Consider the following 71,113-nt stretch of genomic DNA (forward strand, 5'->3'; position numbering starts at 1 on the left):
CCGCAACCGCAAGAAGTTCCCGGCCAATAGGACTTCTGTCGCGTGGTACTCTCGGGTACTCTCGGTGATGGTGTCAACGACTCGTGCTAGATCCCCGCTCCTCCTTCTCCCTGTTCTTTCTTTGTTCGGTCTCTATTTTATTAGGGAAATGATAAAGAGTTTTCTCGAGTTATGACGAGACTCGAGAGGGTTCACACTCGGCTAATGAGCCATTCAAGACGGAGCAGGATGGAAAGTTTAATGGGTTCCCGGTCAACGAGCTGATTACATCGATCAGAGGGGCACGAGCCTCACGACGAGGGACGAGGCGAGGCGAGGCGAGATCGCGGTCTCCGTCGAAATTGTTGGCAATTGCGCAATAGAACAGCATATTCTCCCTGCGGTACTCTATGCTTTTGGTCGTACTTAAAATCACCGTATCTTATTCAGTCGTTACTGACCGCGCCTTAACTCCATGCGTTTTCCAAATTTCCAAACCCATGTTCCGTCGCTTATTTCACTTAAAATTAGAGATGTTAAAATGAGTCATTGACATGGACTCATTTATGTTTAAATGGTCATTAATGGGTCAAGCCTTATTTTCTAAAGCACCCATAATGGGTTTTAATTTTTTTTTTTTTTGGGTCAGTATAGTAGGTTTTAAAATTAAAGAAAGTGAAATATATGAATCTTAAATGGGTTAGCAAGTGAAATATATGAATCTTATATGGGTCAACTCTACATGCATTTAAAACCCATTTATTTTCACCCAAAGCCAAAACCTCACAATCTCTCTATTCTCTCTTTAACTTTATAATTTTTTTTAAATAGAAATTATAATTATTTTTTTTCCTTCCTTTTTTTTTTTTTTTTCTTCTTCCTCCGGTCGCTAGCACGTGATGGTCGGCGGCCGACCGGCCAAGCGAGCCTCGAGTTCGCCGGTGTCGAGCGAGCTCGAGCTCGCCGGATCCGGCGAGGCCACCGACGCCCGGCGAGCTCGAGGCTCTCCAGTTGGCGAGGCTCGAGCCTCGCCCAATCTAGCGAGGCGGAGGCCTCACCCGACGCCGGTGAGCCTCGAGTCGCGCCAGATCTGGTGATGCGAAGGCCTCGCCGACATTCAACGAGGCTTGAGCCTTGCCGATCTAGGGAGACTCAAGCTCGCTGGATTTGGTGAGGCCACCGACACCCGGCGAGCTCGAGGCTCGCCGGATTGGCGAGCTCGAGCCTCGCCCAATCTAGCGAGGCGGAGGCCTCACCCGATGCCGGTGAGCCTTGAGCTCGCCGGATCCGGTGATGCGGAGGCCTCGTCGATATTCAACAAGGCTCGAGCCTTGCCGATCTGGGAGACTCGAGCTCGCTGGATTTGGCGAGCCGAGCAAGCTCAAGGCTCGCTTGTGGCCGACCGCTAGCCGTCGTCGTGGCCGGCGGTCGGCCAAAGAAGAAGAAGAAGAAAAAGAAAATTTATATTTAAAAAATAAAAATAATTAAAATTTTATTTTTTAAAAAATAAAAATAATTAAAATTCGATTTTTTAAAATAGTTGTTTTAAAAATTATACAAATTGTCCCTTAAATTTGTGTTGTATAAAATTATTTTAGCAATACCATTTTTTTAAATATATATTTATATGCTAGGTAGCACGGACACGTTCGAAGGGCCTCCGTGTCGTGTCGGACACCCTGACACGTGTCCAACACGCTCGGACACGCGTCGGAGTTTCCAACACGTGGTCAACTCTTTCCGACATGCGCGTCGGAGCGTGTCCGGAGGTTTGTGGGCGGATCCGCAAGTGCGAAGGGAAGAAAGTGATGGAGGGTGAAGGCAAGGGTGAGGGAGCTGAGGCGACGCCGCAAGCGACGACGAGGGAGGGCTCCGACCGCCGACTGCAACACTGAGAAGCCTTCTCAATCGTCTTGGTTGGCTGCGACCGCCGACTGCAACGCCGAGATGGAAAACGGAAAGGCCACGATGGAGGGCTGGATGCGAGGCTACGACGGCAAAGGAGGGAACGGAGGCGAGGCAGCGGTGAGAGAGGTGGAGACCAAGCGAGGGAGATGAGAAAGAAGGCGATTGCCAATTGATAGGGTTTTCAATTTTTGGAAGAAGAGCAAGGAGAGAGAGGATGTGTCGACGGCTTCTTGGGGAGAAAAAGAAAGCCTCGTGCAGTGCAGTGTGACTTTGGGAAGAGACGTGTGCAGGCGGCTAGGTAGCACGGACACGGCGACACGACACAACACGACACGCGACACGTCATTTCTCAAAAAATAGAGAATTTCGACACGTTCCGACGTTAAATATTAAATAAATATTTTTATATATACATGATTAATTATTGTGTTTAAATTAATTTATTCAAATTCATAAATAAATAAATAATAAAAAAAGCCTATAATAAATCTATACTAATAACATGTATTAATAAAGTTATTCAACATACGCAAAGGCTCTCGATCCGTTTCTCTTATCGTCTTGAAAAAAAAAAAGAGAACTTTTATAGATTTTGCCAAAAAAAAGTTATTTAATATTTAATATTTTTTTAGGGTTAAATGGTCCCATCCATTTATTTCCCCCACCCCACCGCCTGCACACGTCTCTTCCCAAAGTCACACTGCACTGCACGAGGCTTTCTTTTTCTCCCCAAGAAGCCGTCGACACATCCTCTCTCTCCTTGCTCTTCTTCCAAAAATTGAAAACCCTAGCAATCGGTGATCACTTTCTTTCTCCTCTCCCTCGCTTGGTCTCCACCTCTCTCACCGCTGCCTCGCCTCCGTTCCCTCCTTTGCCGTTGTAGCCTCGCATCCAGCCCTCCATCGCGGCCTTTTCGTTTTCCATCTCGGCGTTGTAGTCGGCGGTCGCAGCCAACCAAGACGATCGAGAAGGCTTCTCAGTGTTGCAGTCGGCGGTCGAAGCCCTCCCTCGTCGTCGCTCGCGGCATCGCCTTAGCTCCCTCACCCTTGCCTTCACCCTCCATCACTTTCTTCCCTTCGCACTTGCGGATCCGCCCACAAACCTCCGGACACGCTCCGACGCGCGTGTCGGAAAGAGTTGACCACGTGTCGGAAACTCCGACCCGTGTTGACCGCGTGTTCGACTGTGTACGAGCGTGTCGGACACGTGTCAGGGTGTTCGACACGACACGGAGGCCCTTCAAACGTGTCCGTGCTACCTAGGCAGGCGATGGGTGGGTGGGGTGGGGGAAATAAATGGATGGGACCATTTAACCCTAAAAAGAAATATTAAATATTAAATAACTTCTTTTTTTTGGCAAAATTTGTAAAGGTTCTCTTTTTTTTTTCAAGACGATAAAAGAAACGGATCAAGAGCCTTTGCGTACGTTGAATAACTTTATTAATACATGTTATTAGTATAGATTTATTATAGGCTTTTTTTATTATTTATTTATTTAAACACAATAATTAATCATGTATATATAAAAATATTTATTTAATATTTAACGTGTCGGAACGTGTCGAAATTCTCTATTTTTTTAGAAATGACGTGTCGCCGTGTCCGTGCTACCTAATCTATATGTATAATAAATTAAGTTTAGTTAAATGGGTCGGGTATGGATTGAAGTATGGATCGGGTCGAGTATTGGTCAAAATTTTTGCATAGCAATAAATGGATTATAAATGGATTAAATAGGTCGATTTGGATAAAATGAACGGGTCTACTTAAAATACATGACAATCCCACATATTGTCTCGTCGCAAGGTTAAATCGTACCCAGCAGAAAAATAATTAAAAAAAGACTATAAATAGATTTCGGCCAGAATAGCTGGTGGCAATTTCGTACATATTGGTTTTAAAGAAAACGACCCCGAATAAATAGCGCATGCCGTTGTTTCTTTTCTTGCCTTTTCAGATGGTGCGAAGTGCAATCATGCCGAGTGAAAAGTACAGGAGCTCACTTTATGTCACTTTAAGATTCAATAAAGTCGACAATAAGCACACATTTTCTTATATAACATTCGATTTAGCTTATATCACTCTCCTTGTTAACGAGGGCATTGTAGGATTACTTTGTTCCGAACATATGCAGGTCTTGAGATCAGATTTTAATGAACACTAGAACATTAGCCGCATGGTGCTGCGGTTAGCAAAACTACATATTATTAATGAAAATATAATATTATCATTGTCATCCATAAAGAAAAAAACATATATTTTTAAATATATGTATTTATATTTAATTCGTGAAGTTGCTTAGTGATTAGGAGATAAACTTTATTTTGGTTTAGCGACACAAATTCAGTATCCTGTATCATCAAGTACAAATGATCCTATGTTTAGGTCAACAATAGATTGGTCAAACAGTTGAAAATGGTTTAACTAAATTTGACCTATTTTTATGCGGTATAAATTTAATGATTCATATTCGACTCAAAACATACTTAACTTGTACCTAGCTTTATCCATATTACTAGAAAACATCCGTATCTCATACAATATAAGAAAAGGTAAATGCACAGAGTGACATAGTACAATATTGAGTGAAGCGAGATAGTGAAAATAGGGTTATAGAGGTGAGTTGGGTTTAAGTAACTTGTGCATTTATTTAACACTTATATTATTTTGGACTTTACAATTTTAAATCCATATTTTACTCATTTACTAAATATACCTGATCCAGCTCATTAAATATGATTTGATAAATGAGTCCGTAACTTATTTTGACACAACTAATGTGTTTTACGCCCCCACGCACTTTTCTGCAGTTGTGATAGAATAATTTGTCTACAGGGGTTTTAAGTAATGTTACACTGTTTTGCCTTCGAATTGAGTTTTGCTTTCAAATGGGAGCATCTATGACAATAGGGGTGTTTTGTAGAATTTAAACCGATGACTCAATAAAATTTAATAATCAATCTTAGGCTAAAAACGTAATAGATAAATAACTATTAACTTCCGTCGGATTTTTTTTTTTAAATTACAAAAATTGCTCTTATTTCTAAAACAAACACACTTGATTTATTTGCGATCAAAGATCATGTTTGCACTTGCCAAGCGAAAAATTATAGATCCGTTGTTAGCCACCAATCTGAGCTCTGGCTTGTATCTTACTAAATTCATGAAATTAGTATGGTATTTCATGGATTGGGGTTTACCTTTTTTAGACGAACTTCTTATAATAAAACGAAAAATCTATATATTCATTTCAGTTATGGACTTAGGACTGTTTTATTAAGATATTTGATTTTTGAAATAGTAACATGTGGAGTCAATTGTTAAGTGAATGTATGTGTATTAAAACATTTTTTGACTATTAAAAATGGGTAGCTCCATAAGACAATATGGATTCCACCAGACCTCATGGTCCCCTTTGATTTTAATTTATATTATATGGTCACCTAACAGCTCTTCGTATACAATATAGACTATTGTAGCTAAATCAGTTGACACACTGCATAACTTATGTTAAGATATAATATGGCTCATTCAATAAAATTCATTATATGAGATGATGAGTTTAGATACGTACGGATTTGGTTAGGACAGTCTAAGTATATAAATTTTCTCCATTCAAAATTCTATATGTATCGTCAAACTACCTAATGGGAAAAAAGAAGAAGAGAATAATTTAGCCAATCCTTCCTTATATAGTACGCATGTCAAATTTAAATTCGAGGGGCAGACTAATGAAGATGGGTAGTTTTGGAGCCATTTGATTTATGACCCAATAATACAAATTTTAGAGAAATTATCTTGTATTATCTCTAGATATTTTGACAATTTATGTGACTCAATAATGTAAATTGTAAGTTCCTATGCATCATAGGGTTCTTTTTATGCATGTAATCATTACTAGAATGTTGAGAATTACAGGCATAATAACATGAACTTATTTTATCGAAGCTAAAAGAAGATTTTCTGTTGCTCATAAATTATAAAACATTAATAAACCACATGGATTATAAACACATCTTATTACATGTTTTGAATGATGCATTTTAATTTCTATTTCGTTTTTAGAGGAAAGGGAATTGAGAAAAAAATGATAAAGAGAGGAGAACAAAGGGAGAGGGAGAGCGGCACAAAGTCAAGCTGGCGGTCTCAATCCCTCTCTCGCCCGTTCAACATCCTCACTATTCTCTCCAACGATTCTTGGAAAAAAACCGTCCTTCCATCCTTTTTCCATGGATAGCAAAGAAAGGGGGGAAATTGTGGTCATCTGGACATGGAAGTCTCACCAGCAGGGTTATAAGATATAAAATAAGCGCTCCTATATTCATCCCACTGGTTACACGCACATATAATAAACTCGATTGTTAGGTCAAATCATATAAATAAAATATGTTTATTTCTGCTTTAATTACAACCAAAGCATGTCCTTTTTGGTTAATAAACCAAATTACACGCTAACCATCGATTGAGTCTGTGCATGAATTAGTATATATGGTGACTTTTGCTCGTGCAGATTAATAATGAGTAATTCTCACTTTCCTTTTGGCTCAAGAACAAATTGTCACTTTCCTATTTTGCTTGCGAAAAGATTTTCCTTTCATATTTTTTGAATCTAGAAAGAAGGAGATTTTATTTTATCCTATATGCAAAGGAGGAAAAACCCATTGGAAAAGGGATGCCTAGAGACAAACCAAATCCAGAATTAAGGGAAATGAGTTAGGGCTACGTTTAGTCATCTGAATTTCTAACTAATATAAAACTGAACTGGAAATGATATGAAATCTAGGAGAATTTACTATATTTTATCTATTGTTTGGTGATTACAATAATAAAGTTAGACATATTCACATCATATTATATATTGTTTGGTATAAACACCTATATATGAATAAAAAAATTTTACAAACGAAGATAATAAAAATTTCCCGTGACACTCTTCTCTATTATATTTTTTATTTATTTTATTTTCCTCTCTTTTTTAATTAATTTCTTCCCTTTCCATCATTCTCTAATAAAATTTAATTAAATAGAAAATTATACTAATATACCTAAAATACTAAAACACCTAAAATATGTAATAAATATATATTTATATATCGAATTTATGTTACAAGATAAAATTAAATTCAACTATAGAAATAAAAATAAGATTAAATTAAAAAAATGATATTTATTTTTTGCTATTTTGAATTTCTTATATTAAAATTAAAATTCAAATATTATTTATATTCAAATATAATTCTAATTAATTTTTTATTTGTATATTTTTTTTTTCATTATGGATATTAGAAATCCTATCTGCCTTGATCTAACCTCTCCCATAGAATTATTTAATTCATTCTATATCTCATTTATATTCGACTTTATCCTATATTAAGTAGACACTAAACATAGGATATGATAAATTTTATCATATGCTGAATTTTATCCTAATCGCCAAACGCAACCTAAAAAAAATGACCCATTCAAAGATGAATGATCACATCATTGAAAGTAAAGTGAAGATTTCTTTTCCTCCGTATCTCATTGTTCTAGGTTGAATTTTGGTTGAGTTCATGTGCAGAAAAGGTAAAGCAAAAAAGAGGAGTGCGAATTAGGGATGATAAGAAAAAGCAATAGAGGCATATAGCTGGGGTCAGGCCGGCCCATCACAAGACCAATTGGGTTGAGCTAGGCTTTTATAACCCAAAAATGTCCCTCAAGCCAATCGGGTTTGAGGCAGTTTAGGAGGGCTTAGGCTGCTAGGCTCATCAGATATGACGAAGTGAAAAGAGTCGATCCCAAGAGAGTCCAAATAAACGTGAAAATCATTATCAGGAGTCGATTTTCCGTGGTATGTTGTGTACACGTGAGAGAGATAACAAAATGCATAAGAGAGAACAGTGCTCGATTCATTTAGTACTTATAATTTGGCTTTAAAATGGTGTAACTTAGTCAACTGGGATGTCGAAAAATCCATACCCATGTAAATATTTATTTTTCTAATGGTGCTCATTAAGGAAAAAATTACATTTCTACTGTACATAGTCCTGTACACTCTCTAGTCCTAACAAGAATCAATTAGCATGATTTCATGTTCTAATTTATCTACGGTGAAAGGGCTTCGCTTATCATGTTTCGAGTTCAATATGGAATCCAAAGAGATTTTGTTGAATTTAGATGTTGGTTTAGTTTTATGGGACAAAAATGATGCGATCATTACACAAATTGACATTTTCTCAATTGATCTATGTATTTAATCAAGTGTTTTTATCATTACACAAACTCGTTTAAGGGTTTTTTTTTTAAATCTGATTTTACTGATTTAAATATCTTCGCTTTTACTTCTCCTTTTGAAATCAAATGCATTAATACACCTCAAACACTGTTTTATTTTCCCGGCACTTCCACATCATTATTGAAATATGCAATCAACCTTTTATGCGTCAAAAATGGGGTTTCTAGCTTCCGTTTTGGGATTCGATCATCTAAGTTTGATCTCATCATTTTAAACAAGAGAATTGACATTTTATTCTAATTGAATCGTACTGTAGCAGAAAAGTTCCACCAAAATTTATTACTTTTTTGTGGTTGAATTTTATGACTTGATTATGCACGTTTTTGACCAAGAATTATTGATTATAATCTTTTGGGGTTTTATTAAACTCGAGCTATGAAGAATATATGTGAACTGTAGAGGGAAAAAATTGTGTAATGTTTTTCATTTTTCTTCTAAGACGTTTAAAAAGGATGTGAATTTTATTTAATTTCTGTTGGTCGAATTTTATTTATTAATTATTATTGTTTTCGGTAAAAAAAAGGGTGAGTAAAATTAAACGCAAATACCTTGCTTTTGCCGTGGTGTATATATATATATATATATATATATATATCCTTCGGTAAAGGATCAGGTCATCGGTGGCTTCTTCGTTCGTTCGTTCGTTCGTTCGCTCGATTGACTTGTTGACTTTGGAAATTCCACTCCTCCCGTCCTCGTCCTCCTCTCCTCGCCGTCCTCCTCCCATGGCGACCGCCGCGATCGGCCGTGCCTCCTCCCTTTGCTGCTGGCGGCGATCGTCCTCCAGTGGGGTTTCCTCCCTCTCGCCGTCGACGCGAGGCCTTGCAAGACCCTCCTCATCGCCTACTCCTTCTCCTTCACCGGAAACCCCGCCCTCCTCCGCCAGCCCCACCACCCCCACCACCACCCCCTCCACCGCCCCCACTTCCTCCCTTCTTTCCCGGCCGTCGACCTCGCGTCCTCCGATTCCGCCTCCGCCTCCGCCTCGGCCTCGTCGGAGGAGGTCATCACGATCTTCGACGCCTCCGATCGCCAATTCGATGGCAGACCCGCCTTCGTCTTCTTCGATCGCCGCGTCTTCCCTTCCCGAGAGGAGGGGCCGCAGCGCCCGCGGTATCCGCAGCTCCTGCAGCGGCAGCAGCGGCCGGTGCCCCTGGGGTACTTCGATCTGAGCTCCCTGCGCGACCGCACCGTGGACATCCTCAGCGTCGTCGTCGCCTTGCTCTTCGGCGTCGGTTGCGGCGCCCTAACCGCAGCCACCATGTACCTGGTTTGGTCTCTCTTCGCTACCCACCGCGGCGATGATTTCCAGGAGGAGTCGGATGATGAGGACGCGAGCCCCAAGAAGATGGGCTATGTCAAAATTCCTGCCGCGGATGCCTTCCCAGCCCCAACCAAAGCCTGAAGCCTGTAGATGCTGTATGAACAGTTTCGTATAATCGTTTAAATAAATTGTGTGGTGTACTCTGTCTTTAGTCTCGTGTAAGTTCCGCGCGTTTATTCTGGATGATTGATGCTTTGTCAGAAAGGCTTTCGCTTTGTTTTTAATTGTCTGTCCCTAACTCAATCGCCCAATTTCGGGTCTTAATCTATTCTGCAATTAAGTTAAAGCATCAGCTGCGTTTTAGATCTCTTCTTGATGTGGCTTTTGTGTTTGATTAACTCTTGTTTGATGCTATTCATTTCTCATTATCTTATAGGGCTTTGCAAGAAATCAATTAGGTTTGGTCTCCTTTCATGTTAGGATTATACATTAGTTCCTCTGTGAAGTGGATTTGATGATTTGCCCTCTGCTGTGGATCCTGCTCTATACCTGCGACGAGGGTTTTGATTTTGAGAGTGGTCATCCTATTGACCTTAATGAGAGACCATGCTCTTGTTCATTGCTACCTCTTTTGTCCAAGTTTCAAGTCTGAGAAGGCATTCGACTTGCTTCCTTGCTTCCTTGCTTCCTTGCTTCCTTGCTTCTTATCCTTCACCTTCTCAGTGTGCTTGTCCCTCCTAATTTCATTTGATTTTCTCCTATTAAACAGTTTAAAAAGTAGAAGCTTACTCTCAATGATTAAGCTTCATTTCCATAGTGTAGTGTTGGGACTCTTGGCTGCATAGTGGCACACTTTGTTCGGTTTAAAATCTTACCTGGACGGTATTGGGTGTGTTAGCCAAATGGTATCATTGTAAGTCTGAGAATCTGTTGGCTCAAGATGGCTAACTCACTAATAGGGCTTCCTGTATTGATGGGGATTCTCTTTTGAATATATATATATGTTGAGTGTTGGAGGAAAACGAGGATGATCTGATAACTTATTGCTTCGTGGTGACACTACTGCCACCAGATCTTGAGCTTTTAGTACCGGGAGAGCTTCTAGGAACGGGAAAGAGAAAGAGGGTTTCTGAAAATTATTAGGATATTAGACTTGAACCAAGCTTAAGGAGTAAGTTTTGTAAGTTGGAACTTTCGGATTATGATTTAGTCCTATTGCTGTTCTTTTGCCTTGTACAACCACTCTGTGTGCTGGTTAGAACAGTTTCCAAGTTCCCACCAGAGTTGTAGGATAGTTGTAATCAAAGTTTTTGGCTCCTTAACAAGTAACGGTGTGTGGGTGGTATGTTATGTCGACATTTGTTAGGTAATGTACCATCCTCAGGAATCAACCCCGGGAGATTTAAAACTAGAGTTCCATAGTTTCAAAGTCCAAGGTAGCATAATAATTTGGTGTTTTACAGAAGTATGACTGTATGCCAACTAGATAACCTCAGTTTGTCAATTATTCTAATTCCCTGTTGTTATTCAAAGAAGGTGGAGAATATATGAAAAATATCTTGTTTTCTCTAGCAGTGAATTTAGTGATAGTTGTGACCCAGGGATCATAAAGAAGCCATTTTTAGTGGGATCTTCTGTGTTAAATTTTGATTAACAAATGGAAATTTGGGAAGTACTTGGTCTCATGTCTTTTGTGGAGCATGAGAAATGCTGGAGGGTACTTATTATTTCAGAATAGGTTATGCTACATCCTGGATGGATCTTCACCTACTTGTGGCTTGGTTTTCTTTACTGCTTTGCGAAAAAGTGCCATGCTATTGCTATCTATGCCCTTTTGTTAAATCTGAGTGTGATAACCAGATCTCATCATCGGTTGTCATTAATTTAAGAAGGTACTTCAGAACTTTTTGAGAATTTGTAGGGATTGGGGCCAGGAAAAAGTGTGGTCATTTTGAGTGACCCTATTTATGAAATTGCTTCTTGCGTGGAATGCAGTATCATTCAAGTGTATCATCCCGAGAATACATTCAGTTCTCTTAGGCTAATGCAATGAAGTATGAGTTTTGGTTTGCTTCCTAAGAACTTTTGGTGGGTATGTTTACGTTAGGATCTTGCTCTCCATAGTTTCCTCACTGCTTGTGGTTATATTCTCCCACTTGAAATAGAATTCAAGTTTGCTCTGTGTAATTTGTTTATGCATTTTTACCTGATAAGTTTTTTACCTCAGTGCCACAAAATTATCTATGTGAAACTATCGATAATGCTTTTGGCTCCGAAAAAGCTAGATGTTCATACTTAGTGTTAGCTGTGTCTTGAACAAGTAATGTGTAAAACTGGCAAAATTCTGCCATATAGTTGCCTAACTTGTTGAATTAGAAGATCTTCTGCCTCGTCATTGATGCCCGGTGCTTTGTGTTCTCCCAACTAGTACGATCTGATGAAAGGCTTGTTTCCTAACTCTGCAGCCGTAAGAATAGTAAGAATAGCGGCAAGCATGCTACATTGCTGGGATAATTCTATCCATTGTTAAGTAATTCCCTCGGTTTTACTTTCACCAAGCAGCAGCAGGGCAGAAACTAGTTTGGAGCTCGAATCCAAGGTAACTTGTTTCACGAAAGGCAATCCCAGCTCGAATCCGTGTTTTCTTGCGAGTGTTGGTTTTTGGGGGTAGGTCTGGTTACTTTGATACCAATAGTTGGCAATAACCCTTTCGAATTTTTTGCGTGCCATACGGAATTCATTCATGACACATAAAAAGATCTGTACCCTTTAGTTTAAATAGCCGAAATTTACTCGGGTCTCATTAGAAAAATAAATAAATTCAGATATGAGGCTAGTTTTGTTGCAAGAATGACATTAGGGACCCTCCAATTCCGGGTCTTAAAACTTCAAGGGCTAACGATGCATTTTACCCAAAGATATCTTCAAATGGAGAGAGATCGGTCTAATTGAATTTATGCAACGGTGATATACATGGAGAGCGATCGCTCTTGTTGAATTTATGCACCGGTGATATACATGTTAGAAGAAACAATTGTCCGCCAATCCCATGTCGCCCTCCTCCTCCAGGCGAAGGGACTTCAAATGCTTCTCGATCCCACGTAACAGTGTTGCGACCTCTTCGATGAGCGCAAAGGACCGGTCTCCCACAACGAACTCGCAGACCTCACCATTCACTTCAATCGAACTACATCCGGGAACCTTCTTAACCCTGTTCTCCTCCATCCCTTTCCTCACTTTCACAACATCGTCCCACTGGCTCGTCGAGGCATATAGATTCGAAAGCAACACGTGAACTCCGCCGTGGTCGAGCCTCCTTTGAATTATGCTCTCGACCATTTCTCTTCCCAACTCCACATCACCATGAACTCTGCATCCATTGAGCAATGCCCCGAGAGCATAAGAGTCGGGCTCCATCGGCATACCTCTCACTACCCGCTTCGCCTCCTCCAGCATCCCGGCTCTGCCTAATAGATCCACCAAACACCCGTAATGCTGAACTCCCGGCTCGATCCCGTATTTCTCGCTCATCCTTCCGAATATTTCCAAACCGCGGTCGACCATACCCATCCGACTGCAAGCGCTTAGCACGCATATGAAAGTAACTTCATTAGGCGCAACTCCTTCGGTCATCATCCTCCCGAACAGCTCAATCGCATCTCTACTGCGACCATGATTCGCCAGGCATGAAATCAAGGAAGTAAAGGCAAACACATCTCTCTCCTCCATCTCCTCGAAAACGCGATGAGCCATCTCCACGCAACCGCATTTCGAGTACATGTCGATAAGTGCAGTGCCCAATATCGTATCTAGCTTCATCTTTGTCCTGTCCACGTAGGCGTGTATCCACCTTCCTTGATCCAAAGCGCCAAGAAAGGCACAGGCGGTTAGTGCGCCGACGACCCCTGCATGATTCGGACGAAGCCCGGAAAGAGTCTGCATGGCGTTGAAAAGCTCTAAAGCCTCCCTGAACAGGCCAGCCTGCACGTACCCATTGATCATCGCGCTCCAAGAAACGGCATTCTTGTCCGGCATTTCGTCGAACAGATTGCGCGCGACATCCACCTGGTCAGACTTCACGTACCCATTAATGAGAGCAGTCCAGGTGATCACGTCTCGGTTCGCACTCGCGTCGAAAATGCTGCGAGCCGATTCGAGAGCATCGCAAGTGACGTACAGATGAATCAACCCATTCTGCACGAAGTCATAGGATTCCCATCCCAGCCGGATGGCCTGGCAGTGGTAGCTAGACCCCGAGCGAACGTCCCCGAGCTGGGCGCAAGCCGTGAGCAAGAAGGAGAACGTGTAGTTGTTGGGCAAGAAGCCGGAATCCGCCACCATTCTCTGGTACAGAGCCAGAGCGGACCCGGGCTCCCTGGCATCCACGAGAGCCTTGATCATGGTGTTGCAGACGTAAGCGGTCCGGCAATGACGAGGAAGATGTCGGAAGAAGCGGTGGGCGTGCGAGAAGTCGCGGGGGGCGCAGAAGGCGACGACCTTGCCGGCGGCGTAGGGGTCGAGGAGGGCGCCGGAAACGGCGAGGTGGGACTGGATCTGCTTCATCTGGGCCATGGTGAGGCATTGTTCCAGGAGGAGGAGAGATCTCGCTTTCATAAAAAATTCAGCCGGTCTACGGATCGCGGTTAGCGAGCGAAGGTCTCCCTCGCATCTTTAGCCGAATCGTCGAGGCTTCTGCAGGTTTTAAGGGATCGAGCGTTTCTGACGGTATTGCATCTAAAATGTGCGTACTTTCTTCGTTACTAATTCACAGGCAAAATTATCGAAGAAATCATAACCTTATTTTAATTATGTCAATTAACTCTTAATTTTTTTGTAATTATATTAATTTAGTATATCAAACTAATTTTGATTGATTGGCATCTGTAGGCCGCCATCGCTTATGCCTGGGATTGATTTGGAGGTTTTGGATAGAAAAAATTTAAGATTAAATTTGCATAATTATAATAAGTTTAAGATTTTTTTCTAATTCATAAGTAACTTGAGTAATCTTAAAATCAAGTGAATTTCAAGCTTTCCATTCCCTCTCCCGTTTTTTTTTTTTTTTTGTCGATCTTATTCTAATTTTCATTCTTAAACTTTTGTCCCGCTCCTACCTATTTGTAAGGCGTAGAATCGAAATCTACACTCAAACTAATTCTAGCCGCCCCAATTCCGAGAAAGTGGAGATTTGAACCACCCATCTTCCTTTTTCGTTTAGGAAGTATGGCTAATGAGATTTCATTTCCCCTCTTTTCTCAACTTCTATTTTTGTTATGGTTTAGCCAATACTTATTTGGTTAGGATACTATGATCAATATATTTGAGTTGTAATGTTGAATTACAAGTGATTAAGGGCAAAAACGAAATGTTTTTGGAATGTGACGAATCAATTCGATCTAAGTGACTTAGGTGAAAATAATACAGGTCAATAGTCAAGAGCACTCGCTCCGTCTCCTTCCTCTCCTCAACCCCCTGCAGACGCAAAAAGCTTCATTCCGAATCAACAAACCAGCAGGGAAGCGACGCGAGCTTCCTGGCGTACACCATACCCGCGAAGAAAAGAGGGGGGGAAAAGAAGTTCTTCTTCGTCTCCCGGAGATCTCTGCACATGGCGATCCTGGGGAGGAGGCGAGAGCGAGAGCTTGGCGGTGGATCGTATGGATTTCCGATGAGGCTGACGAGACATTCGTGGCGAAGGCAGTTCCGCATCCTCATCATTTGCCTCGCCCTCATCGCCCTCCTCCCCCCCATCTTCTTCCACTTCCGGCTCAGGTCCTTCCGTCAGGTCTCGTCTCTGTCCTCACCTCGCATTACGTGCCCGCAAAAGGGTCGACCTCGCGTTCTGCTTTCTTTGCTGTTCGTACGTGCGGATATTGCTTGCCGGACATTGATTTTAAGGACCGGAGCTAGGAAAATCTCGGCTTAATGCATCGACCCACATCGTATTTCTTCTGTACCGTGTACCGGTGCTACAGGAAAGTGACTTTTCCGTTTAGGACGAAGCGAATGATATGTAATTTAAGAAAATGTCTGCACTGGCGTTTCAGCTCCGGTAATTAGTTCTATGTTATATACCCTTTTGGTTCGTCAGTCGGCTGTGCCCTGCATGATGCCTCTTCTTTATGTCTCCAATGTTGGCAAAAGCTTGGTTGTGTACATTCATGTTTGGATTCCGTCATGCATATATTTCCGACTCCAATTAAGAGCTTTGAATATGATGTCCCGGTTTTGGATGATTCTGGCTGAGGGTGACTTTCAGTCACATGGGTTATTCTTGGAAATTAAGTGATAATGGCTGAGCTGGTACAACAGCTAAGGACTTGTATGCAAAAGTTATACTGAAATAGACTTGTCCTGTTATATCCACAGAGGGTGTTTTCAGTGTTCTATTACTGACTTAATACTGGTGTTGGTGTGATAAATGGTACTATTGCCTATCAAAGTGTGATGAGGGTTCACTCATGTTGCATCAGCCTGAATTCAGTTATTCCAAACCCAGGCTTCCTGATGTTGTATGGAAGCTGCCTTGATGTTGATGTGAGAGTTGCCACATTTCAAATAAAGGCCTTATTAACAAGTGCCCCCAAAGCACTTGTTAGATGTGCTTAATGAGGAAATAGTTGGATTTTAAAGCATTGACTGTGCATATTGTAAGGACAATCAATGTTCGGAAATTGTGAGATTTTCTCATTTGGTTACTCAAGTAGTGGCTGGGGCACTTTTAACAAAATCCATCCAATAATTGCTTCATCTGGTTCTGGATTGTGAAATTTGCTTGTCATCATCTTCTGACTTGCATCTATTTGAGTTAGATTGTACAGGCAATGCAGTATGGTTATTTTGTGGAGGTCAAACGGAAGTCTTGCTCATGATTGTATTGAGGTCAACATAATCTGGCCTGCTGCCTGCATTAACAATTTTCAAACATCATGCAGGCACAATTAAAGAAGTGCAGTTGGCTGAACAGTCCACCTCTTGTGTGTGCTCATGGTGGTGACTTGTATAAGGCCTTCGCCAACACAGTGAGCATCCATCTCTTTTTAGATTGTTTAATGAAATTGTTTGTTGAGCCAGGGTGGGAAAATCCAATGTGTCAAGAGGTTTTATTCTTAATGGCGCAAGGCTCTAGCTAAGGGAAGCAACTCGACCAACAAAAGTTTGGTAAAAAGGAAAGGCATTTGCTTGCTGCAGACTGCATAGGAACCAAGCCCTTTTCCTCTTCACTGGATATGGGAGCATGAAAAGAGAGAATAACAAAATTATTTAATGTGACGGATAAATCCAAATAAGTATCACTTTGTCAATGTTTGAAAGTTTGAATTGATGAGTTATTTTTCTTTCTATTGTTCCGCAGATGGCTGCATATCAAGATGCTCTTCGTTCCCAGGTAGACTGCATTGAGATTGATGTTTCTCGGTCATCAGATGGTGTGTTGCTTGCTCTGCATGACAGGTAAATTAGCTGTTTTTTTTTTTCTTATGTAACACTTCACTGCTTCAACCCTGCTTCCGCCACAAGTAATCGACACTTTCAAGGAAATAATTCAATACTTGACTACTTTTATAACTTCTCTTTCGGATTTGTTATGTGATTGAGATCTTCATTTGTGTATTTCTCACAATGCTATCATGGCATAGCCTTGAACTCCAACTTTACCCTTTCTTCTTCTTTAAATGAAAGGTTTGTCGGTTTTGCTCATGATGCCCCATTTTGCACTTATCTGGTTTAAACATAATTTAATTTGAATGGAAAATGGTTTTTGACATAGATGTAATGCAGGATTAGGGGTTTTATATAGACTTTGGTGACATGCTAGCTACTGTTGGTCATTTAGCAGAATTGGATGTAGTAGTTTCCTAGAAATAGATTTTTTCAAGTAATATGCATATATTGTCTTTGAAGGAGGATATGTGAGCTTTAAACCCAAAATCCACTCTTTAGCTACTAACACGTGTCTGAGTATTGTCTTCATTTCTTAAAAGCATATTACCAGGGACAGATCTAGAGGTTTGTTGTTTGAGGGGTGAGAGAAAAGGGAAGCTCAAATGAAAGACTAATAGTAGAAGTTAATATATTTTAATATATGTTTTTTATGTTTAATACCCCTAGAAATACTTACAGTAGTTTTTCATGGACAAATTTTCTGTATGTAATTTAGTAGTATGTTCAATGCCTTAAATTTATTAGAATTCTTGCTTTATGTGCACAGAAAACCTCATCTATTGCCACATCATTGAGCTGATGTCAACCATATGTGTTTTATAGATCTAGTCATTCCAGCTGTACCCGAATAAACGCACAAGCTTTTCTAACATTAGGACAATATGCTACCTGCTTTGCGAAATTGTGTTAAGTTCGCAGAAGGAAAGCGAGAATTTGTACTGGTTGAAATAAAGGAATAAGTTCAATTAGAAGATTGATCTTGTAATATCTTTGCAATCGGGGTGTCCTAGGTTGGCAATCTATGTTGAACGAAGCAAGAAGAATCCTGATTTTTAAGTTTCAATGGCAGGGATCTGCAGCGGATATCTGGTGATGGCACTTCCAGAGTTGGTCACTTGAGCCTTAAGGAGGTCAGTACGGTCGAGTCAGTAATGGTTGCTTTTGGCATGCAAAGATACTTAATTGAAACATTTAAAAATACAAAATATGGATTGCGTACACAATGTCCAAAGTATCCTGTGAGAAAATGCCTAAGTAAATTTGTCAAGGTAAACCGTATGTTAGGCCTCCTAATCTTTTCACATTGTAACGAGTCTGTTCTGTTCTAACAGGGAATATTGTTCACTTGTCCAACATAATATTCTGTTAGAGGAGTTCATTCTCAGTTCATCAATTTTTTGTCAAAGAAATTCTTTAAAAAATATCTACATAGTTCGAACAGCATATTGTCACCTCAACATCCATAAAACAACAATAGCAGCAGCAATAGCTTCAAGAAGAACAAGGTGGGCAGTGTGCCACTGCCCAGGCCTTATCATTTCCCTGAACCCAGCCTAGTATGCTAGGAGAAGGGCTTCACGGGGATCAAAGGTGGGTCCCTAACCCTTTCGGGCTTGGCCGGGATACCCAATGGGACCGTTATCCCATACTACTCTCCCCTCACTTGCCTGTAAATGGCTTGTGAGGAGGAGTCCCCCCGGGATGGTCTATTCAGGGGGGAGCAGTTTAGGGACCTGCTTAGGTCCTAGTTCATCAATTTTTTGTCAAAGAAATTCTTTAAAAAATATCTACATGGTTCAAACAGCATATTGTCACCTCAACATCCATAAAACAACAATAGCAGCAGCAATAGCTTCAAGAAGAACAAATTCCAAAGTATCAAAGACAGTTGGCGCCTTTTTTTTTTTTTTTTTTTTTTTTGGGGGATTATTTCATTTTCAGCTGAAAAGACTTACTTATTTACAAATGTGCATGGCCTAACATTGTTCCAATAGGATGATTGTACATTGGAAAATTTCAATGTGGCAATTAGAGGCGGCCATCTAATTTGTATTCCTTTAAGATGTCTGATTACAGACAAACATTCTCAACAAGGAGTTTATTTTGGGAGGATTTCACATTTTATACATCCGCTACGTCCAAAAAATTGGCCTTTGATCTCCTGAATGTGTGTTTTTCAGTTGAAGGCTTCTACTTAAATTCTGATTGAGATTCTCTTCTAGCTTGTTGTTGCAGATAAAAGAACTTGAGAGTACCCATCAGTCTTCATTGAAGTTTGCTGATAGCAAAGTACTAACTGTTACGGAAGCTTTGAAGGTATCTTACCTATACGTGGACCTCTGAATCTGATTTTTATGCATTATCATTTTCTTCAGTTTCCTTTTGCTATATTTCTCCCTTTTGATGGGTTTTCCCTGTACTCCTGATGATTGAATAGTCAGTTTCAAGATCAGTTCGGCAGGTGATTCTCGACGCCAAAGTTGGCCCTCCATCATATGAGAGTGGACTAGCGAAGGATATCCTTTCTGCTGTGAGTGACTACTGGTCTCTCTCTCTCTCTCTCTTTCTCTGTGTCTCTGCAACTAGATGGATTACATGTATTTGGGTTGACCATTTGGTTGTTTCTTTGGTGGAGATTGTTTCCAGAAAACATTCAAGAAAAACTTTTCTCTTGAACACTAAAAATAGAGCAGATCTGTGTGATCAAGCAACAACATTCCAAAACTGTAAATACCTTTCCGCTAACAAATACCCTAAATCTGTGTGACCACAAGTGTCATTTTTGTGAGATTCTGTATACTGGGCCTATGATAAGACCAAGGATATTAGCAGAATCTGGATACATAAAGAGTGCTTCTTATAACGCTCAAATTTGTTGCTATGAGCAGATCACATTCATCAGACGAGTAACCTCTTAGGTCTCTTGGCACATGACAGTACAGGCCTGTCCCAGATAATATAGGAGCTTACTCTTCCACTTTAGTCAGGCAGGCAGTTAACACTTCCAAAATTCTCCGTTTTTTTAGCTGAAGATGGGGAAAATTATCTTGCAACCTGTTGCATTCTGGTTATATTACTATACACCCTCCATTTAGAATTTATGCTCTTTTCATATCAAAAAGTTTTCGCACTGTATTTTTGTACTTATTGGGCTTGGACTTTGTCCACATGCATGCAGAGTGTTCATGTGTCCTTCATACAAGAAAGATTAAAAAATTTGATAGATTATCAAGTTTAATGGGAGGATATATCATTCTTGAAACGTGATGTTTGTGTAATTTCCATATAACAGGGGTCCATTGTAATTTCTTTAAAATATCTGATAAATTGGAAATTCCACGATATGTAACCTCATGAAAGAAGAAGAATCAGAGTTTATGAATTTCATCATGAAAGGAGGAAGATGATAAATTCGGAGAACGCTCTAAATCTGGTTGAGAAGCAATTGTGAAAGCCATTGAAGACTTAAATTAATCATGTCAATAATGAATCAGCATGAGCTATATTAGCTTCTGTCTTAGGTCATGCCCACTTAACTGCTGGTTATTATTGGTATTATTTGATTATTAAAGCTAGGTGAACTTCTGGGCAAAGCTGAACAAATGTGTTCTTTAGTGTGCCGTAGCCTTGGTGTAAAAACCACATCCCAACCATCAGTAATAGACATTGTAAGCTAGACTAGAGAGAGGAACAAGATTTGTGTTGCTTACCTAGTATGGAACTTTCTTGCTGTGCCACTTAGCTGCACTTTGCATGTTCCTCTCACAAGCATATGAATCTACATGGAAAGTTTGTGAATACCTTGAGGTAGTCAATTGCAAGCTCCTTTCTGAACCTGTCTGTCATTTCTTCCAAGTAATGACACATTTGGTGATCTGCTGTGAGTGAAACATCTGATTCTCCTGTTCCATGTGCAATTTTGGTACAACTTATATGGAATTTCTTGTTTCCCAATGAGTTTGAATCATCTTTCACCTCGTGGAATTGCTAACAAATGCATGTGGGATTTCCCATAAAGACTTAATATAAGTTTGTGGGTGACAATCAAGAGATTGACAGTGAAATCATTGTTAAAACGTATGACCTCTAGGAGTAATGTATCACACACCTTATGAGTTTCAGGTTGAGATGACGGAATGCAACAATTGCCTCATGTGGGCTAAAAATGATGATCTAGTCAGAGAAGTAATGAAACTGTCATCAAATTTGACGGTAAGGACTTCTCACTTCTTTCTCTTCTTCAGGTTTCAGGATAGTCTTGTGGCTTTGGAAAGTTTTGCAATAAGATTTCTAGAGATGTTTTTTCTTATTGCCGTTGGAGATAATCTTTTGAGATGATGTATATCCTAATTTTCTTAATTGTCTTTGTTTCATCATTTTGTAAATATGGTTAAATGTTGACCAAGTGGACCTGGTCAGAATTTTACTAATCCTATTGACTTTTCCATGGTGTCAACTTTTTGGGCTAAATCTCCTTGATGACTAGGCTGTGCTGAGTTTGGTTTTGTTTAATAAAAAGAACTATAAATCAAGCTAATTATACTGTTTACATCTGTGGGTAGTTTTGACCCCTGCCATCATTGCATGTGGGAATGGTACCTGATAACGTTTGCTCTATCTAAATGCGTAGGACTTATTGAGCTAGATTATATGGTTGGAACTGTAAAAAGTTTGTTGCACTGCCATAAGGGGCCGTTTCATCATTATGCTAGAGTGGTAAATATACTTTTCATTTGTGCTATGGCAGTCAATAAGCTATTTGATTACTTTGTAGGTAGGCTACATTGTCATGAAAGATCCATCCACTGGACGAAGAAGTAATCTCTTGAGGGTGAAAGGAGCTGGAGTAGTTGGCGTTTTCCATCCTTTGATTGATGATAGGCTTATGAGAGCTCTTCACAGGTAACTTACTTCAAAAACCTTCAACTGCTTTCTCTATGTTTCTTTGGGTCCTGTGGGAGGGGACTTTTCAAATTGCTCCTTAGCCTCCTGAAATATGGAGGATGGTTCGCTCACCACCCTTGACTGTAAAATGTAGTACTTACGCTACTTTCAAATGTTTTTATGTGATCATTACATCTGCGTGTTCTAGGAGATTCACAGGTCCTTGTTGTAATTTGCTCCCAAAAATTCTCTTTTCTGCAAAATTTTCCCTTCTAACTATTCATTTAATTGCATAATGGTCCTTTTTTTTTGACGTAATCTCTTGTGATTTGCTGGTGCAATGGTGTTGACAGCTTAATTGTATAAGCTACAAACTGTTGACAGCTTAATTGTATAAGCTACAAACTGTTAATCCTGGATTTTTTGTTTATCTTATAGGGGAAAGAAGAAGGTATACGCATGGACTGTTGATGATTTGGATTCCATGCAGAAGATGTTGTATGAACATGTCGATGGTATTGTTACTAGTAAACCCACTGTACTTCAACATTTGATGCAAGATATCAGAACACAATGTCTTGAAGAAGGTTATTCTTTCTAAATGTTTGTAGTAAGCTTGAAGCTGCATGACATTTACAAAGCATAGCTGGTACAATACGCAATATATATTACAAATTAAACCCTTTTGGACACTTTGAAGGGGGGAAGTTGGTACGATTGGATGTAAAAAGGGGCTTTGCACTTTCGATTTTGTATAGTCAACTTCCACAGGCAGAGAAATGTGTTCTTTTTGAAGATTGTTGATGATCTTTTTTCTTTATTCGTTTGCTTTATACAATGGTCGTCTCTTGCGAACAAGCGTGTACCCAACTTCTGGCATGAAACTGCTCAATTACTCCGATAGATTGGATCCTATTCAAGTGAGGTTGACTTGTACCCAACTTCCATATATACCCTAATTCTGTGTGCCTTTAGCATTTGTTCACGGTTGGAATTATTGGAAGATATTTGAAACTACTGAATTACTCGGATAAGTAGAATCAGGTACCTTCGTTTTCCGGGAAAGAGTTCATCTGAGTGAACCAAAAGTAGCGTCAGATGGATGGTATGCACGATGGGAAATTCTAGCGTTCAAAAGCTGGGTCACTTTTTTCTTCTGGCATTTCCCAGTCTAAATCAGGGCAAAAAACTTATGGCATGAAAGTTTATATAGGGCTATGCTCTTCCATTCTCGGAGTGAGGACAATTTGCAATGAACTGACTTGAAAGTGTGAATTAATGTCTAATTTCTCGAACCGTTTGGGAGGGGAGATCAAACCGACATTGAATCCCTCCATTACCTCTCATTCTATGTGGGGTTTCCTACTTCTTTGAATAGATATTTCAGAGCTGTAATTTACATTGCTGTTAGAATGGTTCTTGGAACATTGTATGTTTCATCCTCCCAACTAGTAATCAGATAATTTTCACTGGATCTGTGTTATTTGTCTAAAGTGATTCAGATTAAAACGTCAATGGGCTTGACTATAACCACTTGCGAGTGCAAATTTGCAGTACATCAACGACAAATATTGATCTCATTAATCTCAAGATGAGTCCATAGCATCCTCATCCTCAAATACTACCCATACATTGCTTATTTTTGTCTCCATCGTCCAGGAAACAAAGGAAGCAGATGAATAACTAAGACCCGTTTTTAGCCTGGCATCCTCTCTTTCTTTCCACTCCATCTTCACCCTTACCTCGTCTAATTTATCCATACCTGAATGCAGATGTTTGGAAATCGACGTGCTCTTAAGAGAATTGCAGACTCCGGTGGGGATATTGCTTAAGCATTCCTCCAATGCCTTAACGTGATCCAGGGTCATGACTTCGACTGAGGGGTACTCCAAGTTCCTGATTCTTATCGACCGTTTGCATTTCCCGTACAGTTCTTGAAGCTTTAAACTCTGCTGAGATGCCTTTTTGAGTATGTCACAAGCTATGACTCTTGCTGGTAGGGTCAAGTCGAAGAACATGTTCACAAGAGCTGCCACGCCTTCACAGAACGCCGTATAAACTAGAAAACTCTCTTTCAAAGTGTTGCACATAGCTGCTTGAGCCAGCCTATCTGAGGGCAAGTCATCATAAGGTGAACATTCCAGGACCTTGTCAATAAATAATTGACACTTTGGTAATCTGTGAAATACTAATTCCAGTGATCTTTCTCTGTAACACCCGAAATCACATCCTGGAGCCGTAACAGGTTCGAGCTTCCCACCGGGGTTTATGATCCACCCCATTCTTTCATTAAGATAAGCCGCATACTTGTGAAGAAAGCAAACCAGGGGATCGGAGCTTCTTGTGAACCACTGGCCAGGGCTCATCTGGAGATGGCCTGAAAAGTGCGCACTACGCAGCTGACACTCAAAGCCATGGTTGCCTCCGCGAAGGAGGCGGTGGGTCAACAAGAGTGCCTTGAGTGCTACATGGTGGTCTCTCGTCGTATTGAGGCGTCGAGAAATCCGTTCGGCAAGAAACAAGATTGAATCCGGCAAGTTCGAGACAAGAAAGAGGATCTCGTGCATGTACTTGTCATCTACTGGACTATTATCATGACCAGTTGCACGAATTATAGCGATTTCAATCTCGGACAACCCACTTCTCTTGTTTAGTATGGCTTTGCCAACTGAAGCATGGTCTTTGACAAAACCAATAGCTAGTCTCAGCTTGGCATGCGCAGCGGCTGCCATTCTTCCGTCTTCTCTCGTTGTTTTGCAGCTTGAAGGTGGAAGGAGGAAGTGTGTGCAAAACAACCAAGCAAGAAGTTCGCATATATAACAATGGGAGAGTGGAGAAGGCGACTTGAAATTTAAGAAGCCGCGGAATCAAATCCATATTTTAAAACGTGCAGCGTTCTCCTTGAAAAGTAGAAGACATATAAAGAGGCACCCGGATTTAGAAGAATTTAAATGAAAAGCCAGAAGCATATGTTAAAAGTCTTCTGAAGAAGGAATAGAAAAAGTGAATGCTTTAGAAGGACATCACAGGCTAAGGGTTTTGGATATGAATGCATAGTTTTCCACTGTAAAGAGTCAACGGAACCAAAGTGTTGTCATAGTGGTGGAGAGAACCTCATTCTCATGGAATAGGATTCTTTTGCACCACTCTCTCTTCCAATTCGCAGCATCACAGTTTATGTTGGCTTTGACTTCGAAAAAGCTCCATCCTCCAGGTATTCATCAGCGTCTTGTCATCACAATCTTTGTCAATGCTTGTATTCTAGCATGTATGAATAGAGCCTCAGATATGTGGCCAAACACTTGCACTTTGATTAGATTCTCCCTCACTCCAACTTGCATTATTCCTTGTGTCAATTTAATCCCTGCTTCATATGCTTCCTCTAAAAAGAGAGTCAATAATAATATGAAAGTCTACACTCACATAGCCAAGTACAAAGAGACAGAAGGAATTGACGGGGGCTTAAAAACCATTTTTTGGCCTAAAAACCCTAAAGAAGGATCCCAAGCTAATTGGACTAGGTCGATATAACTGCAAGGAAGATGAGTTCGTTCTATACACGTAACTGCATTGCAAGTACTGTATGCTTGTCCAAGTAAAATTCTGTTAGTAGTTTTGCAGAAGTTAATTCACTGTGCATCCAACGAGTAGGAGAATATATAACCTCTGATATCCAGGCACCTACAGGAATAAATGAAGCCACAAAGACCTGGCCCAGTAAAAACCTTGAGGAAAGGTGATTGGCTAATCAGCTAAACCATCATAATCATGCTTTTTGTAAAGCAAGTCATTCAGCAGAAATCATTCCATAGATGCGCAGTGAACAGTAGTACATTGATGTAGCAATTACCAAGGCCAAGACCTTATTAAATAGCTTCTTCTGGTGCTTCAAACAGCTCCAACCCCTCGGATTAAAAGTAAAAGAATATGCATAGATCCTATGACTTCGCTTTCTCACAAAACAGATAATTTATGCTTCAACTTGCAGGCAACCCTCACTCCCTAGTAATAGGCTAATAGCTGACTCAAAGTCATTACTAGCTGAAGCAGATGTAGCTCTCATGCAAAGTCTATTATCTAGAAGAGTTCATTTCTGCAATAGTAACCCATTTAGAAAATTTCCCAGTGGTTTTCCGCATTTGCTGTCAAGGGACGTATTGAGTAAAAGTTTTCATCAAATGAATGATTTAATGACAGAACATGCCAAGTTGGACTACTGCCATGGATTTTGATTTGCATTCATGCTATGGTATTTAGGTTGCATTTCCACCAATCAAATCTAGAAGCATTTATAGTATAAAGGTGCAAGTCCAGGGATGAAATCTCTTTTGAAGTTAGACAGAAAAGGCCAATTCCAAGAAGGCAAGGTAAAATTCTCAAGTAAATCTCAATGAGAGTGTGCTGTCCAGAGTAACTGCAATAGCTCCTATAATAACATATTGCAAACTGACTATTAATCTCTCTGATGTTACTCTAATAAATATTCACAAATACACGAGTCATTTTTATGCTCAATATCAGCAGGTCAGGACATCCGGCGAAAAATTGTCCCCATGTCATCTAGCAGAAATTTGTAAACATGAGCACAAACTGATCTGGTAAGTTAAAAAGATACAAAAATCAACACTTGGTCAGACTCAGAGTCAACCTGGCCAGTAAACTTTACATGAACTTCAGCAGGTAAAAACCAAGACTATCCCTGAAAAATGTTTGCCTGGATCCTGCATCAGTAGTATAAGAACTACGTCAGGCTGTTTCAGAGGAGCAAAGAGCAGCAAGCAATAAAAACAATAACAGATGAAAAGGATCCTTCAAGGTATTTACAATGTATAAAGGTGTATGATGCATGCGGGATAGGCAGCTTAGCTTGCTAATTGCACAAGTCATGCTATCGATGCTGAAGGCTTCTGCATGAGACGAGAAAGGCACTTCTCATCACAACCATTCGGAATATCTGGTATGGATAGCTTTGATAGTCTCACTTGAGAGGCTTCATTCCCTGCAGAGGACCCAGAGAAGTCTGTATAAAATAACTTGCTAAAAAAGATGAAAAGACACAGAAATAAATGCTGTGTTCCCTATTTTTTTAGAACCAAATGTAATGACCTTAGAAAACATAGTTTGAATGATCAAACTTGTTACTATTTATAATCAGAAATGGGCATAACTTTGTACTGATGTTCACTACTTCTGCCTAGTGACATCTTGGTAAGGTAAAGACTGGATAAACAATTTATTATCCTAAAAAAGAACATGACATGAAAGCTGACAACATTGTCATAAAGAACACTAAATTGAAAAAAAGAAAAAACCCATTGTCAAGCACTCGGCAGATACTGCAATGATAATAATAAACAAGCAGCTTAGACCAGTTTCCCATATTCAAATCAGAGAAGTGAAAAAGCAACATCAGTAAGAACAGCCACACACTTTGAAAATCCAAACCGTCATTTGTCTTAAGGAGAATATAGCCTGTCATTCAAATTGCTTTTCAGTAACAACACTTTCCAGTAACAAAAGTTGTTTCTTCAAAAAACCATGGATTTGCTGTTTGCTGACTGCCTTCATATAATTCAGAAAACACTAGTTTTCTCGAAGCCTCTTGTTCAGCATTTTCACATCAAGCCTCATTAGGTCAATACTGCTCTCTAAAGCAGGTTCTCAAAAGTAATAAATGAATATCTTTCAAAGCAAAACTAAAACAAAGTAAGCCTAAGATGAGCATTGTTTTAAGTATCAAATCATCAGAATGCATTAGTATCACTGCAACAGTTCCCTAAGATGCATTATGGATAAATGTATAATTAATAAATGATTTTCATCAGTTGAAACATCAATTACCGAGGCAGTTCGACCATATTTGTAAACATAATACACGCCAGTTTCTCCAAGTTAAAACCCAAGTAGTCCTGTAGTTCATAAAAAAATTACCTTAGATGCCCTTAACTCATTCACTGCCAGCCTAAGAGAGTCATCTGAAAGGATCAATCGTGATAATGCTCCTGTGCTTAGACTGCAATAGGAAATGAATATTACTCAAAAATTGAGGTAGCATCATAGATTTGGTATTTTTAAGATCATTGCAAATTCAATTAATGCATGCCCACTCTTGTAAATACAAATAATTAACAATTTAACAAACAATAAGCTCATTTGACAAGAAACACTTTTTTGGATTTTAATATTATCCAATGGAGAATTATACCCTAGTAATTTTGCTACTTCGGAAACAGAACCTTCAAGGGCAGATAGTAGATCCAGCAAGGCTTGCACTCCCTGTGAAATGATAGGTAGCATTCAATATGACAAATGCATTCTCATTAATTCAATAAAATAATAAATACTGCCATAGCAGAAATGGTTCAAGCTCCAAACAGACGACTAAAGTGTTGACATGAAATCTGTCACCATCATTACTTTAGTCTTAAAACCTCTTGGAAAAGTTCTTCCAGATTTTGATATCACAAATGCTTAATATGACAAAACAAACATTCTTTAGCCATGGTGATTATTGATGAACGTAGCTACTCTTCACAGTTCACGCTCCATAATTTTAGGAAAAATGACACAAATGGTCCTTGAACTTTGGCCCAATGTGCAATGTGCTCCATGAACTTTAGCCTAACATGCAGTGTTGTCCATGAAATTTCAATTTGTTCAATTAGGTCTCTGAACTTTGATACATGTTAAATCTAGTCTCCGGACTATAAGAAAAAGTTCAATATTATTGCTGAACTTGAATTAATAAAAGGATAACATTAAACATTTTCATATGGTCCATGAACTAATTTGAATATTACCAGAAATCTAGAGACCATTTTGAACAAATTAAAAGTTTAGGGACCACATTGCACATTGGGTGAAAGTTCAAAGACCGTTTATGTCATTATCTCATATTTTTATTCTTAAGAGTAGCTTCGGCAGCAGCTAAACCATCAATGAACCATAGTAGTTACATAACTTCAATTGACAGCACATTTTTCCTAAGCTCCTAGCTCAGTAACTTTCTCCTAGAGAGAGCGACTTTGATGTGAAAGTTTAAGTTTGCTGCAGAACAGTGGCTTTCAAGTACCTTATCATAACAAAAGTATTTTATATAATGGACCCTTCAAATGTATATTGAAGACAAATTTAAAGGTTGCTCAACTGCATACCAGCATAAACTTTGGATTGTTCGGTCCAATTTGGGGTCCACAATCAGATCCTCTAACAGTCGACTTCAGGGGAAGTATTTGAAGGAGCTCTTTGGGAGGTGAGTATGCCTCAAGATCAACAGCATTCCTCACTAGATCAAAAGAATGCCATCTCTCATTGAAGACCAAAATAACACATATAAGATAACCATCCAATTCAATGAAAATGAGGACACTAGAGATTATAGTTACTATATTATTGTCAAAAAAAGGCATAAATCACGAAAGAGACGGGTATAATAACTGCAGACTGTGTTTCAATATAACCATGTATTTATAATGCACTTTAGGATGATGATCACTTGACTAGGGGACAAGATATTTCTACATCTAAGGACTTGTACTCTACTAATGACTACCCTGGCAAGATCTTTGAATCTCTTGGAAGTCTGCAGCTATGCAGAGCTACAACTCTAACCATAACTGGGGGCTTCTTAGATTATTGCAAAAATGGTATTCAGCCTCAAATGTTGATCAAGAGAAATTTGCAAATGCAGTCTCTTCACAAAGCAGCAGAAGTTGCAGCAGCCGCATCCGCCTCTTGTTCTAGTAATTTGGGTCGATTACATAAGTCCTCTAATACAATGAACTACTGACAAAAACAAAGGGAGAGAGCGAAAAAGGCCACCTTTAAGAGCCAAGAGAGTGCGGAGGCGGAGTAAAGCTGACGCTCGATTCTTGTGCTGCGATCGGTCCTCAACAGCCTGCCAAAATACACTCTCCATAGTATCCCAGACAATGCAACAAGGAAAAAAAAAAAAAAAAAACCGCCTTTATCTTCACATCAATAAGATAATTACTGCTACCCATCAATCAGTGAATCATCCAAACCAAAAAGAGCATAAAAATCAGCAACTCGTGCTAATTCCAGGACGACCAAAAAGTGAAATCGAACCGAGCTCACTTGCGCAATGATACCAGTGGGGATGTGCTTGAGGCGGACCGCCGATTCGCGCTTATTGCGGTGCTGGCCGCCGGGGCCCGACGACTTGAACGTGCTCATCTCGCACTGCCTCATCAGCTCTTCGTCGGTCAACTCCAAGTAACTGCTGCCACTGCCGCCACTGTAACTCGAGGAAGCGGCACCCCCGTTGCTGTAGAAGCAAGAGCCCGGCGCCTTGCTATGCCCGGAGCTGCCGGAGCAGAAGCCGCCCCGGCGACATGTTCGCTCGCCGGTTCGCCATTCCAGGGCTGCGCTCGACGCGACGATCGGGCGAGGTCTGGCGGCGACGGAGACCGCGAATTTGGAGAGTTTTGGGAATGAAGGGAGGGGAGGCGGATTCCCGAGATGTGCGGTGCGATGAAGCAGAGGTTTTCGCAGCGATCGAATCGCCATTGCAATCTTCATCTTCTCTCGCAGAGCGGCTAACCGGCGAAGCTCCAGGAGCAAAGCAGGGGGAAGGCCGAGCTGGAAAATTAAAATATCGTCTAGGGACTCGATTGAGAAGATAAGAAAAGTTGCAAGGCGGTATTGGATAGTTGACGAAACTTCAGGGCCATATTTCACAGGTTGGGGATAGCTTATGACTCGGCCAGGCATCAGTTTGCTTGCTACAATACGCGGTCGTTTTGGTTAGGCTAAAAACCCTCTCCGAACAATGTCAGCCATTTTGTTACGTCGACGATTATTTCTATTGGATTTATTTAGGAACAATTGTATATATAAGTTACATTCTCTCGATAGGAGGATGGTCAATGTTCTCCAATCCTTCTCTCAAGTATGGAAACTTATTATGCACTTCCAACTTTTATTAGTTCATTTCACATGAGCCGTTAGGTCATGTGAGACTCATATGAGATTCATATAATTTAAAGATTTAAGTAGGTTAACGTAAATCAGAAAGCGTAATAATATTAGTACTTCAAAACACATTGAAATTGGTGTCCAATGCAGACAATGTATTCACTTTATGTGTGGCATATTACAAGTCATAGATGATAGATGCTTGGAGAAGCTGTATGTATAGCAGAGAAAACTAGATACAGCATACGGGAGAGAATTTTACTGAATAATTTGACAGTACATGCTGTAGGAATTTTAGACAAGTAGATGACGAGACATGCTGTTTGTCAGGTCACATAATTACATATCCTTGCTTTTCTTTTTCATTGTAACCGGTATGCCATATTCACTTAGGCATTTCAGAGTTTCTGAAGATTAACTGAAGAACCCCAATGGCACTTTGGATTACTTCATCCGCAAGCTTTCCAAAGCCCTCGAAATGTCCTCTTCAGAGCCGTCTTCTACAATCCGAATCCTGGGGCTATTGAGAGCGACGACATCGACCCTCTTGAAGTTCTCTTCACTTCGAAGAAGTTTCTCGCTGCCACATTCCACTGTACCATTCAGTATGATAGTTTTGTGAAGGCCGCCTAACAGTTGCTCATAGTCCGTGTCTCCTTTATCTCCCACAAACACGACCGAGTCCGCAAAATCGATTCCCCACCTGATTGAAAGATACCTGCTTGGCCAAATCAAGACGACATGACAAAGAAAAAGCCATAAGTTTGTCATTCAAATCTCCAAACTAACATTCAATTGAACATGAAAACAAGAAAAAAACACTCCATTGTTGCGTGTGTATAATGCAGGTTTTGTGTCTTAGGTGTAGTAGTTGCTTGATTAGCATCTAAGACCAACCTCAGTGCTTGAATTCTTGATGCAAACAGAGGCATCACGCTCAACCTCGTTCCTGCACATGAATAGACGATGTGGCAACGAAAACCTCGCATTCTGAGCGCTTGCCTAAGGTCATCAATCCTTCGAACCTAACATTGACAGTATAAAACATCAGGAGAATGTCAGTTCAGGCATCTTGATTTTACTTAAGACCTAAATATCTCACCTTTCCTCCTGGTTTAATGCTGAAAGCAAAGCATCTCGAGTTGCATCCGGCTTTAAGCTCTTCAATATCATCCTCCATGCCATCCTCCGCCTTGGCAAGCCTCAAGACCATTGAGCGAACATTGTCTCCAGGCCACCTGTACTCCAAATGGCCCTCGTAGTCCACATCGGCTATGAAATCTCTCCCTGGATAGTATATTGAGCTTCCACTGTTGCAGGATAACGCCTCGAATTCTTCTACATTTATATCACTGCCTTTAAAAGCATTCAATGTCTCTTGTAAGGTTGCACCGGTGAGAAGCACGAAACCCACTCTGTTCAAACCTGAGTACCCTCGTGCGACCTTCATAATATTCTTGATTGTCACTCTAAAGATATTGGTGAACAGGCCACCGCTGTCATAGGGGTCGAGGGCTATCACAAATATTTTCTGTCTTCTACTTGATAGACTAATGGAAGGAGAACCGCCATTTGGGTGAACTTTTCTTGTGAGAGCTTCAATGAGTTCCTTCTGTCGGGTTGCAAGATCAAGCTCTCCATTTGCCTTGAGTTCGCCATCTATGGAAAACTTCAAAGATAGGTCCTCGACGTCTCTGAGTGACTCACTCAATGGTTCTTCTGGGATCGGCATAATCTGGAAACGGGAAGTGGGATGGCGATTCCGGCAGTGATCAACTTGGGAGAGATAGTTATGACAATGCTCAGTCCATGAGAAACAATGTATGTTCTTTAATCCATTTTTCCGGCATTCTGCCCATAGGCTTTTGTCCGCCACGAGCTTCAGAAGAGCATCTGCTATGGCTTTCTGATCATGAGGGTCAATGAGGAGGCCGTTGTTTAGTGCCTGCAGACTTGTTCATTAGAAAATGAGGTGGTAATTGCTTCATCAGGAATAAAATTGTCCCCCCCCGGGCCAAAAATTCTGATACGAGTGAAAATGTTTAGTACATAAGAAAAAAAAAGCATATGGCTATTTAAAATGAAGAGAGAATTAGTTGTAGCTTAACTCAAGCTGGAGTGCTCAACAGGGTGACGTGGTTTAAGACAAATGTGCTATGACAACTTCTGGTGTGGTCTAGGACAAAGTGGCAGTGAATGCGCTTCAAGTTGAGTATATCAGAAAGCCTAATTATTATTCTTTTTGATGGTATATAATACTAGACAGATTTGATTGAAAATTGACCTCCAGGGAATCAAGCAAAATTGCTGCTGAACTATTGTCAGGTGCAAAATAATTATCAAGAGCAATAAGCTTAATCCCAAAGCGGTACAAAGTAAGACTTAGGGTTGTTCTTTCTACCTTCAAGATGTCTACAGGCCCTCCATTCCTGGTGGCTACGATTGGCAATCCATACGCAGCTGCCTGCAGTGTATGACAAGAGCGGAAAAATGACTTGATTGATGTTTTCAGGCTGAAAGAATTACTTCATGCTGTGACAATGCACTTATTTTTCAGGTCACAGAGAACAAAATGCTCCTTGCTATTTATACCATGGAATATTCACAAAGGGAAACTGACGCATGTACCTCAATTAGCGTGAGACCAAATGGCTCCACGAGTGCTGGATTGATGAAAACTCCCTTGACCAAAATCATAAACAGATAACTTTAACTCAGTATTTTGCTGCCGATGAACATAATTTATTTGACTTCAAAGATGACAAAAGGAGAAAAAAATATGATGGGAGTATATGGCTGTGCCATTGCCATCAGTATCCACATGAGCTCATACTGTCCTGATTACTTGGTTTTATCTTCTTTATTGGGCCACATGTTCCATTAACCGAAGTGTTATGAATTGAACCTCGATAATCACTTTAACGTGGTTAATATAAGAGTTTTCTCTAACTATGCATGACTGGATTTATTTGGATGACGACATCCTAGTGTCGGCTTAGTGAAGGAGTAACTTACCTTTGTTTTAGCAGCCAGCCTATAAATTTCAGGGACATCACTTTGCTTGTGGTGCTTTGGGTACGCCACCTGACCATACAAATTATACTTGTCGATGAGCTTGAGTACATTCGTGAGCACGACGGAGCTACCTTCTGGCATCTCCTCAATGTCATCTCTGTTGCCAAGAATTAATGTCTGCAATAACAAATCAAATATAACAGCAACTACTTTAGCTTAATGTCAAAGAGCAGCAGGTTTGTACGAGCATATCAGATGCAAGTTTTACCAGGTTGGCTAGTTCTCGAAGGTGTTGGCACTCCCCGAAAGCCTTCAGCAAGGTTGTGACATTTTTCTTGGGGTCAGGACGGGACAATGCCAGTATCATCGGCTTATGAGGATTCGAGAAAAATCTCATCACCTGTTTGGCAAAAAGCAAGTTAAACCAATATAAATGAAATAACATAAAGAAGACAGATTTGTTATACTTTTTGTTTGTGAAGGAATGGCTTTACATCCTCTTTCTTTCATGCATGAAATTTGAAAGTACATCCATCATGCGGAACTCAAGTAAAATCGCACTAGGAAATAGAAAAGGATTCATTAGTATATCATGAAGTTCGACCTCAGACCATATGCGCGGTAAATGTCTCTTGTTAGGAGTCTTGTCTGAACTAATCAAGGATTTGAGGTCGCTCTCGCTTTCAGTTGAATCTTCTACTTTCACATTGCTGAAGTCCATTCCCGGAGGTATGACCTATGCAGACATGATGATCAGTGTTTTTACGTTTAAGAGACTTGCAGATCGAAAAACTTGTCACAGCTTGTGGCACCCTAGGGGCAATTTCCATGTAACCAAGAAAGATATGACGTCATTGAAGAAATTAAAAAGAAAAACAGTAACAGATCTTTCGAAGGTTAGATAGTTGTGACTAAGAAACGGAATTTTGAATTCTTACCACCATCCTCGGCATGTACCGTCCGTAGCAACTCACCCCACGCCGTCGCCTAACCCGAAGCTTCCTCTCCAACTTGAGATCGAACCCGTCGTACAAGCCCCATTGCTCTTCGATCTCTTGCCTTGTGCTCGTAACCACCATCTCGGCGGCATCCAAACCCAGCTCCTCCGCCTCAATCCTTCTCATAATTTTGTAGGTCGTGTTAATGTCCTCCCTAGAAAGCCTTCCTTGTTTGAGCAATTGCTCAAACTTGTTCCTCCCGAGTGAGTGCCCCGTTAGGACCATCGGCACGTTCAGGACACCGGACAGGAGTGCTGCCGCCTCCGCTGCATCGGCATAATGGCCATGTATCACGTAAGGCCAAACCGGCTTACCATCAATCTGTTCACCGAGGACTCTCGCCATGTTGACAATGTGGTTCAGTGCTCCATCGACAAATTCGGGTACATGAGGCCAAAGTGACTCCTTTGGAATGTACCTGAACATGTTTCAATCAATGCCATAAACCTTCCATGGCTAAAAAAATTAATGCTTATGTGCTTGGATATGGCAAAATAAACTGGGTGAGGGATAATGTGATTACTCGTTACTAGGCCCGCAAGGCATGCGAATAATATAGGCACCGCAGCCGTCACCAGCATCAGCGGGACAAGACAGCATTTCGATGGGCTCACCATAGCTCGAGTCCACCTCGTGTGAGGTGATTTGCCGGGTCAACAGATCGACACGGTACACTCCTTTGGTGCTCGCCAGAGCTCGAGCAAGTTCAACGACATACTTCACCTGAAAATAGCACCAAAGCTAGTTACCAAGGATAGCCTAGGACATGTTATACGTTAAAATGTCCATAGCACTCCATCTTGATTAGTCTCAATCCATTGTCCATGATTGAAGCAGAAGCAATTAAGCTGATCCTTATGGGAATTTCTTATATAACTATATCTCTACCTGACCGCCAGTGTCGGAGTCCCGGCCGAGTTCCATATTTTCTCCACGCACCAGCCCGTGCATACTACATACAAGATAAGCATTATACGTTTCAAAAGGCCGACATGTCATGATCAAGGTTATCAGATTATATCTTTCGCTTCACATTATGATAACTGCTTTCTTAGGCACTTCCAGAAATTTGTAGTTTGATTTCGTAAGTTTGAACGCGCAACCATCATACATGTATTTGCACATTAGGCATGCATGAGAAAGTGCACTCGCTGACCTTGGCTGATTCACCAAGTTGTCATTCACATGGCAAATAAACAATCTTAGTAAAAACATCAGGTACCTTATCAAGACAATGTAGAGTTGCCGCGGCTTTTCATCGTCTGACCATGCTTGCAAGTCGGAGTTGATCCTGGCAATCTTGTCTTTTGCGGGCTCGGGACTGTGGCTGCCGTCGCCTTTCTCCTTCTCTCCTTCTGAAAGCTCAGAGAGATCATCTGCCGCTTCGCTACGGCCTTGCTCGCGCTCGAGCCGCCGTTTCGCTAGCCTTTGCGCATCATCCCATGCTATCTGTAAGCATTAGGTTCAACTCTCTCTACTCAGCTTTTGCAAACAATGTACTTTGAAGAATGACCACCATTGACAATAGAGATAAGTGCATTAAAAGTTTTAAAACTTGTCACTAAAATGCAGTTGAGTCCTAAAACTTTAAAAATTATAATTAAGTCCTAAAACTTATCATGAAAGTACAATCGAGTCCTAAAACTTTCAAAATGTGCAATCAAATGCAAAAACTTGTTAAATGGATCAAATCAAGTCTTTTTGTTAATACATTTTTTTTTTTGAGAATTTTAGGACTTTATTGAATTTTTGTGATAAATTTTAAGACTTAATGCACTTTTCGAAACTTTTAGGACTTGATTGCATTTTCGTGACAAGTTTTACGACTTAATTATATTTTTTAAAAGTTTTAAAACTCGATTACACTTTTGTGACAAGTTTTAGGATTTAATTATACTTTTTTGAATATTGCATGACTCAATTGCTTTTTCATGAAAATTTTTAGGACTTTTAGTATACTTATCCCATTATTTTTTGAACATTCACTTCTTATCTAATTTACCAACGGAAATGAAATAGAGGGACAACAAAAAATTAAATCGAAATATTATGGTAGAATTTGATGCTATGAGGATGAAAATACTTATTTTTTTTTTTTTATCATAACTATTCTATTTTATCGAGAAAATTATCAATTCAGTTCTAAACGTACATGGATCAAATAAAATCAAATAAAGAAAAGCAAAAAGCATATCAAGTGGTGCGGTGCAGTGCGATTAAAGGGCAGAGCATACCTGCTTCTTTTTGCGGGCGAGATGCCAAATCCGCCAGCACATATTCTCGAGCCTGTTATTGCGCTCACGAGTATTCCTTGTTGCTATCACCTGCCCCCCGCCATTCAACACTTTCACCGTCAACATCTTCATCATCAACCACCACAACGACAGCAAAAGAAGCAGAAAGACCTCCTTTTCCAAGTCCTCCCCCTTCTCTTTTGATTTCAGTAAATATCGCATAAATTAAATATACTAGATCGCCCCGCTCGAGAGCACGAGTTTCCATACAATTCATGCACTGCCATCGATTCTGCTAGCCGCATCACTCACTAAACCAATATGAAATTAGGGGGGAAAGTCTTGGATTTATCCAACTCTAGCGCATATACATGTCTGGCAAGCACTGGCATTGGCATATATGTACAATTAAAGTTAGGAAATCCATCGTTCTTTCAGAAATAATATCGGGATTATTACACATTAAAATCCCAATACCGTCCGTAGAAATAATTTTTTCTTTCCCGGACTCAAAAGGTTGGATCAAGCTATAACATAAATAAACCATTTTCTTCCTCCCTCACAATCAATTGCAAATGGGGGTTGGTTGCATCCGCAAACTCGTTAAGTACAGGTGCAATAGTAGGGATATTACTATGGTACTTTAATGGAATTTGTTTGGTAAATTTTGTGGAGGTATATTGAACGCACTTAAATAATTGAAATAGATGCATATAATGATAAATCAATTTAAGCGATTAATATTTCGGGTTATTGCACAATTTTATTTGGTGGCGATTGGCCACCATCCAAAAGGTTCTTTTGTCCCGAGCGCAACTTGGCGAAGGCGTTAAAACTATGTTTTATTATTATTCTAGTGTCACACCAAGGGTTGGGCCAGGAAAGAGTTGGTGTCGCGACAATGGTGGAATATATTCTCTTTAGCCTTTATTCCTCCTCCAACTGATGCCGTGCAATTAGATTTTTAGGCTTCGATTCGCCTTCTTTTTTTCGTTCGTTTGTTTACTTAAAGGAAAATATCCGGGCGAGGATACCAATAATGTGCTATTTGTAAGGCCAAATCTAGTGGTTTTTTATATACATGTGAGGGAGGGTAGGGCCACAGTTGGTGATGGTTTTGTTGTATAGAACATTACTACGTATGATCAAGATTTGTCGAATATAAACATAAAGGGCTCGATCATTCGTATCGAAGGAAACAAAAAGAAAAAGAAAAAGAAAAAGAATTAACTGATTGTAAGAGAATATGTCTTGCACAAGGATGTATAAACATGTACTTGACATGCACACTAATGGGTTTAAGCTATAAATAGGTACACACACACACAAACACACACAAACATATATATTAAAGAGATAAATATTTAGCTGCCCACCTAAATATGCCTAAACATTTTTAAAGAGATTTAACAGGATAAAGCCCCATAGAGTACAATTCTTATTTCTTTTTTAAAAAGTGAAAGCGATAATGATGTGAATTAATTAAGCTTAATGATCCGATGAAAAGGGAGTGTGCAAACATTTGCATTTAAATTGCTATTTTTGTCAAAGTGACATTTCATTCATTTCTACATAGATACAAGAGAGAAACAATGTAGTCCAACTATAAGCCAAGACAAATTTAATTATTCTTGGTCGAGAAGCCACTAGATGGGATAATCCCTAAGAAAGAATTTCTCACTTAGTACGGCAAACTTGAAATCCCACTCGCAATGTCTTTTTGGTTAAATGAATTCATAATAAGTTTAAAGGAATTAAAACCTGTTTTTACAAAATTTAATTGGAAAAGTGATTCTGAAAAATACCGCCAATCTATTCAAATAAATCAATTTAGCGTATGACATGTCACTTTGACTTTGTAATACATTATGTGCAATCCTACCATTAGTTTACAAACTCAAAATGCTCAAACTTCATTTTGCGCTATGGCCTAGAGTCCCAGTTGGAAATTTTAAGATATAACGGTGTGTCATACATTATTGTTGTTCAACGGTTGAGATTAGTCACTTACTTGACTATTTGATTAATCGCAATGTCATTTAACGAGAGATAGTTGATAGCGTACAGTATGCTGTTAGAGAGAGAGAGAGAGAGAGAGAGAGAGAGTAATAACCTTGATCCATGTCTTGTGAAGATCAGACTCATCAAAGCTATTGACAACTTCTTCCACAAAGTACCTGGTGGGGCTAAACAAGCTTCCCTCCCTCTCATTACCATCAAACTCAGTAGCAACAACACCACCCTTACCGCCACCGCCAATCTTCCCGTCGCCTCTTCTCTTCACGTTGTACCGTCCGGCATCCAGAATCGCCTCCAAGTAGCCATTGATCCACTCGTTCCCCGCCATTATCCCTCCTCTCCTATCGGTCTCCGTCTCCGCTTCTTCTTCCTCTCAATTTTCCCCTTGAATCTCGTGACCCCAAAAGGGACACAAGAAAGGCAGCGAGAAGAGAGCTCTCTGAACGATGACGAGCTGCTTTTTAAGATGATTGTTGCAACAGAGAAGATAATAAAGAAGAAGAGGAGGAGAGACTTCTTTTGCCAAAAAAAGTCACCTTTTGTTTTACTCCACGAAAATAAGACTGCGTGAGAGGTAATGAGACAAAACCCAGATAGCTCCCCCCACCAAAATTAGATAAAAAAGAAGAAGGAAAGAATGAAGAGATTTTTCCAAGGCTAAAAGATTTTCCTGCAATATCTTCGGGGACGAGGTCTTTACACAGAGAGAGAGAGAGAGAGAGAGAGAGAGAGAGAGAGTTGATGAATCTGAGTAGGTTTTTGAGATCTTAGCGAGTTCTCCTTTTGTTGTTATAAAGGGCTCGGATGTGAAGATGGACCATACGTTGTATTATTCCACACCAGTGACTTTCAGCTTTCAAGAATCACATGATCTTCTAGGATGGCATATTACTCCGGACATCCATATTCCGGGGGTTGCTTCGCCAAATGTCCTTATTCTTCAGCTGCCCCCACCATCTGTCGACCACCCCCGAAAAATTCCTTCATGCCTAGTAAGCCCAAGCCAAGAAGGGTGCCAAGAAGGGCAGTCATAGTCATTTGATGCGCATCAACGTCGCCTGATCACCAGGCGTGTGGCTTTGACATTCGCGATATTCTCGGTTCTTTGCCAGTACCTTACCGACGGAAATTCTGTCGGGTTCCCGACCCGCTCGAACCCTACTAGGTTTCCTGGGCTCTTGGCGTTGGTTCCGGACTTGTTTGCATTACCATCTCATCTAGAGAACAATATAAGGTCAGGATTTTGGACATGGCTCGGAATTCATTCTGACAAATTTATACCAAAGCAAGAACTCGGTCAGCCATATTACGTTAAACATTTCGTCAAACATTTCGTCCACGAGTATAGGTTAGTGCTGCTCGTGTTTTGCATAGGACCTCACGGGTAAAGTACAAGTTGGCTTTTCCGGGGTTGTGCGGTTGGCAATGTGTCACTTGCCTTCGAGTCTTAAGAAGATTCGGGTTTTCAGTCGCCCTGAGTTTCAGATCAGCGTTTCTGCAACTCAATGATCAGTCGGACTTGGGCTCTGGGATTGAATTCGAAACCCGAGCCGAGTTGCTTGGGATGAGTACAAGATTTGACCCTCGATAGGGTCTCCTGTTGGGAAAGGGCCGAAAAAGGGTTGTGCTCTGAATTTATAATCTTCTGAATTGGGCCTGCAAAGGAAAATGACAATTCTCCTCCTGCTCTGCCACAAGAACTTGGAGCCCGTGTTCATCGCGCAGGTAAGGTAAGGTAAGGCTGCGACTCTTGCTCGATACCTGTTCAGACCCATTGTCCATATTAGGTACAAAAATGTCGGATTTGGTGATCGTCTCAATGAGACTCGGCCGACGGAAAGGAGGCTTTAAGACAACTGCCCTGTTGTAAAAGAGAAAGCGGAAGCGGATAAAAAATTATTGAATTGAGAGCGAGGGAAAAATGATAGAGAAATAAAACAATGATGAATACAAGCGATTTACGTGGGTTCAATTCAAGTGTCAAGACTTAGGTCTACGAAGAGAGCCGATCATCAATAATCCACTAATGAATTGGAGAATTACGTGATTATAATCGCTAGCACATTTGAGTATTTTTCAACACTGAAATTGGATATATAGATTCTGCACAAATCAACTAGTGTCTTGCTCTTCTCGGTTGCTCCCTTAGTTTTTTCTTTCTTCTTCTGATGGAACCTCTCTTCTTATGTAGAGGATAGTGGCAACGAATAACCATTATGAATAATTATTAAGAAATGATTGTATGACAGTATTACGTATTTTTGTAATAATCTATTTTAGATCACGGAAAATTAAATAATAAATAATTATAAATTATTATGAAACTCAATTCTTCAAAAATTTGTGACTCATAATAAATTATTATTCTTACAATACCCAAAGACTGTTATATTAGCATAGGAAGCACTGATACTCTTCGAGAGCCTTGGTATTGTATCAGACATTTTGACACTTGTCTAATACTTTTCGATAATCTCTGACATTCGGTCAATACGTGTTGAAAAATCTGACACCTAGTCAATTCTCTCGATACTCTCCAATATGGGGGTTGGGAATTCTAATATGCGAGCTTGAAATTCCAATACATAATTCCGACAAGCACAGGGTAAATTTTTAAAATTTTCAATAAATGAATGGTTAAAATGTAAATACGTAAGAAAATAAAAAATAATGAAAATCATTAATGGGGACGGAAGAAAAATAATCTAGCCTTCTCTTTTATTCGGACTCTCACTTTCTATGACACATAATTCACCTCCAAGTTATTTTTTTTTATCTTCTCTCCTGATACGCTTTGACACACAAGTCTAGAATGTGCGTTGCTTCTTTTTTTTTTTTACTCCAAGTTTTATGGATTATTGGAGTGAAGATGAATTTGTTAAATTAAATGAATGAATAAATTTAATAATTAGTGGATTAATGTTTCTAATATAAATTCATTTTAGACTCTTTTTATTATTTATTTATATATTTGAATCAAATTAATTTGATTAAAATAGTTATAAAAATGTAAAAATAGATATTGAATATACAACATGTTCCGATGTGTATGAATTCTTTATGTTTTGAGAAACGATGTGTCAGCATGTCTTGTCGTGTCGTGTCGTGTATTGTGTGTTAATGTCGGTGTTACTTAAATGTTAACAAAGTCCATAATAACATAATCTAACACACACCTCCCTCCATTGGAGCTTTCCTACTTCGTCTTCCGTCTTTCCGTCCACCTCTTAGATTTTATTCTACCCAACTCTCTGTACCCATTCAAGGTGAGAAATTGGCTTGAGAGGAAGGCGGACTTTCTCTATGAAAATTCAAAACCAAAAGAGGGAAACGTCAGTAGTGGGCTATATATATATGTATATATCTTTTTGCCTCTTGTTCCCTCACTCTTGCGCTGAAATTTGCTGTGGCTTCTATGTTTAGTTCAGCTTCTTCATTTGGGTCTCAAAGTTCCTTGGAAAAAGCCTAAGGTATTTGACGAAAAATTTAGAGCCAGTTTCGAGAAATGCTAGTATTTATAAAAGGGAAATGATTACGTGACAATTTTTAATGTACCGTGAGAATAACAATCTATTTTGAACTACAAAAAATCAAATTACAAATAATTATAAATTGTTATGGGGCTTACTTCTTCGAGAATTTGTGATTGACAAACTGTTATGCTAGGAAAGCCTTTTACAAAATTGAAAGTGCAAAGTAGGTTTCGATGTAAATGAATTTTTTTCTTCCCAAAATATCCCCACTAATAATCTCATATTCCCATTTTGCCCCTGTGACTATTCATCTTCTTTGTAGATTTAGAGTTCATGAAAGTGGATAAGTTGGACTTATGCTGGTGAGGGCTTGCTTATGGTCACGTGACATGGATATTGCATTGCTTGGAGTTGTATGGCCTTTACCACTTGGCTTGCTTAACGTCAAAGTCCAGATTTAGCTCATTTGAGGTTGTGCAACCTTGGCGTCACCTCTCCTCAGATCGTGTGACCTTAACGGCCCTTGCCTAGTGTCACATTGACCAAGAAAGGCCAAATCTAGGAAGTTCAACCATCAAAATTTTAGATCTAGGAAGTTTGAGGTCTCCAAGCTTAGCATTGGTTTGCTTGAGGTCACATGACCCTAGCGACTCGTCACCTAGGGTTGCTTGACCTGGGCAATGGGCTCCATCTAAGCTTCACCAAGCTCTACAACGACGATTGGGTTTTGTAGATCTGCTTGCACAAGCTTTGTTATGATGGTAGGGCCTCATAAGCTTTGCTGCAACGAGGGTCATTGATGGACGCTCACCTTGTGAACATTCACTGTCGAAGCGAGGGAAGTATCATTACCCTCTTTGTAGTATATGTTGAGTTTCGAAAGCTAACTAAAACACTCTCAATATTTTACAAGAACACTTAATTACGCTACTTACACAAACATACAATGGACTGTCACATTTACACACGTGACTCTCACACCGCTCCTTACACTACACCCCTCTCACACATAAAAAATGGAGGCCTACTCACATATATCCTCACTCTGCTCCTTTCTTTACCTCACTACTAAAATTGGGAAGGGGATGTTGCCTATTTACACGCTTTTTTCTCTGACACGATTGAAAGTGCTAGTATGAACACAGAGCGGGGTGAATAGGTGTAATTTTTTTTTTTCATGAAATGTAGTAAAATATTTTGCTTTTGAAACTGAGTTTGAAGAACAACAGACTTTGAGTGAATTCAGATTTTAGCAGTTAAATAGAATTACGAACAAAATAAAGGAGTTCGGGGAAGATAATAAGAATAGAGAATTTATAGTGGTTTGGCTTAGATCAAATCTATGTCCACTCTCCCACGTTGACAGCATTCTGGTTGGATTCCACTATGCAATCAATAAGAAATTACAACTTTGAGTGCAAATACTTAGTGGTAGATTATACTATTTCACTAAGTCACTCTTTTGGTATTTCTCTCACGATCACAAATGTTTAAGCTCACCAAAGATAAGTGTATGATTAAAGGTTGCTAAGATTTTGGAATTATAAATTCTACGCTTCGTCTCTTACTTGTTTATCGGTTCTTAATCTTTTTAAATACTCTTCCACTTCCAAACTAGCCGTTGGACAGTATCTAGAGGATCGTCTTTCAATCTACCCATTGGACAGATCTGTATCAAGAAGATTTAGTAGCTGTTGAGCGACAAGTAGAATCCCAAATTGATTCTGATCGTCCATACAAATAAAATCTTGATTTCCATAAATAGAGCTTATTCATATGTAAAGTTCTTGTCATTATCAATCAATTAGATTGAGTTAATCAAATCTATCTTGATGTAGAATCCAAATCAAATCACTAGCCATTATATGTTTGGGGCTTGTATTACGTTTTGTCAAGTTGTCTCGTTTTGAACATACTTCGTTCTGAATCTATTACGTTATGAACTTATGTCTCGTTCTAGACCTTGTCACATTCTGAACTTGTGTTTTGTTCTGGATGTAAAGTCTGAGAATGTTCTGTCAAAAGTAAAGTCTGAGTGTCTTCCGTCTGAAGTAGAGTCTGAGTGTCTTCCGTTTGAAATAGAATTTACAACCTAGACGTGAGTGTGAACATATTCTGTTTCTGAACATATTTAGCCTTAAGGTCTGGATACAGTTTGAATAAGTTCAGCTTTAGCATAGAGTCTGTCTTCTGGTTTTTTTCAAGTATAGACTTTGACAATATCATAGAGTCTGTCTTCTACTTTTCTCAAATATAGATTTTGACAATATCATAGAGTCTGTCTTCTGGTTCTTCCAAGTATTGAATTTGACAATATCTTTTATATGTTCTATCATCTGCATAGTCTATTACTCAACCTTTAAATATGTTAGTAGCCTTTGATTTATTTTGTTATCTTCAAAATATCATAAATGATTTCCCTAACAATCTCCCTCTTTTTGATGATGACAAAACAATCTCTGAATATGTAGATGTGTAATCATGCTTTTAAAGATATTAATAAATCAAGGCAATCTTAAGCACATAAATAATCTTTAAATATGAGTATTCAAAGAATGTAATTCAAATCAAAATATAGCAAAAGATAGCAAATAGATCGAGCATAACAATATATATAAAAATAATTGCAGTTCAATAACTAATATCAACACATATGCATATTTATATTATCTTCCCTTTTTTGTCATAATCAAAAAGCGATAACAATGGAAAAAGTATCACGTAAAGAATATAAAACGATAACAAATATATCTTGCATGAAACACAATTTTGAAAAAAAAAATCAGCTTTTACAAAGTAAATCAAATATTAAAGATATGTAATATAGCTCACTTCGATCATATTTATCAGCAAATATCCAATAAAAATCACGGATGCATTATAAAATTCACTTACCCTTTTTGTCATAATAAAGATAATGTAAATAAGAGATTTGTTAATGACAAAAAGTAATAAAAGATGTACTGATTGGATTTTGTAGAATTTACAAGTTCTGTCACATTTACTTTTCCATTCCTTCCATAATAATCAAGATCACGATTGATTTAAAAAGATTTTTCTATAATTGATCAATGCTCCTCCTTGTTGCCTTTTTTTAGGTGATTGCGATTCTTTCCATTTCTTTTGGATTGACTTTCTCCCCCTGTCATCATGACAATATTTGCAAAAACTTTGCACAAGGAAGAGAATCTTTGAGCCTCCAGATATAGTATAGAATCTCCACAATTTTCAGATCAAGCTTTCCAAAATCCATATAGAAGATTCTTTTGTCACCAATCTTCGCAGGAGATACTTTTTTTATTGCACCAAAATTTCTATAGATTCGTGATCATTCTTCTCTATAGAATTTCCTGCAATCAACTCATTTCCTTTTTGATATCCATGAATTTGGATCATTCCTTGATGTTAGAGCAAAATATGAAATCTCCATAAATAATCAAATATTCTTTCTAAACTCATCATAATAAATTATTTAAGGAAAGAACATCATGCACAATAATATCTTGAAAAAATTCTCACTTAATCAAAGCACAATAAAATCAGAGAGAATAACATCCTTGAATATTTAAGAAATAGTATTTTGCATAATAAATTAATATCACGTAAGACAGAATTCCACTTATGAAAATATGACAAAATTTGAGAGTATAAAATCAAACCAAATAAATTTAATTGTCTCTAAGCGGAAATCAAATCAATCACACGTATTAAATCAAATCGTGACTCACAAATTAAAAAAAAATCACACGATTCTTCCTTCAATCAAACCAATCAAAGAATATGATCATTATAAAATATAAATCAATCAAGGCATGAAGATGATATAAATATAATGAGAATTTTTAAATTATGTACTCAAACAAATTGGAAAAAAAATGTACCTTCCTTACCAAATTTTTTTTTTTTTAATTTCCTGCAAAAACAACTCACATTTTCTTTGGTATCCATATTTTCTTGGGTCCTTCAAAGTTAGTAGAGTATGTTGCTTTTACCCAATCTTTGTATCCATATTTTCTTGGGTCCTTCAAAGTTAGTAGAGTATGTTGTTTTTACCAAATCTTTCTTAACATGTCTCCAAACTTTAGGACATTTTTTCTCAAAGTGTTTTAAGTCTCCACAATTTGAACACTTGAAGGTATTCGATCAACAGGTTTTGTAAAAATCCCTTCAAAATGCTTCTTGTACGCAAGTCTATGAGGTCTTTGTCTAAGTCTCTCATTGACTTTAGGAAAATCTATTGGAGAATCACTTTCCTTATTGAAGCCAAGTCCCGACTTGTTTTGTTTTTGGTAACCCAGGGAACCTCGTAAGCTGACAACTGGCAAGCAAACCCTGGGGGGAGCACTGTAGGACTCACTACCGCAGTACTCTAGATAAGAATCCTTAACGACGCCTCGAGGATTCGAACTTCTCTCATTCGTGAGGGGGAGAGAGCCTTAGTCAGCTGCGCCATTGAGGGCAGTGGTGCCAAGTCCCGACTTGTTATAGTAAGGTACTTGTATGGAAAGGATATGCTATAATATTTTTGAACCCTTTGAAAATTTTGTTGTAATATTTGAAAATTCCTTTTTTAAAGAATCATTTTCTTTGACAAGTAAATCTTGACTTTCTTTTATTTGTAGAAAATCTTTTTGCAAAATTTCAAACTTTTCTTTTCAAGAAAAATCCTGTTGCCTAAGTCATGAATTCTCATTTTTTAGTTTGGAAATCCTTTTAAGAGAAGATTTGAGATTTAAGCAAAGCTCATTTATATACTTAAGAACTTTAGTAGGAATTTCTGAATGACTTACTTCGATTTCGTCATCGGATTCTGAGTATGTGTTTTAGTCAAACTTTGATTCTGAGTCTGTGTTTGAGTCAGACTTTGATTCCGAGTTTGATTCTGATTCCGATTTTGAGTCTGAGTTTGAATGTGCCATCAAACATATATTTCCTTGCTTGTCATCTTCTCTCTTGGTTCTTTTCTGCCCATTCTGTTTGTATTGTCTTCTTCCACTGAGTTTCCTTCTTTTTCTACTCTGTTTTTTGAATTTCTTGATAAAAAAAGCAAGTTATTTGTCGTCCATGTCATTTTCTGAGTCTGTATCATCAGAATCAACGTTAGATTTTAAAACAATGGGCTTCTTACCTTTGGGATCTTCGTCATTGATTTGTTCCACTTCGTAGGATTGAAGAGTGCCAATCAATTTATCAACATAAAGTGGCATAATCCTCCGAGTCTCTCGGATTGAGGTCTTGACATTGTTCTAATCTTTTGAGAGACCTCGCAGAAGTTTGTTGACCTTCATTGGGGGAAGAAATTTGATGACCTTGATACGCCAAACCGTTTATAATTTCTGTAAAACGATTGAATATATTTCCAATTGACTCTCATGGCTTCATCTTGAAGGATTCATATTGGCCAAGTAGGAAGTTTACTTTGGTCTCTTTTACACGATCAGTCCATTCATAAGTAACATGAAGTCTATCCCAGACTTCCTTAGAGACAAGGTGCAATATAAAGAATAAATGGCTTTTGCATCAAGAGCTTCTCTTTTGGACATCTTCGTTCGAGACATAAGAGCGGGGGGTTTGGTTTCTTTGTCTTTACTATTCTTATTTAATGTAGACGTAGCGATGGGATTGATTCATTTTTCCACGACATCCCATTGTAAGGGATCTCTAAATCTTAGGAATGTTTTCATTTTGTTTTTCCAAACACTGTATTCATTTCCATCAAAATATGGTGGCCTACTGTTGCTCTATCCTTTCATAAATCCTGGTGCTAAGGTACTAGTCATAGAAGATCTTTAGCTCAAAAGTAAAAGTACTTTAATAAAATGAGTACTTGGCTTTGATACTAATTGAAAGTACTAGTATGAACACCTAGATGGGGGTGAATAGGTGTGAAGAAAAATTTACGCGAAATGTAGTAAAATATTTTGCTTTTGAAACTAAGTCGAAGAACAACAATTGAGCGAATTCAGACTTTAGCAGTTAAATAAAACTATGAACAAAATAAAGGAGTTCAGGGAAGAGAATAAGAACACATAATTTATAGTGGTCCGGCTTAGATCAAACCTATGTCCACTTTTCCACGCTGGTAGCCTCCTAGCCGGATTCCACTATGCAATCAACAAGATATTACAACTTTGAGTGCAAACACTTAGTGGTAGATCACACTATCTCACTAAGTCACTCTTTTGGTATTTCTCTCATGATCATAAACATTTAAGCTCACTAAAGACAAGTGTATGATCGAATGTCGCTTAGACTTTGGAATTATAAATTTTACAATCCGTCTTTTACTTACTTATCGGTCCTTGATCTTCTTAAATACTCCACTACTTCCAAACTAGCCGTTAGATAGTATCTAGAGGATTGTCTTCTAATCTACCAATTAGACAGATCTGTATTAAGAAAATTTAGTAGCCGTTGAGCGACAGAAGTAGAATCCCAAATTAATTCTGATCGCCTATACAAACAGAATCTTGCTTTCCATAAGTAAAGTTTCTTTGTTTGAAAAGTTCTTGTCTTCAATATCAAATTATCAATCAATTAGATTGAGTAAATCATATCTATCTTGATATAGAATCCAAACCAAATCACTAGCCATTATATGTTTGGGGCTTGTGTTACGTTCTGTTAAATTGTCTTGTTCTGAACATGCTTCGTTCTGAATCTGTTACGTTCTGAACTTATGTCTCGTTCTGGACATTGTTACGTTCTGAATGTAAAGTCTGAGAATGTTCCGTCGAAAGTAAAGTCTGAGTGTCTTTCGTCTGAAGTGGATTTTACAACCTGGATGTGAGTCTGAACATATCCCGGTTATGAACATATTTAGTTTTAAGGTCTAGACACAGTCTGAATAAGTTTAGCTTCAGTATAGAGTATGTTTTCTGGTTCTTTCAAGTATAGACTTTAATAATATCATAGAGTCTATCTTCTGGTTCTTCCAAGTATAGACTTTGACAATATCATAGAGTCTATCTTCTGATTCTTTCAAGTATAGACTTTGACAATATTTTTTACATGTTTTATCATCTGCATAGTCTATTACTCAACCTTTAAACACGTTAGTAGCATTTGATTTATTTTGTCATTTTCAAAACATCATAAGAGATTTCTCTAACAACAATCTTGCAAAAGTGATAGATGTGCAGGCTACGCGTTCTCCATTTAATCCACACTTTTTGGCTATTAGCCAAGTCACTTGAGAAGAGATTTTCTCTTGGTTTCTTTGTTGACATGGGCTGATCTCTTCCTCCATTGCCAAATACTTCTATAATCAAATAAAGATTATTCTAGATAGCTCTAGTAAAATGGATCATATTTTAACAGTATCAATCGTCCTCTTTGGCTCTTGTTTCCATGTTGCGCCTTTTCTTTTTTTTTTTTCTCTCCTTTATTTTACTTCAAAGTTGCTTTACATAGAATAAGTGTCAACCAAACACGCTTTGCTTTTAATAAACACACCTTCGTGTAAAGATGTTGGAAAAATGGTTTACACCTCCAAAGTCGAACTGAACGTGGCCAGCGACGTTCACGAGGAAAAATTATTGGTCGGGGCGTTTCCCTAATTTTCCTACACATGGCATTTTATTTTTCATAAGCTATGGCGTTACCAAAGAGTCGAACAAGACCACTGCCCTCAGCGATGCAGCTGGCTCGAACTCTCTCCCTCTCACGAAGGGGAGAAGTTTGAATCCCAGAAGCGTCGTTAGGAATTCTTACCTGGAGTATTATGGTGGTGGGTCATGCAGTCACTTCCCTAGGGTTTGCTTGCCGGCTGTTGTCTTACGGAGTTTCTTGGGTTACCAAAGAAGAAGAAGAAGAAGAAGAAGAAGAAGAAGAAGAAGAAGAAGAAGAAGAAATCGAACAAGAATTCGCAGCATTCATTGATGATAAAGTCTAGAGATATGCATTAATCATGTTGTCGTGATGTGAACCGTCCAAAGTATTGTTTATTGTTTTAAAAAATGGAATTCGTAGGAGGAGCATATGTTATTTTCCTACATAAACCCAAAGATTGTATTCATTCATTCCCCGGAACAACAACTCTCTCTCTCTCTCTCTCTCTCTCTCCCCACCTTCCAAAGCAGACAACAATGGACGACCTCCCGAAATGCGAAACGAATCACGTCCCGCTCACACCGCTCACCTTCTTGAAGAGAGCCGCTTCCGCCTATGCCGACCGCACTTCCGTTGTTTACGAGTCCGCCCGCTTCACGTGGCGCCAGACCCACGAGCGCTGCCTCCGCCTCGCCTCGTCGCTCCGCTCTCTCGATGTCGTCAAGAACGATGTGGTACGTATCTGTTGGCAGTTTCTCTTTAGTTTTATCTAACTCTGCTGCGAGTTCATTCGGGTTCCATGAAATCATCTTGTTGATAGAAGTGGAAAAATGGTTGAAATGAAAAGATTCATATTGGGACTCGAATATTGGGATAATAATAACTAATTGTATGCATGTAAGTGACTTCTTAATGATCAAAAGCTCACTTGTGGCAATATTATAATTTTCTTCCACTATTCATCTAAATAGGTGTAAACTCAGAAATCATGTTCATTTGCATTGGTAACTCTCTGTCCTTGCAGGTATCTATCCTGGCTCCGAACGTTCCGGCCATGTACGAGATGCACTTTGCCGTGCCGATGGTTGGGGCAGTTCTCAACACCATAAATGCCCGTCTAAACGCTGCCAACATTGCTACCATCCTCCACCACTCCAGCGCCAAGGTCTTCTTTGTCGATTGCATGTACGTGCTGGTAGCACGGGAGGCGCTTGCGATGCTCTCGGCTGCCGGTTACTGCATACCCATGGTTATCGACATCAACGACATTAACTCGCCGACTGGTGTTCAAATTGGCGATTTGGAATACGAGGATCTCATTCAGAAGGGCGACCTGGCCTACGTCCCCGAGGAGCTTCGAGATGAGTGGGACCCCATCGCGCTCAATTACACTTCCGGGACGACGTCGGAGCCGAAAGGAGTGGTGTGCAGCCACCGAGGAGCCTACCTCAGCACCCTCAGCTTGATCCTCGGGTGGGAAATGCGAAGCGAACCGGTGTAACTGTGGACGCTGCCGATGTACCACTGCAACGGATGGACCTTCACATGGGGCATCGCCGCCCGCGGCGGAACCAACGTGTGCCTCCGCAACGTTACTGCGCTCAACATCTACCGGAACATCGTTGCTCACAGGGTCACCAACATTTGCTGCGCTCCAGTCATCTTCAACATCCTCCTTGATGCCAAGCCCCACGAACGCCGCGAGGTTGTCGGCCCCATAGAGATCCTCACCAGCGGTGCTCCCCCGCCACAGGCCCTAATCCTGAAGATGGAGTCTCTCGGCTTCCACATCACGCATGCTGTTGCGATGGGGCGAGCGATCGAACAAAATATAGATGGAAGAAGAAAAATAAATCAGATACCAGATTTACGTGGTTCAGTCGTAAAGACCTACGTCCACGGGGAGAGCAGCGGCGAATTTCACTAAAGATCAAGCGATACAAGGAGATTACACACTCAAGTCACTCAAACACTCTCTCAGTGTTTCCCAAGCCCCAATTACACCCAATAACGCACCCAGTGTTTAGCCTCGAAATTCCTCGAAAATAATCTCTCAATTTCACGAATGAATTACACGCAAATCTTACCTCAAGATTTAATTGACTACAAACACTAAACTTCTTGGATGTAATTCACGAACGAAAACCCGCCAAGCACTCGCTTGAATTACGGCACTTCAATATGCGGCTTCACTCAACGATCGGCTTCGTGCGGCAGCAACTTACCATAAAGAAGAAACCCTCTAATATGCGGCTCCTCTACGTAGGGTTCTCTACGTAAGTCTTCGAGCGGCAGCCGCAGAGAAAGAAAACCTATATATATAAGTATGCCCAAGGTCAAAGTTTGACCTTGGCCCCACGAATTCAATCTTCACGGAGGAACTTCACGCCAAAAAGGAAACTTATATTATTATAATACATGTGCCCAAATTTCCTTTTTCAAAGAAATTCGAAAATGCAGGGTTCCTTCTTCTTTATTTTATTCTTTTGTAATTCCTTCGCGAGTCCACCGAATTTCGCGTTTTAGCAAATGCTCAAACTCGAGTCATATTTAACAATCTCCACCTTGGCTCGACGTTTGAGCTAAATTATAATCGCTTCATAAAAATTCAAATTCTGCAGCTACTTTCCCATAGCCCCCAATGGGCTCAACCGCCACATATATTATCCAAGTTCAGGCCTCGCTTGAACTTCGCCATAACCGAGGACCTCATCAGAATACCAACTCCACATGCACCTTTAACTGCTCCGCAAGGATTTTCTGACACAACCTCCTTAACCACAGATAAAGTAAAGCCATTATTACATCCATATCTATCAGGAGATTGAATACATATCTTGTTAATTTCAGCGATTACAGCAACCATTGGCTCTATAGGCTCCACCTCGCTATGAGCACCATCTGTGTCGATTACTTTGCTAGTACCTGTACTCGCTACCTCAGGAGTTTCTGGTTGCAACTCCACCTCAAGCTGAACACCGTTCAGATCCGAATTAACACTGCTATAATCACTCTTGGCAAGAAGTACTTGAGACTCATCAAGGGTAACTTCTCTGCTGTTAACAGGTGAATTTATATTTGGGCACCACAACTGATCACCCCGCTCACCTTGTGCATAGCCATGGAATATGCATCTTGCCCTCCCATCGAGCTTACCATCACTCACTCGAAAATAACATGGGTAACCAAACATTCTAAGAATAGAATAATCAGCAACGTTACCGACAACACTTCTTCAGAGCCCGCCATTCAATAGCAAAGTTGATGGGGATCTATTCACCAAGTAGCTTACCGTACTTAGCACATTAGCTAAGAATCTCCTAGCCATACCAGCACTAGAGATAATTTTTCGGGCCATCTCTAGTAATGTTCTGCTCATCAATTCTGCAAATTGTTGTGATTTACTAGCACTAGTGCGGTGTTTCACTATGCCCTCTTTCATGCAGAATTTATTTGCCAGCTCTGAGCAAAACTCCATGCTATTGTCAGTCCGCACATGCTTGATCGACTTACCAGTCTCCGTCTCGATCAAAGCTCTTGACTGCGAGATCCTGACATCAGCATTAAACTTGTGCCTTGGCACAAACACCCAGGTCTTCCTCGAGTAGTCAAAAGACTCTCGAACATATGTATCCGACGTCTCCGCAGCGGAATTTATCACAGTCTCACCTTGAAGTTTATACAGGCCATCGTGCTTGATTCCTTTCATTATCACTAGGGCACCTCGAACAACCTTCAGAACTCCACCTTTTGAAGAATACCTGCAACCAGCTGAATCTAGGACACCCAAGGAAATTAAGTTCTTTATTAATTCTGGAACATGCCTCACTCCAGTCAATGTCCTCACGATACCATCATGCATTCTGATTTTAATATCACCAACACCCACAACATCGCACTTAGCGTTGTTCCCTAACTAGACTTTATCACTACCCGTGCACTGATAAGTGATAAACCAATTTCTATTTGGTGTGACATGAAAAGAACAACCAGAATCCATAATCCATCCATCAAACAATGAATAATCGGTGACGGACAAGACATAATCAGCATTATCTCGCTACAGCTGCAACATTATCTCGTAGAATCAACCATAATTCCCTTACCCTTCTCATTCTTCAGCTTAAGGCAATCCCTTCTAAGATGCCCCCTCTTGCCACAGTTCCAACAGACAACATTAGCAGTCCTAGACTGACTACGTCTGTTCATATTGGTACTACTATTACCCACACGTGTTACAAATCTTCCTCTATTTTCACCTACTAAAGTAGATACAGATTCGCCAGATTCTCTTCTGCGAATGTCCTCGCTCAGAATCAAATCTCGAACCCCATCAAACGTCAAACTTGTTGACCCAGAGGAATTACTAACAGCAGAACGGTAGTATTCCAACTATCGTGCAATGAGGATAATAGAATCAAAGCACATACCTCATCTTCAAAATCAATCTCAACTGAACTCAATTGACTAACAATCACATTGAATTCATTGATATGATCTCGCAAATCGACGCACCTTCTTTCATCTTCAAGTTAAACAGACGTCGCATCAAACAGACCTTGTTGATCGCAGAGGGCTTCTCATACATATCCGACAGGACTTGCATCAAATCAGCAGTGGTCTTCTCCTTCAGGATGTTAAACGCCACGTTACGAGCCAATGTTAGCCGAATAACACCCATAGCTCGTCTATCCAGCAAATCCCAATCGGCTTGCTTCATCGTCTCTGGTTTCTCCCCAAATAAAGGCAAGTGCAGATTCATCTGGTAAAGATAATCTTCAATCTGCATCTTCCAAAAACTAAAATCCTTCCCATCAAATCTGTTGATTTTCACTTTTAGTTCTTCTGTCGCCATCGATTCACTTCAACTCAGCCAAACCTAGCTCTGATACCACTTGTTGCGATGGGGCGAGCGATCGAACAAAATATAGATGGAAGAAGAAAAATAAATCAGACACCGGATTTACGTGGTTCAGTCGTAAAGACCTACGTCCACGGGGAGAGCAACAGCGAATTTCACTAAAGATCAAGCGATACAAGGAGATTACACACTCAAGTCACTCAAACACTCTCTCGGTGTTTCCCAAGCCCCAATTACACCCAATAACGCACCCAGTGTTTAGCCTCGAAATTCCTCGAAAATAATCTCTCAATTTCACGAAGGAATTACACGCAAATCTTACCTCAAGATTTAATCGACTACAAACATTAAACTTCTTGGATGTAATTCACGAACGAAAAACCCGCCAAGCACTCGCTTGAATTACGGCACTTCAATATGCGGCTTCACTCAACGATCGGCTTCGTGCGGCAGCAACTTACCATAAAGAAGAAACCCTCTAATATGCGGCTCCTCTACGTAGGGTTCTCTACGTAAGTCTTCGAGCGGAAGCCGCAGAGAAAGAAAACCTATATATATAAGTATGCCCAAGGTCAAAGTTTGACCTTGGGCCCCACGAATTCAATCTTCACGGAGGAACTTCACGCCAAAAAGGAAACTTATATTATTATAATACATGTGCCCAAATTTCCTTTTTCAAAGGAATTCGAAAATGCAGGGTTCCTTCTTCTTTATTTTATTCTTTTGTAATTCCTTCGCGAGTCCACCGAATTTCGCGTTTTAGCAAACGCTCAAACTCGAATCATATTTAACACATGCATACGGGCTAACCGAAGCCACCGGGCCAGCCCTGGTCTGCGAGTGGCGGGCAGACTGGAACCGCCTGCCGCCATCAAAGCAGGCACGGCTCAAGGCACGCCAGGGAATCAGCGTATTGACACTCGCCGACGTGGATGTCAAGGACTTGGACACGATGAGGAGTGTTCCCCGTGACGGAAAATCCATGGGAGAAATTGTTCTGCGTGGGAGCAGCATCATGAAAGGCTACTACAAGAACCCCGAAGCGACAGCAAAGGCTTTCCGAAACAGGTGGTTCCTCACCGGAGACGTCGGCGTCGTCCACCGTGACGGTTATGTGGAGGTAAAGGACCGGTCAAAGGACGTGATTATTTCCGGTGGGGAAAACATCAGCAGTGTCGAGCTCGAGAACGTGCTCTACGGCCACCCAAGGGTCTTGGAGGCGGCAGTGGTGGCGATGCCGCATCCGCGGTGGGGCGAGAGTCCGTGCGCGTTCATCAGCATTAAGAAGAACTCCGAAGGTGAAACCGACGACGTGAAAGAAGCGGAGATCCTATCTTTCTGTAGGAAGAACCTCCCAAGTTTCATGGTTCCAAAGAAGGTGGAGTTCATGCCGGAGTTGCCCAAGACTTCCACAGGAAAAATCCAGAAGTTCCGGTTGAGGGCCTTGGCGAAGACGATGGTCTTATCGGAGGATGTTTCCGCCGCCTCACCTAGATTGTCGCGTCTTTAAAATCAGATAGAAGTTGCCATGATGCGTTTATCTTTTCCTTTTCTGGACGGTGATTGTTTTATGTTTCGAGCGTCGACCGAGAGGCGTCCAAAGAACAGTGGATAGAGATTACTTGTAAGGCACTCGGATTTATCGTTCTTCTTTATCTAGCAATAATGCTAGAGTAGAGAGGCGAAGATCGTCTATTCTGGTAGACCTCTCGCAGGATTATGTAAAATAGCCAGAAAAGCAAAGTAACTTGGACCCAAAATATGATACAGCTAAATACATTGTCTACGTTTGTCTTGTTAAGTATAAAGGAACAAAGATGCTCAATGCAGAAAGAAACGAAGATGCTCAATGCAGAAGCAAAAACAGAGGACCTGGATCGCCAGCAAATAACAATCAATGGCAAAGATCTTATAAAGAAGATCAACCTGGATCGATGATCAATGAACGAAGATGCTCGAGGGATTAATGGCTCGGATCGCCAAAGTCTTAAGCATAGTCAAATAGATTCTTTCTGTTAAAACAGTTACTATATTCAGTTTTTCCTTTGTAACTAAGTTCTGTTACATATCCGGGTATAAATACTCTGCTTTGCTTTACATAAGAAGTAAGGGAAAGATAGATAGAAACAGAGTAAGAGAGAAGTCACAAGAGTTGAGAGAACAAGGTATCAAGGTCATCGACGAATGCAGTAAGGATCGCAATACTAAAGAAGAGAAAGTTTCGGAGGATGAAGAACAGCTCAAATCCGAAACACTGAAGCAAGTTAAGTACATTTGATCTTAGAAGATAGAACAACAGAAGTATATTCAGATTCTGTCTTTCAATTGTACTAAGATACAGTGATATAATCATCATTCAGAAATACAAATTGTCTTCGAGTTGTTCACTTGATCTTGGTTGAAGTTCTTCATCTTTCTCATTGTCTTCAGTTGTTCACTTGATCTTGGTTGAAGTTTTTCATCTTTCTCATGGTATCGAGCTGTAGGTTGTTTGTATAACTTGGTTTGATATGAAAGTTTGAAGCAATGGCAATAAGATCACCAAAGTATCCTTTTCCAATTCACGTAAACATCTCGAACTTTGTTACAATCAAGCTCGCCGAAGACAATTTTCTGTTATGGCAAGCTCAAATTCAAAGGTTTCTGAAGAGTCAAGACCTCTTCGGTTTTGTTAATGGTGATGTTGTAGCTCCTTCACGAATGTTGCACAACGATGATGAAGGATGTGACTCAGATCTTGTTAATCCTGATTACATTGATTGGACAAGAACAGATCAGTTGATATCATCATGGATTAGTGGGGCTGTTACTGAGAATATTCTAAGTCTAATCATTGGTTTAGAAACATCCTTTGAGGTATGGCAGTCTCTTCTAAAACGATTTACACAAAAATCAATAGCAAAGGAGTTCGAGCTTAGAGGAAAATTACAGTCTGCCGCCAAAACTTGATCAAAACCTCTCTACTTATCTCAGAGAATACAAAAATATATGTGATCAGTTGAATGCTATTGGTAAACCAGTAGATGAAATAACCAAGATCTTTGGTATACTAGAAGGACTAGGTCCAGAATATGAGCAACTTCGAACCACCATATATTGTTTGAAGCCTCAACCTGACTATGATGAAGTCATAGCTCAACTAGAGAGATTTGAATCCAAAATGAAGACCTACTCCAGAAGTCAGTTCAATCCTAGTCTGGCCTATTTTGGCCAAAGGAAGATTCAAATGTATCCTAAAGAAAGTACTGATGAAGAATATCTTTCACAACCTACTGGTTTTCTAGCTCAGAGAGGAAGTTATAGGGGTGGTCGTAGTTTTGGTCGAGGCAGAACTGCTGGTAATAGAGGACGAGCGTTTGGTTATACTGAAAGAAATCAAAATTACAGAGAAGATGCAGCATTTCCAAGATCAGGAGATCAATATCTAAGACAAAAGAATGTCTTTCCTCCAACTGCACAGGGATTTCGACCTTATGCCACACAACCTCAAAGGTATCAAAACAACAAATCTTATCCTCCTCTGTTAAACTCAAAGAAAAATTTGCAGGATGAGAAAGATACAGAGGTTGCTAGACTAGAATGTCAAATATGTAAGTGACCTGGGCATGATGCTCTCCGCTGTTGGTACCGTTTTGACAATTCCTATCAAGTAGAAGAGATTCCAGCAGCTCTGACAGCAATTCATATTGAAGATCCAAAAGGAAGTGAATGGTACCCTGACACAGGAGCCACTGCTCATATCAGTGCGAATTCTGGTATTCTTCATACTTCTTCTAAATATCAAGGTCTTGATACAGTAATGGTTGGAAATGGATCTTGTTTACCTGTTACATACATTGGTAACACTTACCTGAAAAGTAAAACACATTACCCTTAATGATGTTCTTATAGTACCAGAAATAAAGAAGAATCTTCTTTCTGTATCTAAGCTTACTGATGACTACCCTTGCACTTTTATCTTTGATAAACTTGGTGTTTATGTAAAGGACAACAATACCAAGGCAACAATTCAGCTCGGAAAGAAGACTAAGGGCCTTTATCAAGTCAATACACGGACTGCAACAGCTTTTTTCACTCAAAGTCAGAAAGCAGTCAATGCAGAAGTTTGGCACCAAAGATTGGCTCATGCGAATACTCAAATAGTGGATTATCTACATCATCAGAAACTGATTCATGTTACTTCAGTTACCTCAGTTCCTTCAAACATTTGCAGCAGCTCTCAAGTAGCAAAAAGTACAGCTCTACCATTTTCTTTGTCGAATTCCATATCAACTTCATCATTAGAAAAGGTCCACTGTGACATCTGGGGACCATCACCAGTAGACTCCTTACAAAAGTTTAGATACTATGTGATTTTTGTTGACAATTTTTCACGATACAGTTGGTTATATCCAATGAAGCTGAAAGCTGAGTTCTTTGATATCTTTAGTCGATTCCAGACATTAGTCGAAAAACAATACAGTCACAAGATCAAAATCTTTCAAAGTGATGGAGGGGGAGAGTTTGTAAGTAGAAGGTTTCAAGATTATCTGCAAAGTTGTGGAATAAAACAACAGCTATCTTGTCCTCACACTCCTGAATAGAATGGAGTTTCCGAAAGAAAACATAGACATATTGTTGAATTGGGATTAGCTATGCTATATCATTCCAAGATCCCACTGAAGTTTTGGGTCGATGCTTTTGTTACAGCAAACTATATTATAAACAGACTTCCAACACCAAAGCTAAACATGGATACATCATATAGAAAGATTCATAATACTCAGCCACAGTATGATCATTTACGGGTATTTGGCTGTGCATGTTATCCGTGCTTAAGATCATATTCAAGACACAAGTTCGATCCTAGATCACTTCCTTGTATTTTTCTGGGATACAGTGATATGTATAAAGGCTATAGATGTCTTGTACCTACTGATAATCGTATATATATCAATAGACATGTTACCTTCGATGAAACATCATTTCCTTTCACAAAAACTGTGATCAATGAATATGGTAAATATACTACTTTGTATAGACAGTGGATTGAAGGAGTCAAGTTGCTCGAATCTTCAAACTCGGATACAGCAAAGCAAAGTATTTCCCATCAGTCACAAGGGAGAAGTCAATATCATCCTACTATGGATAACTATGAAAATCTGCAGATGCATCAACAGACTCCATCAGCATCAATACAATTCCAAGATATTCCTCTGGCATCAAGGTAAAATGATGTTATTGTTGGAGAAATCCTCGTGAAGAGTTTTGAAGTTGACAAAATGTTTCCGTCAGTCTAGTCTGAAGGTCAGTAGACTCTGTTGGTTAAAGTCTGAAGACTTCCGGACAGCCAGACTCAAGACTCAAAGTCTATCCTCATTGACATCATGATCCATTGAAGAAAGGTTATCCCGAACTGGATGTTTTGTTCAGGATTTAACCTTATCATCTGGAGAAGATCTCGTGGCTAGAGAAGATGTATCAGAATCCTTTGATTGATCAAGATTGATTCAATGACTGAAGATTCGATGATTGTCTAAATATTATTGGAAGGTTCTACTTATGGAAACCGAGATCCTGATTGTATGGGCGAACAGATTGATGGGCTATCAACACGTTCCTTTAATAGCTCGAACGATCTTCCTAATTGATTCCGTCCAACGGGTAGATTGGAGGAATTCCTTTGGAAAGTGCCAACGGGTATGATGGCATAAAGGAGTATATAAGGAAGACGTTCTTAGTTGTTTAAAAAGTGTGCGCGATAGAAGAATTCCAAAGTCTGAAGCTCCTATTTGTTTAGATAAATCTCTTGAGCGAATACTTGTATACAAAAGAGAGTCTATATTTGTGAGAGACCTTGAGGAGGTGTGATAGAACATCTACACTTTGTGGAATCAAGGCAAAGCTGTGCTTTGTAACTTCTCTTTTGATCATAGTGAAATCCAGCCGGTGGGTGTCGGTGCGGAAGAGTGGACGTAGGCTTGGAATAAGCCGAACCACTATAAATCCTGTGTTTGATTTTCTCTTCCTTACTCTCTCTACATCGATCGTATTTCAATCTGTTGCTTCCGTATTTGAGAAAAATTGTTTGTGCGCCTATTCACCCCCCTCTAGGTGTTTATACTAGCAATATCAGTTATCACCGAAACTCAATCCGGTCAGAATTCTTCACCTTTCTCAAGTACTCTACCTAGCAATACTAGTTCTGACACAGAACAACATACTCGTGATCTATCTTCTTCTCAGAGAAATGTTAGTAGTCATCCTATGCAGACCCGACTCAGATCAGGTATTACCAAGCCAAATCCAAGATATGCTTGCTTGGCTGAATATCATGTTCCTATGGAACCAAGATCCATTAAGTCTGCATTAGCTGATACAGGATGGTACAATGCTATGCAAGAAGAGATGAATGCCCTCCATAATAATCATACCTGGACATTAGTTCCAAGAACAGACCAGATGAATGTTGTAGGCTGTAAGTGGGTATTTAAGACCAAACTCACGCCAGATGGTAGTCTAGAAAGACTCAAGGCTCGTCTGGTAGCCAAAGGATTCCATCAGGAAGCAGGACTGGATTTTACTGAAACATTTAGTCTAGTTGTAAAACATGCTACAATACGTATAGTACTGTCTATAGCTCTCACAAGACAATGGACAATACACCAACTTGATGTGAAGAATGCATTTCTTCATGGAGATTTAAATGAAACTGTTTACATGGAACAGCCACCTGGCTTCATTGATTCTCAAAAATCAAGCCATGTCTGTCTTCTTCACAAGTCATTATATGGACTTCGACAAGCACCAAGAGCCTAGTTTGACAAATTCGGTAACTTTCTTCTTGAAATTGGCTTTGTCTCGCAGATCTGGTGACCCATCTCTCGTTTGTGCTTCGTCTTGAATCGAATCTGATATTATTACTTCGTATGTTGATGATATCATCCTTCTTGGAAACTCTCCTCAATTCCTAACTGCATTAATCCAGAATCTTAGTCTTCACTTCCAAATGAAAGATCTCGGCTATATTCATTACTTCCTAGGTATTGAAGTGAAGAATACACTACAGACCTTGTTCTTATGTCAAACAAAATATGCAGTTGATCTACTAAAACGGGCACAAATGATAGATTGCAAACCAATTTCTACACCTCTGCCACTGCGGCCAATTGCTATGACAAATGCTGAAGTTCCTCTGATGGATCCTACTGAATACAGAAGCTTGGTAGGTGGTCTTCAATACTTAACCATCACTCGACCAGATCTAGCATTTGCAACAAATCTCCTCTGTCAGAAGATGCAACATCCCACAATGGCCGATCTTCATCAATTAAAACGAGTGTTACGCTATGTCAAAGGAACTGTTCATCTTGGCTATTATCTTCACTCTAACAGTTTAACAAATCTCTATGGTTTTTCAGATGCTGATTGGGCAGGTTGTCCTATTACTCGACGATCTACTACAGGATTTTGCACCTTCTTAGGCTCAAACTTGATTTCATGGTCAGCCAAGAAACAAACTACTTGTTTCCAAGTCCTCCACAAAAGCGACTATCGGGCATTAGCATCTACAACAGCTGAATTAACTTGGATTGGTTTTGTTCTACGCGATATTGGAATTCCTCTCACCAAAGCTACATCATTATTCTGTGATAATAAATCAGCTATTTCCCTCACAGTCAATCCTGTCTTGCATGCACGAACAAAGCACATAGAAGTTGACTTCCACTTTGTTCGAGAAAAAGTATCATCTGGTTCCATTTCTATTCAACATGTTCCAAGTCATCTTCAAGTAGCTGACATATTCACTAAGTCTCTTTCTCACTCAGCTCATCTGTCTCTTCGCACCAAATTAGGAATGGGATTTAATCCCCTTCCCACTTTGCGGGGGAATGTTAAGTATAAAGGAACAAAGATGCTCAATGCAGAAAGAAACGAATATGCTCAATGCAGAAGCAAAAACAGAGGACCTGGATCGCCAGCAAATAACAATCAGTGGCAAAGATCTTATAAAGAAGATCAACCTGGATCGATGATCAATGAACGAAGATGCTCGAGGGATTAATGACTCGGATCGCCAAAGTCTTAAGCATAGTCAAATAGATTCTTTCTGTTAAAACAGTTACTATATTCAGTTTTCCTTTGTAACTAAGTTCTGTTACATATCCGGGTATAAATACTCTGCTTTGCTTTACATAAGAAGTAAGGGAAAGATAGATAGAAACAGAGTAAGAGAGAGAAGTCACAAGAGTTGAGAGAACAAGGTATCAAGGTCATCGACGAATGCAGTAAGGATCGCAATACTAAAGAAGAGAAAGTTTCGGAGGATGAAGAACAGCTCAAATCCGAAACACTGAAGCAAGTTAAGTACATTTGATCTTAGAAGATAGAACAACATAAGTATATTCATATTCTGTCTTTCAATTGTACTAAGATACAGTGATATAATCATCATTCAGAAATACAAATTGTCTTCAGAGTTGTTCACTTGATCTTGGTTGAAGTTCTTCATCTTTCTCATTGTCTTCAGAGTTGTTCACTTGATCTTGGTTGAAGTTTTCATCTTTCTCATGTCTCACCGTTCTGTAAAAGATTAGTTTTATGAGCTTCTATCCCCAACACTACTCTTATTACAAAAACTAAGGCTCCTGCTAAGCTGGAGTTCTCACGACTTATCTCTATCTGATGAATTCTGGAAACCTTGGAAGAACCCTCTTGATCAAAACCCTCTTGAGCTTCTCTAGTTTTTGCTTTAAGCTCAAGCGCAGTACTTTTTTGGTGCGACCATTCAAAGCTAGCTACCGCTAGACAGCCGGACGCCTACGCAATAATCACGAAAGTTATTGATCAGATTAATGGGGTCCAGAGCGAAGCTAAACGCCAAAATGATGTCAACAACAGTCCGGTCAGGGGACAAAACCGAGAAAATATTGGCTGGAACTGGGATTCCAGCGTGTCAACCTACAAGTCCACTCACTGGGACGACACGCGTCTCCCGGACCCCACCGCTTCAGAACCTCTGACACACACTCCCCTCCTCCCTCGCGACTCTCCCCACTGTCGCCTCTCTCTCTTCCCTCTCCCTTTTCCTTTCTTCTTTTTTTTTTCCTTTATCCTCCCTCTACTCACGGTGGGAAGCCTCTGCTCACGGTGGGGATCCCTGTCGCCGCCAAGCCCTCTTGCTCTGCCGTCCACGCTTCCTCCTTCCCCTGCGTCTTCTGCAAGAGAACTTCCCCCTCCAGACTGCCCTCATTCCCATACCTCCCGCCGACGCCGTCCACCCCCCGACGGCGTCGCCGGCGGCGGCGCCACCTTCCACCTCAGCAAGTCCGACCTCGACAGGCTCGCCGAGAAGTCGATCTTCCCCGGAAAGGCCTCCGAGCCGGCGTGGGGCGACCTGCGGGGTGAGCTCCGGGAGGCTGCTCGGGAAGGTCTCAGTGCCCCTGGACCTCGCCGGGCCCGACTCCGAGGGCTGCGTGTTCCACAGTAGAGTGAAAGGGAAGGCGAGAAGGAAGAAGAAGAGATAAAATAAAAAAGAAGAGAGAGAGAGGAGTGTGTGTCAGAGGTTCTAACGCAATGGGGATCGAGAGGCACGTGTCACCTGGACTTATAGGTTGATACGCTGGAATCCTAGTGGTAGCCAATATTTTCTCGACGGGACCGGTTCATCTGTTTATTTTCGTACCGTGGGCCATGAACACTTGTACCTTCTATGTAGCCTACGAACTCTTCTATGTTGTTCGTTCGGCTTGATCATGCTACGAAACTGATCGTGGTATCTAATCAATCCGTTTATGGCCGTTCGAGATCCCGAACGAACATGGTCAATCCGAGTCTCTCTCTTCCGAAGCTACTCTCCATGGCATCAGATCACCATCTAGTTCTAGCCTGGAGCAACTGCGACAAGGCAGGAAGATAATCAGACTCGTTGAATTTAGACAATGTGGCCCCAAATATATTAGAAAACATGAGATAGATGGGTGTCTTATTGATGAGAAGTTAGGTTGGAGAAAACAAGTTATCACATAGTTTATTGATCAAAGGATGTGAGATATTGTTTTCATCATCGACTAGCGTGAACATCTCGAGTGTTGTATATACATTAAATCGAATTAGTCATGTTAAGTCGATTAGATTTACCTTTCTTGAAGAAAATGTAGAGAACATCTATAAAAAAAAATGTAAATGAAGAATTTTATTATATCTCTATAAAGGCAGAGTTTTTCTTTTGGAAGTGAAAACTATCCAATGATGTATTGGGTTTGTGCCATGGTACAGGTGGCTGATGGCTCCGATTTCATTGAGCGATCGGATGGTCCATTATCGCTTTTGGTAGTGACTAGATCCAACGGCCCATGCAGCAGCAACCCTACTGAATCGGACGGTCAGAGCGAGTATCTATGGATCGGATGGCTCACACGACATTCTTTTCAGTGGATCGAACAGCCCATATGGGCCAACTTTGGCCCAAGTTTTCTAGCCCACATACAGGCCTTCCTCAGCCAAGAAAAATAATGGTCAAAAAGGAAAATGTAAATTGTATTGTCACTATTGTAAGCGTCCACACCATACAATTGAAAACTACTAGAAATTGCGTGGCAAACTTGGAGAAAAAAAAGGGAAATTTTCAACCTTTTTTCGGGTATCGAGCTAACCAACAGAAAAGTCAATTACCCATGAATAATATTAGGAGCTAATGGAAGCCTTAAGGAAATTGGATGCTTCTGATAAAATTGGAAGCTTCACAGGTACATCTTACTATTTGATGAACTCGATTTCAAAGGATGCGTGGATTATTAATTTAGGTGCTAGTGACCACATCATCTGTTATAAGGGTTTTTTTTTTACAATATCAAGAAATTACCTTTTCTCATATCAGTACAACTCCCAAATAAAAACACCACACAAGTTGCAATGAGTGGCACTGTGAATCTTAGTTCTCTCATTACACTTTGAAATATGCTTTATGTCCATGATTTCCACTTCAATCTCATATCAGTCTCTCGAGCTTGTGAAGAAAATTCCTGTCACATCTTGTTCAATTCTGATAAAATTTTCTTTCAGGCCCTTTCAATTGGCAAGCTGATGGGCTTGGGTAAAGTCTATCAAGGGTTGTATTTTTTGATGGATTTTTCGAGCAGTTTTAAATTATCTCCTATTGATTCAATAAATCATTGTGTAACACTACTACCATTGACAAGAATTTTCTTAATCATCAAAGATTGGGTCATACTGCTTCATTCCCTTGTCCTCAGTGTCCTATTTGCCCTTTGGCAAAATAGACACGTGATCCTTTACAAAATAGTACTTCCCAAGTAGACGATATTTTTTCATTAATCCATGCTGATGTTTGGGGGTCCTATCATACTTTGCATCATGATGGCTCTCAATTTTTCCTCACAGCCGTAGATGATTTCTCACGTGCAACATGGATATTCCCCATGCAATCAAAAAATCAAGTCCTTTCTCACCTGAGGACTTTCCTTTCCCTGTCCAAAAATCAATTTGGGAAATCGATCCGACGCATTCGCACTAATAATGGAAGAGAGTTCTTTAATAGTGAATGTGCCTCTTTCTTTTCAATGAATGGAATTTGCATGAGAGTTCTTGCACTTGTACAACACAGCAAATTGGAGTCGTTGAGCGAAAACACCATCGCCTCTTAGAAGTAGCACGTGCTCTTAAATTTCAAGCATCTATTCCTAAGAATTTTTGGGGAGATTGTGTGGTCACAGCAGCATATCTTATCAATCGCATGCCATCATGCATTCTAGAAGGGAAAAATCCATTTGAGATATTGTATGGGAGGAAACCATATCTGAGTCATCTCAGAGTTTTTGGGTGTTTATGTTATGTGACTATAGTAGGACATAGGGATAAATGGCACATCATGCTCGTCAATGCATATTCATGGGATATCCAATCCTGAAAATAGGGATATTGGATTTATGAACCATCCACAAGAGAATTCTTTGTGAGCATGGATTTTGTTTTTCATGAAATTATTTTTCCTTTCCGAGATGTCACTTCTTTATCTGAAGATGAGAAGACAACTAATAAGCAATTCTTATTGGAAGAAGGTTTATCTTCTGGAGGATCATTTGTTATTGTTTCTCCTCCAAGACATCAGAGACCAACTGCTGTATTGCCTCCAATGTTTAATGAGACTTCTATGGGACATTCAATTGAAGACCCTCCTATAGAAAGGGAACCTGAGATGACAGCTCCTTCAGAACCAAGCACTACTAAAGAATCATCCTTGATGCAACATGAGCCACCGCAGCGATCTGGTCGAGTTACTCGTCCACCAACTTGGACGAAGGATTATGTATGTGCTTCCTCAAGATCATCAGGTACTCATTACCTTATTTTCTCTTATATTTCATTTGATCGGTTGTCATCAGAACATTTATGTTGCATTAGTCATATCTCTGAGGAATGAGAACCCTCTAGTTATAATGAGGTAATGCATGATCCACGTTAGCAAAGGGCTATGGAGGCAAAGCTACAAGCCCTAATAGAAAATCATACTTAAGATGCCGTACCATTACCTACTCATCACAAACCGATTGGATGTAAGTGGGTATATAAGATTAAATATAGAGCAGATGGTTATGTAGAAAGATACAAGGCCCGATTGGTAGCCAAAGGCTTTACACAGCGAGAAGGTTTTGACTACCACGAAACCTTTCCTCCGGTAATAAAGGGTGTTCCAGTTCGTTCTTTTTTATCGATTTCTGCTTTCCGTGACTGGCCACTACACCAAATGGATGTCCATAATGCTTTCTTGCATGGTGATCTGGATGAAGAAATTTACATGGATCTTCCACAAGGATTATGGAGACGGGGGAAGTCTAAGGTATGTCATCTCCGCAAATCTCTTTATAGACTAAAACAAGCCTCTCGACAACGGTACGCCAAATTTACTAATGCACTTACGGCCGCTGGATTTAAATAGTCTAAATATGACCATGCTTTATTCTCTTGGACTAAAGGTATGTTATCTATTTACTTGATGATTTATGTTGATGACATACTTATTATGGGAAATGATAACTTTGCTATGAAGAAGCTTAAAGAGTATCTACATTCCTCTTTTCACATCAAGGATTTAGGGGTACCTAAATAAGTTTTTGGAATTAAGATAGCTCGTTCAAATCAGAAATCTCTCTTGGCCAACAAAAATTCGTGATGGAGATTATATTAGAAGTAGGATTGTTAAGGCGTAAACCTGTTGGAGAAAACTTCCTTATCTGTTTTGAAGTTGACAAAACATTTTCTTTAGTCTAGTCTCGAAGACTTCCAAACTCTACCGTCAAAGTCTCGAAGACCGCCGATCAAGATTTAAAGTCTCGCCCTCATTGACGGTTTCTAGACGTCGAAGAAGACTTATCCAAATGGGAGTATATCTTTAAAGATTTTATTTGTGCGGCTAAAGAAGTTCTCATGGCTGGAGATAGCATCTCAAGATCTATTATTCGCATTGAAATTAATTCGAGTAATTCAGATCCGTTGATTGGTAAAGTACACTTGGAAGGTTCTACTTATGGAAACCTAGATCTTAATTGTATGGGCGAGCATGATTGGTGAGTGTTGACACCTAAATTTTACCTAATCATTTAGTAATTAGTTGCATAAAAAAAATTAAAAAAATAAAAATAAAAAATAAAAAAAATAAAAAAATAAAAAAATAAAATATAGCAAAATTGCATTTCATGTAGTCGCATTTGCATCGGTACTAAAAAGGCAACAAGACGCAGCGGCTCGTGGTCGATAATATTCACAAAAGGATTGTCTCTCTCTCATCAATGCATGCATTAATTCGGCGGATGTGGTAGGGGCCCTCGATCAATAAGATGCGCGAAAGGTAGTCTCTCTTGCTGGTATGAAAACACACAATGAAAGTCAAAAAAATAGAAGAAAGAAGAGTTCTTGCACGTCCGTTGTCTCTCCTCATTAATGCATGCGCATGCATGCACAAATTCCGCGAACGTGCAGATTCTAGAGGAACCCTCAGAGAAGCAAAATGAGTCCATGATATATTCTCTCAAGTGTGGGTGTTAACTCTAGTGAAGCAACGAGAAATTTGATGAAGAAAGAAGCAAGCAACAAGCAAGAAAAGTCAAAAGTTGCGGCAGTCCTATAGGAGGGAGGGACAAGTAGCCGTATAAGAAACTCCAAGCATGAAGAAGAAATAACCATCCAACGTCCATTTTCTCCCCCCTCATTAATGCCTGCACATGCACGCATTAAATTGGGGACGTGAAAATTCCACAGATGCCTGCAAGAAGATGGACTAACATTTTTATAATGTTATCCTTGCTGAAGAGAGCAGATCGGTGGAAGAACCGAACGTGAACAGCAAGGAAAAGTTACGGCTGCTTCCTGGTCACCTGTTCACACTAAAGTCAGTTGTTGCTTATAAATAAGCAAGGATCCTCGGCTTAAAAAAGGGGGGAGCTGGGGAGAGGAACGAAAAAAATTCCCTTGAGAGGATTGTGAGAGCTATTAAAAAAGAGAGCCCGTGTGGAGACTCACGAGTTGAGAGAAAAGGGGATTAAAAAAAAGGAGAGACTCTCGTCAAAGAGAAAGAAGAAAAGATGAAGTCAGGGGGAGGAGATTAAAAAAAAAGAAGAGTGTCAGAGAGAGCTAAAAGAAATATTCATTGTGAAGGGGCTTCTCCTTCGGACAAGAAAAAATGAAGTCAGGGGAAGGATATTAAAATAAAGAGATGAATAGAGAGTCTGTCAGAAAACCAAAAAGAAGGTGAAGTGAGAGAGAAAAAAAAAGTGACCGAACAGCAGAAAAAAAAATAAAAGAAAATAGAGAAGACAAGACCCCTACTGTTCATCTTCTCCAAAAGTTCTTCGCTCCTGGATTTCCACGGTTTCTGCTCCTACCTCGTTCGACCTCAGCAACAAAACTCCGCCCAGTCGCACCACCAGTCACCGCCACTCTGCCGGCCATCCCCTGTGCGAGCACCACCCACGAGCTCACACCGCCGTTCGTCACCCCTGCTGTGGCCGTGACGACCCGCGGCTTCCGATCCGCTTCAGCGTCTTCCATTCCTCTGCAGCTCGTCACCGCGCCAGAGCCCCACTCACCCGTCGCCGGCCTCAACCCGACGACCCACGACCTGCTCGCCTTCACCCGCAGCGCCCGACGCTCCCTCCGCCTCCGCCGTTGCCGTCGCTCGCCTTCATCGCGCCCGCCAGCCTCCGCCTACAACTCGCGCTGACCTGCGACGACCCGACGCCCAGCAAACCGCGCCCGACGCCCGCAACCCGCACCACCTTCGCCCGCCGGTCGCAGCGCATCTCCACCCGTCTCTGCAACCAACCGCGCCTGCACCTCCGCCTGACGCCGCGCCACCGCCCAGACGTCCGCAAGCTGCTCCACCCGTCGCCGCGCCTCCCCCGTCTTCGCCTGGCCCGAACTGCGCGCTGCTGCTCCTTCCCTGCAGGTACACCAGCGACGACAAGCTGTGTCAAGCACCACCAGCCACGACCCCTCGCTGTCCTGAGCTCGCTGACTCGACCCCGGCCTGCTCGCTGCTCTGCCGAGTCCACCAGCCCTCCTTCCTGAGTTGCTGCGCCTGAGCAGCCCCCACAAAGCCCGTGACAAGCTTGACCAGAAGCTGCTGTGGCCTTGCAACCGCCACAGCCCTACCCTGACGCGAACCACCGTTCGTGAAATTTTGGCGCGGATCCAAATAAGGTAGTTTTCTTTAACCATATTTCTTTTAAATATTATTATATAAATTGAAATGTTTGATGTTAATTGAGGTTTTAGGCATTACCTAATAGGATATTATTGGTAAAAATCACCATACTTATTAATTTGGTTCGTAAGATTTCGGACCATTTTTTTAATTATGTTGATTTTGATGATATCTTGGCTTTAAAATCATTATAATTATTAAGTTGATCCGAGAGACTTCGGATTAATTTTTTAATTATTTTGATTTTTCTTGACTGTGGTGATGTTTAGGAATAAAATAATCGTTAATTTAATCCGTGAGACAACGGATTATTTTTCAATTATTTTAATCCTTCATTTGATGAATATCCTCAGTGAGTTGGGTATAATGCTTATTTGGTAATTGTTTGTTTTGGAAAACACTAAAAAAATCAATCAAATCCTGCATCGGAATATGATAGCTTCATAAATTAGGATTGCATTTTGCACGCCATGATATATATAGGGCTTCATGATAGTATTATTTTGTTTGAATATGATTGCAAAATTTTGGAATAGATTAGGAGAGGATCTAAATAGTTTTTTAAATAGGGTT

General features: G+C 40.1%; 6 protein-coding genes and 1 pseudogene across 7 annotated transcripts; 3 read left to right on the top strand and 4 right to left on the bottom strand.

The window, feature by feature from the left end:
• Positions 1-8,822: 8,822 nt before the first annotated feature.
• Positions 8,823-9,788, top strand: LOC104449780 (the record flags this gene model as incomplete). Its single annotated transcript, XM_010064041.3, has 1 exon — positions 8,823-9,788. A coding segment is annotated over one exon (744 nt), but the record flags the coding sequence as incomplete, so codon positions are not given.
• A 2,558-nt stretch (positions 9,789-12,346) lies between these two features.
• LOC104449782 (pentatricopeptide repeat-containing protein At5g66520) lies at positions 12,347-14,171 on the bottom strand. The gene has a single exon (XM_010064042.3). It carries the CDS (start codon positions 14,037-14,039, stop codon positions 12,447-12,449), a length of 1,593 nt encoding a protein of 530 aa, XP_010062344.2. The 5' UTR covers positions 14,040-14,171; the 3' UTR covers positions 12,347-12,446.
• A 669-nt stretch (positions 14,172-14,840) lies between these two features.
• On the top strand, positions 14,841-22,610 carry LOC104449783 (glycerophosphodiester phosphodiesterase GDPD4). The gene is made up of 9 exons (XM_010064043.3): positions 14,841-15,210; positions 16,361-16,447; positions 16,780-16,877; positions 17,938-17,998; positions 19,104-19,184; positions 19,306-19,398; positions 20,991-21,080; positions 21,643-21,770; positions 22,191-22,610. The coding sequence occupies exons 1-9, from the start codon at positions 15,034-15,036 to the stop codon at positions 22,351-22,353; spliced, it is 978 nt and encodes a 325-aa protein (XP_010062345.3). The 5' UTR covers positions 14,841-15,033; the 3' UTR covers positions 22,354-22,610.
• A 597-nt stretch (positions 22,611-23,207) lies between these two features.
• On the bottom strand, positions 23,208-26,003 carry LOC104449784 (putative clathrin assembly protein At1g33340). Its single transcript, XM_010064044.3, has one exon. The coding sequence runs from the start codon at positions 24,482-24,484 to the stop codon at positions 23,339-23,341; it is 1,146 nt and encodes a 381-aa protein (XP_010062346.1). The 5' UTR covers positions 24,485-26,003; the 3' UTR covers positions 23,208-23,338.
• A 160-nt stretch (positions 26,004-26,163) lies between these two features.
• LOC104449785 (peptide chain release factor 1) lies at positions 26,164-30,376 on the bottom strand. The gene is made up of 7 exons (XM_010064047.3): positions 29,850-30,376; positions 29,574-29,649; positions 28,907-29,037; positions 27,958-28,028; positions 27,684-27,765; positions 26,577-26,751; positions 26,164-26,473 (listed from the first exon to the last, which is right to left on the bottom strand). Exons 1-6 carry the CDS (start codon positions 30,291-30,293, stop codon positions 26,731-26,733), a joined length of 825 nt encoding a protein of 274 aa, XP_010062349.1. The 5' UTR covers positions 30,294-30,376; the 3' UTR covers positions 26,164-26,473; positions 26,577-26,730.
• Positions 30,377-30,926: 550 nt separating this feature from the next.
• On the bottom strand, positions 30,927-39,701 carry LOC104449786 (probable sucrose-phosphate synthase 4). Of its 2 annotated transcripts, none has more exons than XM_010064050.3 (15): positions 39,492-39,701; positions 39,050-39,394; positions 36,937-37,026; positions 35,925-36,151; positions 35,591-35,654; positions 35,226-35,425; positions 34,643-35,120; positions 34,309-34,440; positions 33,973-34,104; positions 33,705-33,881; positions 33,318-33,371; positions 33,091-33,153; positions 31,792-32,634; positions 31,587-31,714; positions 30,927-31,407 (listed from the first exon to the last, which is right to left on the bottom strand). In XM_010064050.3, the coding sequence occupies exons 2-15, from the start codon at positions 39,281-39,283 to the stop codon at positions 31,134-31,136; spliced, it is 3,096 nt and encodes a 1,031-aa protein (XP_010062352.1). In that variant the 5' UTR covers positions 39,284-39,394; positions 39,492-39,701; the 3' UTR covers positions 30,927-31,133. The 2 variants fall into 2 exon arrangements, with proteins under 2 accessions (XP_010062352.1, XP_039170904.1); XM_039314970.1 differs by having other exon boundaries at positions 39,050-39,409.
• A 10,813-nt stretch (positions 39,702-50,514) lies between these two features.
• Positions 50,515-56,376, top strand: LOC104452006 (annotated as a pseudogene).
• The last annotated feature ends 14,737 nt before the right edge of the window (positions 56,377-71,113 follow it).

This window comes from Eucalyptus grandis, chromosome 6 (genome assembly GCF_016545825.1).
Source record: "Eucalyptus grandis isolate ANBG69807.140 chromosome 6, ASM1654582v1, whole genome shotgun sequence".
Lineage (NCBI taxonomy): Eukaryota > Viridiplantae > Streptophyta > Magnoliopsida > Myrtales > Myrtaceae > Eucalyptus > Eucalyptus grandis.

Bases quoted from the DNA above. Each gene is read 5' to 3' on its own strand.
- LOC104449782 (XM_010064042.3), bottom strand. From the start codon at position 14,039: ATGAAAGCGAGATCTCTCCTCCTCCTGGAACAATGCCTCACCATGGCC.
- LOC104449783 (XM_010064043.3), top strand. From the start codon at position 15,034: ATGGCGATCCTGGGGAGGAGGCGAGAGCGAGAGCTTGGCGGTGGATCG. The intron at 16,448-16,779 runs GTGAGCATCCAT...ATTGTTCCGCAG, and splicing joins ATAAGGCCTTCGCCAACACA to ATGGCTGCATATCAAGATGC. The intron at 21,081-21,642 runs GTAAGGACTTCT...ATTACTTTGTAG, and splicing joins AACTGTCATCAAATTTGACG to GTAGGCTACATTGTCATGAA.
- LOC104449784 (XM_010064044.3), bottom strand. From the start codon at position 24,484: ATGGCAGCCGCTGCGCATGCCAAGCTGAGACTAGCTATTGGTTTTGTC.
- LOC104449785 (XM_010064047.3), bottom strand. From the start codon at position 30,293: ATGAAGATTGCAATGGCGATTCGATCGCTGCGAAAACCTCTGCTTCAT. The intron at 27,766-27,957 runs GTATAATTCTCC...TTCCTATTGCAG, and splicing joins GAAGTAGCAAAATTACTAGG to TCTAAGCACAGGAGCATTAT. The intron at 26,752-27,683 runs GTAATTTTTTTA...GGTCCTCTGCAG, and splicing joins ATGAGTTAAGGGCATCTAAG to GGAATGAAGCCTCTCAAGTG.
- LOC104449786 (XM_010064050.3), bottom strand. From the start codon at position 39,283: ATGGCGGGGAACGAGTGGATCAATGGCTACTTGGAGGCGATTCTGGAT. The intron at 35,655-35,924 runs GTACCTGATGTT...TCTTGTATGTAG, and splicing joins CTCTACATTGTCTTGATAAG to TATGCACGGGCTGGTGCGTG. The intron at 34,441-34,642 runs GTAAGAATTCAA...ATGTCTGCATAG, and splicing joins GGTACATGCCGAGGATGGTG to GTCATACCTCCGGGAATGGA.